General features: G+C 40.0%; 4 protein-coding genes across 4 annotated transcripts; 3 read left to right on the top strand and 1 right to left on the bottom strand.

The window, feature by feature from the left end:
- Positions 1-11549: 11549 nt before the first annotated feature.
- On the top strand, positions 11550-13316 carry LOC129774037 (uncharacterized protein K02A2.6-like). Its single transcript, XM_055777734.1, has 2 exons — positions 11550-12003; positions 12118-13316. Exons 1-2 carry the CDS (start codon positions 11550-11552, stop codon positions 13314-13316), a joined length of 1653 nt encoding a protein of 550 aa, XP_055633709.1.
- A 1225-nt stretch (positions 13317-14541) lies between these two features.
- LOC129774036 (uncharacterized protein K02A2.6-like) lies at positions 14542-15808 on the top strand. Its single transcript, XM_055777733.1, has 2 exons — positions 14542-15081; positions 15163-15808. Exons 1-2 carry the CDS (start codon positions 14600-14602, stop codon positions 15806-15808), a joined length of 1128 nt encoding a protein of 375 aa, XP_055633708.1. The 5' UTR covers positions 14542-14599.
- Positions 15809-17732: 1924 nt separating this feature from the next.
- LOC129777783 (RNA polymerase II-associated protein 1) lies at positions 17733-57121 on the top strand. Its single transcript, XM_055784266.1, has 9 exons — positions 17733-17980; positions 18048-18475; positions 18541-20180; positions 20240-20322; positions 49394-49652; positions 49723-49871; positions 55525-56188; positions 56268-56828; positions 56892-57121. Exons 2-9 carry the CDS (start codon positions 18316-18318, stop codon positions 57081-57083), a joined length of 3708 nt encoding a protein of 1235 aa, XP_055640241.1. The 5' UTR covers positions 17733-17980; positions 18048-18315; the 3' UTR covers positions 57084-57121.
- On the bottom strand, positions 37503-42970 carry LOC129777784 (pheromone-binding protein-related protein 6). Its single transcript, XM_055784268.1, has 3 exons — positions 42773-42970; positions 37824-38130; positions 37503-37753 (listed from the first exon to the last, which is right to left on the bottom strand). Exons 1-3 carry the CDS (start codon positions 42824-42826, stop codon positions 37644-37646), a joined length of 471 nt encoding a protein of 156 aa, XP_055640243.1. The 5' UTR covers positions 42827-42970; the 3' UTR covers positions 37503-37643.
- Positions 57122-60948: the final 3827 nt, after the last annotated feature.

The following is a 60948-nucleotide window of genomic DNA, read 5'->3' as shown; positions in this document are numbered from 1 at the left end:
TGCACTGGTACTAACGCGCTCGGCCTAGCTACCCTTGCGGGGAACTCCACACCAACACGGTTCGAGTGGGATTTTGCCTTTCCCTTCACTTTTCCTCCTTTGCCATGTCCAGACATGGCTGCTTGGGTTGGTTTGTTGATGTGTTGTGATGCGAACCGATGTGGTGTACGGTTTGAATGAGAATGATCGTTACGGCAGCGGAGCGGGGATTTTTAAGCAGACTGGCTGGCTCGAGAATTACGCATGTGTGAGACTGCGACCAATGTTTCGTTAATTTTTTTCTTTTTCCTTTCCAATCGTGCTTCATTCTATTCCGCTGCTGCTCTGGTTGCCCGTTTTGGTCGGTACGATTTGAGGAGCACAAAATGGACCAATCAAAAATGGGCACATAGTGCATTTTGACAATGCTTGATATTTCACAATTATTCAATTATTTATCTCAAGAAAAATGAAATGTTATTCGTTATGATAGATGCGTAGATATATTTCCTATCAATTGATGCAAAAACCTTTGCGATCTATTGAGAAATGCTCGAGTTATAAGCATTCCAAATCTTGCATTTTTTCCTACTTGTTCAGTGCCTAGATTTCCATTTCACCCCCTATATCTTCCGGTTAGACGTAGTCCTACGTCAAAAAAAAAGATGACCTTCGTCGGATATGCGTCGGACAGCAAGGCCTTTCGTTTGCTGAATACGTCAACTGGTCAGATAGTCATCAGTTGTGACGTGCGTTTCTTGGAGCTCGACGAGGAGAACAAGAACGTGAAAGATGGAACCATCCGTGAAGCACCAGGTGAGTCAACTGTTGCGGATGTGGACGTGTCGGTGCCATTGTTCGACGCCAAGCGAAGCGAAGAGTCCGAAGAAGAATTTTTCGGGATCGATGAGGATAGCGACGACGATCCCAAAGATGATCCGGACGAGGCGGTACCGGTACAGGAGGAGCAAACCGCAGTAGTTCCGGCAGCACGTGATGGCGTGAGACGGTCGCAGAGAACAAACATTGGAGTTCCACCGGAGCGGTTCGCCACATGCACGATTGGCCTGGCCGTGAACACGAGCGCAGAGCCAAAAACGTACTGCAAAGCGATTGCGAGTACGGATAGTGAAAAGTGGAATGCGGCCATGAACGAGGAAATGGTCTCTCACCGGGACAACGGAACGTGGATTCTCACCAAGCTACCCCAACGGCGCAACGTGGTAGGCTGTAAGTGGGTGTTCAAGTGCAAGGCGAACGAGTCCGGGGAGATCGTGCGGTACAAGAGTTAATCTTAAACACTAAACTTTACTTAAAAAAAACAATTTCTTCTTTTCGAGCACACGATGTGCATCTATTCACTATTCAAATTTAACTCTAACCTTACATTCATTGTCCCTGCTTATATATATCAATGATTTGTGTTTACAACATCTTGAATGTGGGAATGTTTATTCATGGCATCAGCGCGATGCTGATATCGATTCTTGTGAACGGTTGATTGTTTATTCTTGGTCTCCGGGTGGTCCGATAAGTTGTGATTGTTGATGATGATGCAGCTGGATGGTGATTCGGATGTTTATATTCCGCTTATCGGCTATGCGGTCTCGATTTGTGCTAACTGTGCTAACTCCTCCCCTCTTGATTGCTTTGTCCTCAAAGTTTACTTTTGGATGGTGCGTAATGGTGTTGGTGCATCAAAGAATGCTTGAAGTTGTTTTTTTTCTTTCGTCTGATAATTCCTCTGTGTTGTTGGTGTCAGGTTTAATTTCCGTTGTTTTTGGTGGCTCATTTATTAGGATGGTCTCAGCGTTTTTGTCGAAGTGGACTGTTATGTTGGCCTTTTGTTTACGTCTGGAAAGGAATCGAAGAATTGCAAATGTGCTTGCGATTAGAATTATTGTTGATAGTCCAAATGATCCAAAGATATTGAGTTTCCAACTCAAGGAATGATTTTGCAGGTTTAATAGTTCCAATTTTTCGCGATGTTCAAGGGTTAAATTCTGAAGGTATTCCACAGGTGGTGCGTCTATGATATGAATTTCGTTAACACGAAGTCCAGTGGTAGGATCATATGTTTTTGCAGGAATAGTTGTTTCATAATTGGAATATTGTTCGCCGTTGATATGAAGATTGCATTGGCTGAATTGTATTAAAAACGATCCATATAGGGGTTGACTGGAATTGGTACAATTTGATGAGACTTCTGCACCAGCGTCATTGATCAAAATTGTTGCATCGTTGATTCGTTTTACGAGTCCCTTTGAATATACCTTTTCAAAGGTGCAATTTGAATGTTTCCCTGTAGTAAGTTTATATATGCATTCATTTGCATGTTCTATTTGAGAATTATCGCATAAGAAATAGTCATCTTGCTCTTCACAAGGTTGATTCAATTCGTAAACATTTGTTTGATTTCTGATAATGTAATTTTTGTTCAATAAAATGCGTTTCATTGACTTGATTATTGAGTCAATGTAGTCGTATTCAAATGTTTCAGTTGATACTTGTGGAATCTTTAGCATATAGATAATGTGCGTATTATTCAGCATTACTTGTGCTTTGGCTTGTGTTAATAATTCTTCGAAGGAAGTTATGTGAATATCGTGGTTTTGTAGAAAGGTTGCAATTTTTGTAAAATCTTTTATCGATAGTAGTTTGCTACTAGGGATTCCGTGTTTGGCCATTAGAATTGCTTCTTCTAATGTTTCTACCTGATTTTGTAATGAGTCTATGTTGGAGAGAATTATCAATTGATTAATTTCGAGGGAATGGTTTTTTGTTCTTTCATTCTCGATCTTTAGTACTTGATTGGTTATGTCTGTTATTTCTTGGATTCGTTTGTCGATAGCTTCGTTGATGAATAACTGCTTGTTGTTCATGGTTATCAGGGCGTTCATGGAGTGATTGATGATTCGGAGATCTTCTGCATCTGGGCTGCCGGCGATCCATTTCCAAACTGTTCCGATTGTATCCCACCTTTTTCTTCTGTTTACAAATGGTTTGATTTTCATAAATGTTTCATATAACTTATAATTTTTGATTTGGATTAATTCATACAATGGATTATTTGAAGGATTATTCTGTATGTCACTATTAACATTGAAAATTGTATTGCCAATTTGAATTAAATCAATAGGATGTACAATGCGTATGTGTCCTATTTTTATTTTTGCTTTTCCTAGTGGTACAATTGCGAGTGGGTTATTTGTAAGGTCGTGTATTTGAATTCCTGCCAGTACTTGAGACGCGCAGAGGGCGAGTCTGTAAAGAAACGAAAAATGTTTTTATTCGCTTGTATTCTTTCGTAAATTACATTTATGGATTTTTCGATTATTGGAATCTATAATGTATGTATTGTGATCTTCTTTTATTTTTATAATGTTGTATCGACTCTTACGTTTATTGTGAGTATTTGTTTTTTCATATGCATAGCTATTGGGTTCGTATGTTTGATAAGCTTTTGGAATAATTTTTTCTTCTTTATTTTTGTATAATTTTAATATTTTTTCATTATTTTTGTCTCGACTTCTTGCTATTTCTTCATAGGACGCATTATCTCTACTTTCTCCTATATAAATATTTTTTGGTGTTTTGTTAATAAATGAATGTATTGTGTTATTGTATTTATGAGTTGCTTCTTGAATGAGAGTAGTAATTGGCATATCTGGATTTAATGCTTTAACACATCTAGCTATTTCTCGTATTGTAGAGTGACATCTTTCTACTTGGCCATTGGTTTCAGAATGATTAACAGGAGTTTTGAAGATTTTGACACCTAAATTTATAATGTTTTGTTCTACGACATTTGATATAAAAGAACTTTCATTATCTATTACAATTAATGCGGGCAAGTCCCAATCATATAATAATTCCAAAAGAACATTCTTTACATCAGAAATGGCCTTTGACTTAATTGGTTTCATTTTGAGATATTTTGAAAATTTGTCAAGTGAGGATATAAAAAGGAAATTGGCATTGTAACAAAATATATCGAGATGTATGATCTCGCCAGGATAATTAGGGATTGGAGTTCTTACGGGGATAAATTTCTGAGGTTGTCGTTCATATTTTTCCATTTTGCAAATTTCACAAGTTCTTATATATTTCTGGAAAAGTTTATGTATTCCTGGGAAAAAGTATTTCTTTATGAGTTGAAGTGAGTTTTCCTTTGCATTCCGATGAGCGAAATTATGCACATCCTTGATTGTTTCTAACTGTTGTTCTTCATCTTGAATATCTTCTACTTTTGTTTGCGAAAATCTCACTTTCAAAATTTTTGAATTATAGTTTGTTTTATAAATTTCTTGTATAATTCCCATGGTTCGTTCATCTGTCATAATTCCGTTCAATATTCCTGAGTTGAGAAATTGTTGTAGTTTGTCCTTTAGAAAGTTTATATCAAAATTTGGTTCAACAAAAGTGTGTCTGTTGTATTTTTCAAAAAGAACATTAAATTCATAGGATGAATTAGGCCCAATCTGAAAAATTAATTGGTTCCGAAAAACGTTAATGGGAGCCTCAGTTGAGGGTATATAGGAACTGTCATCTTCTTCTGCCGAATGTTGAGTAGGGGTTAATGAATTTATTTGGATGCGTGAAAGTGCGTCAGCTACTACGTTGGATTTCCCTGGTTTATAGAACATTTCATAATCATGTTCCTCAAGGAAAGCTTTCCATCGTTTTAGCTTTGCATTATTGTTTTTGGGTGATAATGTGAATGTGAGTGGGAGATGATCTGTGTAAATTTTTAGTTTTGCTCCGTAGATAAAATTCCTTAAGTTGTGAAGAGCCCATACGACTCCAAGCATCTCTTTTTCGTTTGTTGCGTAGTTTTCTTCAGTCCTGGAAAGAGTTCGAGAAATAAATGTTATTGGTCGTTCGCCGTCCTGGAATTGCTGTGATAACACTGCTCCTATTGCTTTATCTGATGCGTCTGTGGTGAGAATGAAGGTTTTTTCAAAATCTGGAAATGTTAAAACGTCTTTAGAAGATAAAATTTCTTTAAGAGTATTAAATGAATTTCGTGCATCATCATCTAGATTGATGATTGTGTTTTTTGACTGATTTTTCAGAATTTGGCGATGGCCATCCTCCCCTCTTAAAAGTTTTGTAAGGGGTTTTGCGATTTTAGCATAATCTCTTACAAAACGTCTATAATATCCAGACAGTCCTAGAAATGCGCGTAAATCTTTCAGAGTTTTTGGTTCAGGGTATTTACGAATACATTCAACCTTCTTATTGTTTGGTTTTAGACCTTCTTTTGAAACAATAAAGCCAAGAAATTCGACTTCGGTCCTTAAAAATTCTGATTTGTCAGGTTGAATTTTGAAATTAGCTTCTCTTAATGTTTCCAAAATTGTTCTTAAATTTTTCAAATGTTCATCAAGTGTTTTACCGAATATTATGATGTCATCTATATAGACATGACATATTTTTCCTAAGGCGGCTCGCACACCGGAAACCCCTGACATTATGCAAACAATCGCCTTAATGTACGAAACTTGTCAAAATATGAGCGATAAGTTGCTATTCAACCGACACGCCGTGTTGCTAGCGACATGTGTTGCTCTGTTAAGGCGACAGCGATATCGTATTGCGTCGGTGTGCGAGATCAACAAAGATTAAATGGAAAAATCCATTGGTGATAATATTGCTTATTGCATGTTGACAGTTGCTAGTTGCTCATTGCTCCGGTGTGCGAGCCGCCTAAGTGTTCTCTTAAAACGTCATCCATTACTCTTTGGAAGATTGCTGGTGCATTCTTTAAGCCAAAGGGTAAACGAATGAATTCATATTTTCCATTATTAACTGAAAAAGCTGTTTTTTCTATATCTTTTTCAGACATTGGGATTTGATGAAATCCTGATGCCAAATCCAATGTGGTAAAAAATTTGTTTTCTCCTAAGTTAGATAGGACTGTGGATGTATCCGGAATTGGATATCTGTCACTAATTGTTTTTGAATTTAATTTTCGGTAATCTATAACCATTCTGTATTTCTTTTCTTTAGAAGCATCCTGTTTCTTTGGTACTATCCAAACTGGTGAGTTGTAAGGGGATCGTGATGGTCTAATAATTCCATCATGTAAAAGTTTTTCTAATTGTTTATTAACTTCAGATTTTAAAGCTTGAGGATAAGGATAAGTTTTGCTATAGACTGCATTTTCGTCAGTAGTTCTGATATCGGCTTTGACCTTTGTAGTAAATGGTAATTTTTCATCCGGAGGTTGAAATAAATCTTGAAAATCTTTTAAAACTTTTCCGAGTCTGTCTTTTTGTTGCTTGTCTAGGTGATCATCTCGAATATTTATTTTGTTGATTTCCTGTAGTTTGTATTGGAGTAGAGGAATAATGAATTTGTTTTCTAAAATTAATTTTTCATTTGAAGTATCTATTACTGCTTTCAATTCTTTTAATGTGTCGTGTCCTATGATTGCATCAAAAGATTTTAATTCATTTAAATGAAAGAATTTAATCAAAACATTAGAATATGGTTTGAATAATTTTCCGCTGGAATATTTATTAATTTTTATATCTCCGCCTACTGAAGATACATAAAAAGGTTTTTTTATTTTGTGGCTGATACTTGCGTATCGAGGGTGAATGAAATTTTTGTTTGATCCTGTGTCAATTAGAATTTTTAGTGGTTCTTTTGCCTTACCAAAATAAAGAAAGTATGGTAGGGCAGATTTTAATCTAAAAAATTTAGTTCTGCTTTTTCTATGTCTTCTTCTTCAGGTGTTTCCCGTTCTTGTGTGTCAATTGTTTTCATATATCGTTCATATTGAGATGATTCTTCGGTTTGTTCCTCTTCATTATATTCGTTATCTATGCATGGATAATCGTGATCATTGGGATTAATTTCAACGAAATTTTGGGGATCTTCATATTGGCCGGTTTTAATGTTGAAGAGTCTTGGTCTCTTCATTGGGTTTACCTGAGTTGTATTTTGAGGTCTATTGCCGTAATTTATTTGTCTAGTCCTAATGGATGGATCTATTTCCATAGGTTCTGGTGGAGGTTGTCGGAAAGGATTTCTGGGAGGTAATTGTGGTTTTGGTTGAAAGGAATGTTGCGGAAATTGTTGGAAATTTGGTTTTGGAGCATTCCATTGAAATGGGGGCCTAAAATTATTGTTGTTATTAATAAAGGGCTGGGGTTTGAAATTGTGATTTCTGAAATTTTGAATGGGATTTGGTTTTAACATACGTGGTGGTAATTTTAGAGGATTAATTGGAATTAAATTTCTGGGTGCTGCTGTATGTTCAAAATGTTTTGGTTTAGTTAGCATTTTTCTGCATTCTACGTTTTGGAATGCGATACAATAACTGTATGCACTTGCTAAAGAAGTTGGTTCATAATTTCGGATGAATTTATAAATGTCTCCATCAAGCCCTCTTATGAATGCATCTATTGCCTTTTTATTGTAAGATTCTATTAAAGCTTTTGAAGCTTCTGGGTGACTAAATCTGTGATCTGTTTTGATTTGATTTGCTATTAGTGATAGCAATCTGTTTACTTCGTCGTAATAAATTTCTAAAGAGTTTCCTCTTTGTTGTACGGTCATTAATTGATAATCGAGTGTTTCAAGATCACGCTTTTCACCATAATAAGTGACAAGTGTTTTCTTGATCATCGTCCAGTTGATACCAATGTTAGAAGCGACTAAAGCGTCATTTGCTTCTCCTCTAATTTTCCGTCTGATAGTTTTGCATACCATGTGGAATTTATTTTGCAATTCAACACTATGGTTTGCAGTAGTATTATATAATTGGATTAGACTGTCAACATCACTGATCCAGTTATTTAATTCACTTGGATCGCCTGTGAATATTGGCAAGTCTTTGACTAAATCGGGAATTTTCTCAAAAGTATCTGGGTTTACGGGAGAACCGTCTTGTTTTGTGAAAAATAGGGGTGGATCACTGTAATCAGGAATATTTTGTGGAGCGGAAGCGGCTTCCAGAGCGGCAATCCTGCTCAGTAGTTGGTTAACGTCGAATTGTTCCATATTATTTATTCTTAATTGATTAAATGCTTCTAGCAGGTTATCCAGTTTAAAAAAATTATTGAATGTTAAAAAATGTTGATAAAATAAATGTTTATTTTAACCTGAAAAAAATTGTTTAATATAAAAATAAATGTTTGTTTTAAAAATATTTGTTTCACAAAAAGTTTTATCCTAAAAATATTGTTGGAAAATTATCAAAAAATTTTAACCTTACCTGAAAAAGAATTAGTATATATATATATATTTTTTTTAAATAATATGATTATTTTCAATGAATATTTTGGAAATTACCTTTATTTTTTTCTGAAATTAATTGTTTTGTTATTTTATTTAATTAACTAGCGGCCCAATTCTATGTTTTAATAAGTTTACCGCAAAGTCATTGGAATTGATTTGCTGTTACACTTAAACAAACTCTCGCAACTTTTTCTCTTTTCTTTTATTCAATGTTTCTTTTTAGTCCAAATGTCTCTATGTCTCAAACTTCTACTCTCTCTCTGCGATCAATTGTTGCCCTTTCAATTTTGACTTTGACTTTCAACTCTCTACACTTGATTTCCTACTATCTACTTTATACTTTGTTCTCTCTTCTCTCTACTCTCGGCTCTTTATTTTAAACTCTACTCTTCATTCTCTGCTTTCTACTCTCTACTCTCTGCTCTCCACTTTCTCTACTCTCTCTACTCCCTCTACTCTCTCCACTCTCTTTCTACTCTCACTACTCTCTCTACTCTCTACTTCCTCTACTATCTACTCTCTCTACTATCTACTTTCTCTAGTCTCTCTACTCTCTACTCTCCCTACTCCCTACTCTCTACTCTCTACTCTTTATTCTCTACTCTGTACTCTCTACTCTGTACTCTCTCTACTCTCTCTACCTTTTCTACTCTCTACTCTCTCTGCTTTCTACTCTCTCTGCTTTCTACTCTCTCTACTTTCTACTCTCTCTACTCTCTACTCTCTCCTCTCTACTGTCTCCTCTCTACTCTCTCTACTCTCTACTCTCTACTCTCTCTACTCTTTACTCTCTCTACTCTCTACTATCTCTACTCTCCCTATTCTCCCTACTCTCTACTCTCTATTCTCTCTACTCTCTATTCTCTCTACTCTCTACTTTCTACTCTCTACTCTCTACTCTCTACTCTCTCTATTCTCCCTACTCTCTACTCTCTACTCTCTCTACTCTCCCTACTCTCCCTACTCTCCCTACTCTCTACTCTCTATTATCTCTACTCTCGGTACTCGCTACTCTCTCTACTCTCTCTACTCTCTCTACTCTCTACTCTTCACACTCTTTACTCTTTACTCTCTCTACTCTCTACTCTCTACTCTCCCTACTCTCCCTACTTTCTATTCTCTACTCTCTCTACTCTCAACTCTCTCTCTATTCTCTCTACTCTCTACTCTCAACTCTCTCTCTACTCTCCCTACTCTCCCTACTCTCCCTACTCTCTACTCTTTCACTCTCTACTCTCTCTACTCTCTACTCTCTACTCTCCCTAATCTTTACTCTCTCTACTATATCTACTCTCTACTCTCTCTGCTTTCTACTCTCTCTACTCTCTCTACTATCTCTACTCTCTCTACTCTCTACTCTCTACTCTCTCCTCTCTACTGTCTCCTCTCTACTCTCTCTACTCTCTACTCTCTCTACTCTCTACTCTCTAATCGCTACTGTAAAAAAAAAAAACGCACACACAAACACATACACGCACATGCACACGCAAACGAACACATGCAGACGCGCACACTCTCTCACACAAAAACACATCGCAGCTGCTCACTGCTCACTCTCTCACTCTGTTTGTGTTTACGTCAAGAATACGACCATTTACGACCGTTTACGACTGTTCACGACGACCGCGCTTTATTTTTTAGCGATTTTATTTATAGTAAGATTAATTGTCACACTATATTTTGGAATTATACAATTATTTGCACTACTTGTATTTGAATCTTTGTTAAATTATTCACTTTATTTCACTTTGTGATATTTCTGTTCTTGTTTTTAGTACTTACATGTAAATCCTGAACATCTTGTGGGAACACCACAAGACTGCGGAACAACGTACTTTCGGATGTCAATCCTCTTTCAGTGACGTCTCGAAAAGCTTCGGTGCGCGTGTCCAGTACTTTTGTCTCGATGTCCTATTATCACCTTTTGATTTATCCAACCGCTGGCGGGTTCAGCGAGACTGGTTGGTCGGGATCCTTGAAGTGTCTTCCTTCCTTCCCAGTGTGGCGGCAAATTCCTGTTCGGTCCACAAGCGAGCTCCTAACTGTTGTGGCTACTGAGGGGCTCTTCCACACGGCTGCAGCGGTCCTGCGGTCCAGAGAGGCTTCGTGCGTTCGGATATTTTTTCGGATAGTGTGGGTGGTAACTCTATCGTTCACCCTATCACTTCACTTGTCTCACTTCCTTGGCACTACTTTCACTTGGCAAGGTCCCTATTCGGGCGCCAGTTAATCTTAAACACTAAACTTTACTTAAAAAAAACAATTTCTTCTTTTCGAGCACACGATGTGCATCTATTCACTATTCAAATTTAACTCTAACCTTACATTCATTGTCCCTGCTTATATATATCAATGATTTGTGTTTACAACATCTTGAATGTGGGAATGTTTATTCATGGCATCAGCGCGATGCTGATATCGATTCTTGTGAACGGTTGATTGTTTATTCTTGGTCTCCGGGTGGTCCGATAAGTTGTGATTGTTGATGATGATGCAGCTGGATGGTGATTCGGATGTTTATATTCCGCTTATCGGCTATGCGGTCTCGATTTGTGCTAACTGTGCTAACTCAAGGCCAGGTTGGTCACACAGGGATTCTCCCAAAAGTACGGAACTGATTATGATCAGGTTTTCGCACTGGTGGTGAAGCAAATCACGTTCCGTACTGTGCTGACAGTAGCGTGCAAGCGGCGATTGTTGGTCAAACACATCGATATGAAGACAGCGTACCTGTATGGCGCCCTGCAGGAGGAGATTTTTATGAAGCAGCCCCCGGGGTACTCTAATGGTGATCCTGATACGGTGTGCTCTTTAAAGCGAAGTCTCTACGGTCTGAAGCAAGCGGCGCGAGTGTGGAACCAGCGAATCGATGCGGTACTGAAGGAAATGGGGTTCTACCCATCAACAGCTGATCCGTGTCTCTACCTGCGGAATTCGGACGGTGTGTTTACTTTTATCCTGATTTACGTGGACGATATCGTGGTTGTGTGCAAGACGGAGCAGGACTATCGGTTACTGGTCGGAGCGTTGAAGAAGACTTTCAAAATTACGGAGCTGGGCGATCTGACGTTCTTTCTTGGAATCCACGTGTTCCATAGAAACCACATTAGATGATCATCCTAGAAGCCCATCAATAATCAAGCTGGTTGACAGCATAATTTTCACTATTAAGTATAGTTCCAACCGCCAAACAGAGAAGTCGAAATAAATCAAGCTCATAACATTAAAAATTAATTTCATTCTTTGGAAGAACTTAACAATTTTTGGCGACGAGGTCATTTCAACCCACTTCAAGACGATCCAGATCAAGCCCTTGCAAGATGTCCGACCAGGATTTTAGGAACGCAATTCTCCGGCTCACTGAACTGGTAGCTAGCCAACAAGAGCAGATTCAACTTCTCAACCGAACCGGTCAAGCCAACCAACCGGGAAGTGAGAAAATCATCGAATCGTTGGCCACGGGAATTGAAGACTTCTACTACGATCCTGACGGTGGAGTGTTTTTCAATGCATGGTTCGCGCGCTACGAGGATATCTTCAAGGTTGACGGCAAGAATCTGGACGATCCGGCGAAGGTGAGGCTACTCTTGAGGAAGATCGGCACCAAGTTCCATGAGCGGTACGTAAACAGTATCCTGCCAAAGTATCCCCGCGATTTCGGCCTGGACGACACGGTGAAGAATCTTAAGAAGCTTTTTGGCCGCCAAACCTCGCTGTTTAACGATCGCTACCGTTGTCTACAATATGTCAAGAACGAAGCAGACGATTTTTCAAGTTACGCTGTCTCTGTGAACAAGCACTGAGAAGCATTCCAGCTGACCAAGCTCACCGACGACCAATTCAAGGCACTACGTTTTGTTTGCGGTCTACAATCTCCCCGCGATGCAGACATCCGAACTCGATTGATCGGTAAGTTAGAAGCTGAAGAGCATGTTCCGCCAGCAGACGGCACGAAGCTCACACTGGAAAATCTCGTCGAGGAGTGCCATCGGTTTAACAATCTGAAGCAGGACACCAAGATGGTAGAGAAGCCCGTTCCGGAAAAATCCGTCGTCAACGTAGTTTCTACCAAGCCTGCTAAGAAGAAGCAACCGAAATCTCCGTGCTGGTTCTGCGGGGATTTACACTTTGTGAAGGAATGCCCCTATCAAGACCACAGCTGTAGCAAGTGCAAACGGAAGGGGCATAAAGAAGGTTACTGCTCATCCGTGGAATCAAAACCGAAGTCTGCAAAGAAATTCGAAAAACCGAAATCCAAGGAATATGTGAAGTCCAAAGGAATTTCGGTGAAACGCATCGATCTCCAAGGGAAGAGGAAATACGTTACCGTCGGAATCAATGGCAATGATTCTGTTCTCCAGTTTGATTGCGCTTCCGATATCACGATCATTTCTACGCAAACCTGGAAGGCGATCGGAAAACCAGCCATCAGCGAAACCGAAATCACCGCCATCAGCGCTTCCGGAAATAAGATCGACATGACTGGAGAGTTCCTTGCTGAATTAACCATCCAAAGCGTGACGAAAGCAGGCATTGTCTACGTGTCATCAAGCTCCGATTTGGATGTCCTTGGAATTGAAACAATCGACTTATTCGATCTGTGGTCAAATCCATTCAGCTCGCTGGTTAATGTTATCCATCATAATCCGGAAGACACTGAGCAAAAGCTGCGTACGAAGTTTCCTGAAGTGTTCCAGAGTACACTAGACCGGTGCACCAAAGCGAAGGTTAAACTCTACCTGAAGCCCGACGTCCGTCCAGTGTACTGTCCAAAGAGACCAGTTGCATATGCTGCCCTTCCAAAGGTGGATGCCGAACTTCAACGTCTTCAAGACAAGGAAATAATCTCACCAGTGAAGTTTTCCGACTGGGCAACCTCGATAGTCGTGGTCCGGAAGTCAGACAACGTTTCCGTCCGTATCTGCGGCGACTATTCTACAGGGTTGAACAACGCACTAGAATCAGATGCCCATCCGCTTCCGCATCCAGATGATGTTTTTGCTGATCTGGCTGGCTGCCGGTATTTCTCCCAACTCGATCTACCTGATGCGTATCTGCAAGTCGAGATTGAGGAGGAATCTCAGTAGTATCTAACGATCAACACTCATCGTGGACTGTTCAAATACAACCGTCTGCCGCCTGGAATCAAGTCCGCTCCTGATGCGTTCCAAAGGATTATCGATAGCATGGTCGCTAGTATTCCTGGAGTGAAACCGTATCTGGATGACATCATGATTGCCGGTAGGACAAAGGAAGAACACGATCGCAGCCTCCATGAAGTTCTGGAACGGATCAAGACGTACGGTTTTCATCTGAGGATCGAAAAATGTCGATTTGGCCTATCGCAAATCAAGTTTCTAGGTCATATAATCGACAAAGGCGGCTTACGACCTGATCCAGCGAAGACTACCGCAATTCGCAGATGCCAGCTCCAATGAACGTATCACAGCTTCGATCGTATCTTGGAGCTATCAATTATTATGGGCGTTTCGTCAAGCAGATGAAGGAGCTGAGAGCACCCATGGACTACTTACTGAAACAAAACGTCAATTGGGAATGGACTGCAAGCTGCCAGAAGTCATTCGACAAGTTCAAAACGCTGCTCACTTCCGACTTGTTGCTGACGCACTTCGACCCGAACAAGGAAATCATCGTAGCAGGTGATGCATCCAAAGATGGCTTGTTATAATGTATCGCTTCCCGGATGGATCAGTGAAGGCAATTTCGCACATTTCAAGATCACTGACCCCTGCAGAGAAAAATTACGGCCAGATCGTGAAAGAAGCTTTGGCGCTGATTTTTGCTGTTACACGATTTCATAAGATGTTGTCGGCCGGAAATTTACCTTGCAGACTGATCCAACCACCAACCACTTCTCAAGGTGTTCGGAAGCAAAAAAAGAATTCCGGTATACACGGCCAACCGACTTCAACGCTGGGCGCTTACGCTGATGCTGTACGATTTCGACATCCAGTTCGTGCGCACTGAAGAATTTGGACACGCGGACCTCCTTTCAAGACTGATGAAATGCCATGCAACAGCCGATGAAGAATATGTCATTGCTTCTGTACAAATGGAAGCCGATGTCAACGCCGTTCTCAGTGATTCTACTTCTAGTCTTCCCGTGACGTCTGAAATTATCGCTGCTGAAACATCAAGAGATCCTGTTCTCCAATCGGTGGTGTTCCATATCAATGAAGGATGGCCCAAGTATTCCAAGGAAATTGATGATCTAGTTGTTCAACAATTCTTCACTCGCCGAGACAGTCTGTAGATCGTTCAAGGTTGCATCATGTTCGGCGATAGAGTCGTTGTGCCAGACCGTTTTCGCAAACGCATTCTCCACCAACTGCATCGAGGCCATCCAGGAATGGAGCGGATGAAATCCCTAGCGAGGAGTTTCGTGTACTGGCCCAACATCGATGATGTCGTCGAAGACTACGTCCGCTGCTGTAGATCCTGTGCTGAAGCTGCTAAGTCACCACGCAAGACGAACCTGGAGTCGTGGCCCATTCCATCGAAGCCGTGGGAACGAGTCCATATTGATTATACTGGCCCAATCAATGGATACTACTACTTTCTGGTAATCGACGCATATTCAAAATGGCCAGAAATCTATCGCACTCGAAGCACAAGTACAACAAAGACACTGGAGATGGTAGAAGAGATATTTGCAAGATACGGCAATCCCAAAACTCTCGTCTCGGATAATGGATCGCAATTTGTTAGCGCCAGATTCAAGCAATTCTGTGAAGAAGCTAGAATCACCCACTTAACGATTGCGCCCTACCATCCACAGTCTAATGGACAGGCTGAGCGCTTTGTGGACACACTCAAGAGAGGACTCAAGAAGTTACGAGAGGGAGGAAATCCAGCAACTTTCTGACATCTTCAAACTTTCCTTTCCGTTTATCGATCCACGCCCAATCGAAGTGCTCCTGATCATAAGGCTCCTGCAGAGCTTTTCCTTGGTAGACCCATCACTACTACTCTGGATCTGCTCAAACCCCGGAAGACACCGACACCAGCTGTAAACAGTAAGCAAAATAACCAGTTCAATCGACATCATGGCACCGTCAAGAGAGAGTTCTGCACTGATGATTTGGTGTATGCAGAGGTTCATCATCGCAATCAAGTCTCCTGGGTTCCTGGCAAGGTGATCGAGAAGAAAGGTTCCGTCATGTATGCTGTCCTCCTGGAATCCGGTCGTCTTATCCGTTCGCATACGAATCAGCTACGACAGCGTCATCTGGAATCCTCTAGTGATGATACTGAGACAAGTTTGCCATGGACTATGCTGCTTGAGGAATTTGGTATGCAAGATTTGTGTACCCCATGCCCCAATGAAACTGCCGATCCTGATTTGGAAAAAGCCCAACAACCACCTGAAGTACTGCCCGAGATGCCACCCTCAGGTCAACAACCACATGAAGTACCACCTCCTACCGAACCAACATTGGATCAAGAAGAGGTTCCAGTCTCTGAAGCCGTTGTTGAAGTCATTGAACCACAGTGCTCCAATCAACCCGTTCGTAACCGAAGGCTTCCAGCATGGCTTGCACCGTACGATCTCTTTTAAGGGGGAGATGTTCCATAGAAGCCACATTAGACGATCATCCTAGAAGCCCATGAATAATCAAGCTGGTTGACTGCATAATTTTCACTATTAAGTATTGTTCCAACCTCCGAAGAATATAGACATACTAACAAACAAGTCTTTCCATTTGCTGGAGTCTGTAACACCACGTTCGACAGCATGCGGGCCGATACGTCTTGAACCAGAAATCATACGTGGCGAAGATTCTGACGCGGTTCAACATGGGGTACTGCAAAACCTCCCGGGTTCCGATGGTGACAGGATTCGTGCAACAAAAGGAGGAGGACAGTGACTCGTTGGCAGATGCACAACAGTACCAGAGTCTAATTGGTGCTTTGTTGTACATTTCTGTCAATACGCGCCCGGACATAGGGATCTCCACATCCATTCTCGGGCGGCGGGTCACCAAACCAACCACGGCGGATTGGAACGAGGCCAAGCGGGTGGTTCGTTACCTCAAAGGTACGGCGGATCACGAGCTGCATCTAGGTGGCGGTAGCAACCTTCAACTGGAGTGCTTCGTAGACGCGGACTGGGCTGGTGAAGTCGACAACAGGAAGTCGAACACTGGCTACATATTCAAGTTCGGTGGCGGACTAGTTGGCTGGGGAAGCAGGAAGCAAACGTGTGTGTCCCTATCCAGCACTGAAGCGGAGTACATCGCGCTAGCCGAATGTTTGCAAGAGCTGCAGTGGCTGCGTCGGAGTTACCCATCGTAGTCAACGAAGACAAACAGAGCTGTATCGCACTGGCGGCGGCGGACAGTACCTCGCGAAAATCGAAACACATCGACACCAAGTACTGTTTTACTAAGGATCTGGCAGCAAGTGGCATCGTGTCCATTCGGTACTGTCCCACCGAGCAGATGCAAGAGGATCTTCTCACCAAGCCCTTGGGTGCAATGAAGTTGCGGCAATTACGGGAAGCCATTGGGATTCTGCCATACGAGGAGTGTTGAAGCATCAAGGCAACCTGCGCATATGCAACATCGTTCCATTGCTATATATTTAACATAGCAACTACTGTAGAATAATAAAGATTTTTCATTAGTAGTTCAACCGTCAACTCGACTAGGTGTTATTTCCTCTGGAATTCTTTCCCTGCACCTGAATCTCGGACACAATATTCAGGGCAAGGAAAGTAGAGTGGAAGGTAAAACGTAATGTCAGAATTGCCGTTCGGACGTATCCCGTGAGTTTGAACTTATTTACATAGATGGTATCCAAACAACACTAAACATTGACTACAGTTTCGCCGGCACGGTTGATTGTCGTTATGAACCAGCACAAAAAACAAAGCTGCAAATTATGCGCCAGTGGCGGTACCACGATCAAAGCACTCCCTGAATCACATTAGCCGAGCCAGCTGGCGGAAGCATATGTATAAAGGTAACTAGGTTACTATTTTCAACGACAACTGTTTATTTATTATACTGCTTCAAATACCTTCGACGAAATCAAATGTAACCATACCAACGTAAGTAATAACATAAACAAATCCAAACTTTTTGTCTTGGCATTCCTCAAACGTCTTTTCTAAATAGTGTAAATTACGAGCCACCTGTTAACTCCACCATCTTGATTCAGAGGTGTTCGTAGCATCGTGTGGCGCCGGCTTAATTTAGCGAACACAACTGCTGAGGCGTGATCTGTGTCGTTGTTGTGATAGAAACAAAATCATTCGACTTCCTTGATTCAAACTTGAATGACACAAAAAAGATCAGTCCGATATGACTGAAACTTGGTTTGTTATACTTAATTATTATTTCTCTGAGTGTATGTACTGCAGTGTATGTATGGAACAAGATAAGTGAAGTGGAAGGTAAAACGTAATGTCAGAATCGCCGTTCGGACGTATCCCGTAAGTTTGAACTTATTTACATAGATGGTATCCAAACAACACTAAACATTGACTACAGTTTCGCCGGCACGGTTGATTGTCGTTATGAACCAGCACAAAAAACAAAGCTGCAAATTATGCCCCAGTGGCGGTACCACGATCAAAGTATTCCTTGAAAAAATCATATCACATTAGCCGAGCCAGCTGGCGGAAGCATATGCATAAAGGTTACTAGGTTACTATTTTCAACGACAACTGTTTATTTATTATACTGCTTCAAATACCTTCGACGAAATCAAATGTAACCATACCAACGTAAGTAATAACATAAACAAATCCAAACTTTTCGTCTTGCCATTCCTCATACGTCTTTTCTAAATAGTGTAAATTACGAGCCACCTGTTAACTCTATCATCTTGGTATGGAATTAATTTAACAGCAGTATCATTATCCTATTCGAATTCAGTGGGCACAACTTTCCAATTTGAATCCTTTCGCTACTCATCCGTTTTCATCTGTCACCTTTCAAAGTGCCATATAAATAAAACACAGCTGAGTTCGATGCCTTTGGTTTGACAAACACATGTACATTTGCCGGTTGTTAATTGTTTTGTTCAAAAGTGGTTGCAAAAAGTTAGCAAAATTTCATCATGATAAAACGCCCTTCTAGTAAGGATAGCGAGGATGATATACTCCGTATGCAACAGGATTTTTTCGCTGAGTCGAACCGTGATGCAAATTTCCAACCTGCGGCCAAAGTTGTTCGCGTTCGGGAAGAAGGTGACGATGGACAATCGTCAACTGTGAAACGTAAGATGAACTTAACTCTCTTTTCACAGTATTTTTTCATTCTTCTGTATTCCCTGATCCTTTAGCAAACAAACAGTCGGAATTTTCCCGGCAACGCAAACTTAGAAGATCCTCACCGAATAAAGAGCAAAATCAGTGTATTACAAAGCACGCCGTTATAGGAGATGTTATCGAAAAAAGACCTGACAAATCGAATTTCAAAGCTTCATACAAAGAAATCAATTTCACCGAAGGAGCATTTCCGAAACTTATTCCAATTAGGGTGCTTCCGGGAGGAAGTGGCAAGCATACTAGCTTGTTTGCACAAATGTTAAACGCAGATGGTCAACATGAGCAGAAGCACCAAGAGGCTAAATTTTGGCTGCCTTCGAAGAGTGTGATCCTTGAAGGTGTTGATGCTCATCAGATTCACGAGGAAAATGTCCAGAAATTACAGCAAATGAGCGAGGAAGAAATTCTCAATGAACGAGAACAGCTGATTGGTTCGTTGGACCCGAAATTGGTGGATTTTCTAAAATTGAGAAAAAATGATTCTAAGGGCAAATGCTCAAAACCATCGCACCAACCAATTCAAGAGGTGGACGAGCTGAAACCGGAAACTCCTGATTTGGAAATTCTAGGGCAAGAAGGGTCGGACCAATGGGTCAACTTTGATGTTTTGGAACCGGAGAAACTTGAATGGACTAAAAATATTCAGAAGAACATAAAGGAATTGGCTCCAGGTGAAACATTCGAAGCAAGGTTCGATTGGAAAGGTGTTCTTCAGCCGTACATTATTAAGGAGAAGGACGACAAGGCGGATGATCGTGAGTTGTATTTGCACGGAGAAGATGAACATCGTCCAGGTTACACGCTGCAGGAACTCTTCCGACTAGGGAGGGCTAATGTTTTGCAACAAAGAATTTCGGCTTTAAATGCAATCGGTGGAATACTGAATATTTTCAATCAAGGGTTCTACGATGGTGTTCTAGAGCTGCCGATTTCGAAAATATTTTTCTTTTTGAGATTTGCGCTGGATGAAAACACTCCGGCGGTTGTTGAGGCAGCTTCTCGCGCATTGGCTTATATGTTCTATAATGACACAGATGAAACATTGCTGGATACAATATATGATACAAAACGTGGGATTTTCCAACCAGAGCTTAGTTTGAATGTTACACACAGTCGTGCCGAGGAGAAGGAAGAACGGCAGAAAGACCTGGAGAACAAGTTTAATTCGCTCAAATTGACTGACCGTAAGGCTCGGAATAAGAATTCGAAGAAGGTTAGTTTTGAAACAACTGTCGATGACGATCCGGATGACGTGTACAACAGGGAATCGATGAACGATTTTCACTTGGCCGAAACCGATCTGCTGGAGTGTTTGTTGCGTACGAATATTCTTGAAAGAATCAGATACATTTTGTTCACGATGAGACCAGAAGGATCGACAGCAATCAGTTGTATGAAATTGTTGATTAGATTGGCCCGAACAAACAAATCGCTGGCAGTGAAAATTGCCTCCAACGAAGAGCTGATGGAAGGACTGGTGAAATCTTATCTAAGCGGTAGTGATGGACCGAGCCAATACGAACCGCAGCATTTGGTGATAAAATTGTTGAGAGTGTTGTGTTCATATGCAAACGACTTCTATGGACGTTTCCTGCATCGGTACCACGTGGTTATTCTGTTGAAACGTTACTTGTTTTCCAGAAGGGATATCAATGTAGGTTGAGTCTATAATTGTGTTCGAATAAAATGTAATCATATTTTTTGATTTATCAGGTCGGCTTCATACAGATACAAGTTGAAACATTTCGATTTTTGCGACTAAATCTCATGTGCTCCCGAGATGACGATCTATATCGGTGAGTAGAATCATGTGATACTTATTCGTTGATGATATTAGATTTCATATTGGATTTCAAGTTAACACGCTATACACTTTAATTATATTTGAAACGTTTAATTCGTCAGTCGAAACAAAGTTAAAGTAAATGCATTTCGGCCACTGGGGGTATACCTTTTTTTTTCTTTCAAAACAGAATGTTTACTATCTATTGGGTGAGGATCCGCTGATTTTAAGAGTTCAATTGTATGGTCACTCACCAGAATCCGATTTAGAAAAATGTTTTGGCAATGTTTGGAAATTGTTTGAATTGAAAAACACAGTAGAGCACAGATTTTTTGCTAATGGGTGACCAGCAGTGTGTATTATCCACGACCGCATTTTCGGCGAAAGACTACAGAGTTTTATTATTCAATCCGCATGTTATCAATTCGGATATTATTTTAGAATGCACCGACATCTCACCTTCGAACGATCCAGCATTGGAGGGACATCACAAACCCCAACTGTCCCGGTTTTACCGTCAAATATAACGATTCAATCGGGGTTTATAAAGCTGTCTGACATTTTGGAACAAATCTTCACGTGCTTCAATGTTTCCGACACCATCAGAACCATTGTCACCGCAATGCTTCCAGTATTAAAGACAGTTTTGCAGCAATTGATGCAAACATGACCCCTCCTTACAACGATTGTCTCTCTTAATGTCTAATTTGAATATAGAGGTCGGAGATATCACTGTTTTACAGTGGAATTGTCGTAGTCTTATCCCTAAATTGGATACATTCAAATTTTTAATTCATTACTTCAATTGTGATGTTCTTGCTCTGTCCGAAACTTGACTTTCTTCTCAAAATAATCTCTTTCTAAGCATTTCTAAGCAGTGACGAACCAGCCAAATGAGTTGAAAGTCACTATAATACAGATAAAAAAAAATCTTTCTAAGATTTTAGTATAATACGCTTGGATCGTGATAACCGATACAAAGAAGCCCTATTGGTGATCAATAAGTGCCACTCATTTTTTAGAATTGACCTTCCACCTATTGGAGGCATCGAAGCTCTTGCTTGTCATGCAAACATTAGAGGCAAAGACCTCTGTATTGTCAGCTTGTATTGGACTCCGAAAGTTCAAGTTAGTCGAAAGCAACTTGTTGACATGTGCTCACTCCTTCTTGAGCCACGATTGATCTTGGGAGACTTCAATTCTCACGATAGCGCCTGGGGGGAACAGTACGACGAAAACGATATATGACGATATATGATCTTAGTAACAGCTTCAATATAACAGTTTTGAACACGGGGGAAACAACACGTATACCTAAACTTCCTGCTAAACCGAGTGCCCTCTCGCTTTGCTTTATTTCAATATCGTTAGATTGCATGTGGAATGTAATCCAGGACCCCAACAGTTGAGATCACTTGCCAATCAAAATTTCTATCACCAATGGGTTCAGCTCTTCTGAATCAATAAACATGGCATATGACCTCACAAGACACATTGACCGAAAAGAATATGCGGGCTCGATTGCTCTAGCCATCCATTCTAGAGATGGTTTACTTCCATTGGAGGGATATAAATTTCTTTCTCGTTTGATTTATGACAGCGCAGTTCGCGCTCAAACGAAACTCATCCCAGGTTTCATATTTCGCCGAAGACCTCCCAATGCTAGTGTTCCAAGCTTTATTTAGATAAATTGAATGTATTTAAAGCTTTTCGGAAATGTGAAACCATTGATAATTTTCAAACGTATTTAGCCCTTCAGAATCAGTTAAAAAATTTGATCAAGGGGAAAAAACGTGCTTATTGGCGAAATTTCGTGGGAAATGTCAAAGAACATTCACATCGATGGATTTCAAATTTTGCATAGAAGGTTTGTCCCAATTCTGCTCCCGTGCAAAAAATTGTTTGAGTTATACCACAAGATAGGTGCGATTTTGATTCCGAGTTTTCAATGGGAGAATTCTCTCTTTGATGTAACAATTCCGCTCCAGGAACGGATAAAATTAAGCTCAACTTGTTGAAAAACCTCCTCGACATGGCGAAACATCGCCTATTAAATTTATTTAATCAGTTTCCGAAACATCATATTGTTCCAGGTGATTGGAGACAAGTACGAGCTATAGATATTCCAAAACCCGGAAAGCCCGCGTCCGACTTCAACTCGTACCATCCAATGGCAATGCTGTCTTATATACGGAAATTTGTTGGAGGAAATGATCTTGTTTCGCCTTGAAAAATTTTTTAGACCGAATCAACGCCTGCGATGCACTGCTGAAACGGAACGAACTCGACCCATTTTTGAAGAAGATGGTGACTGGTGATGAAGAGTGGATCACGTACGACAACCTAAAGCGAAAAAAATCGTGGTCGAAGCGCAGTGAGCCGGCTCAAACCATCGTCAAGCCCGGATTGACGGCCAGGACGGTTTTGCTGTGTGTTTGGTGTGATTGGAAAGGAATCATCCACTATGAGCTGCTCAACTATGGCCAGACCCTCAACTCGGTTCTCTACTGTGAGCATCTTGACCGTTTGAAGTAGGCGATTGACCAGAAGCGGCCAGAAATGATCAATAGGAATGATGTTGTTTTCCACCAGGACAACGCTCGGCATCACACATCTTTGATGACCCACCAGAAGCTACGGGAGCTCGGATGGGATGTCCTATTACACCCATAGTCCGAACCTGGCTCCAAGTGATTATCATCTCTTCTGGTCCATGCAAAACGCTCTAGGTGATACTAAGTTGGCCTCAAAAGAGGCTTGCGAAAACTGGCTGTCTGAATTTTTTGCAAATAAGGAGGGGGAGTTTTATAAGGGGGGGGGATAATGAAGTTGCCTTCTAAATGGCGACAAGCTTGCAAATATTTGACTTAAATTGGATAATTTTAAGTATGTTAAATAAAGCATCAAATTTCGATCAGAAATACGACATTTCTTTTTCTCCCCTATATCTGCGAAGAATCTTACGTTGTTTCAATGTCCAATGCTATTAAACATGAAGATCATTAGAAAAGCGACAAGAATTTTAGGTTGGAATAGCAGCAGAAGAAATTATAGAACAATGGACAGCGAAAGGCAGATAATTTGAAAGGATATTTGTTGTAGTTTTTTTTCGTGGAGCTGATTAAGCAAATGAAAAAAAAAAATCTATTTTGATGATTCCACGTTCAAGGCTGCGGCAATGTTACGAGTAAATCCCAGAAACTTTTCCAATTTGACTAGCATTAACGTTGTACTAGAAGCGTTTCCAGGACTCTACAATGGGAATGTACAAGATGTGGAGAATTAATTCCGTACTCTGAAGGTAAAATTACTTCGTAAGGAAATCACAATTTCAGAAACGAGCATATACAGGGTTGGTGGACAGAAATTGGATGCGTAAAAAAGAATTGACGGTTCGCTCGCCTTTTCGGCGCTTCGATGCCTTGTTTGTAACTATGCCTCATTCCTCAGCAAGTCCAGCGATTTTTTTCTGAATATGATCAGAACAAAAATAAGCTTTGAAATCGACTCAGCAACGATACGATAAACGCTATTTTGAGATCAAAGGATTTAGTCAAACATCGTCGTGGCAGCTCGAAAATAAAAAAAAAATATAGTATGCAATCTAAGTTCAAAAAATATGTATAGAAATATGTATGAATGCCGATGAATAAAGATAGGGAAGGGTAGTCTTGCGCATCATTTGTGAAGACCGTAAGGTACCTAAACTTCTTTTTGCGATTTTAGCATTGAAATGTATTGTAGGTTTTGATTCAGTTAGAATCTGGAATCACGAATAAAATGAACACCAGCGGTCCTAGTAGGCGTATCTGAAATCATTTGACAGTAAATTGTTTGGAAACCTGTATCTGAACCTGTGTCTTTCGATGGTAAAAAAATTCTCGTTGATCCGTTGTGTTTTGAAGAAGTTGTGCAGGATGGAAGACAAGAAAAGGAATTTCATTTTGGACACCCACATCCAGCACGAAATCGCTAAAAGTGTATGATGGGCTGAAACTTTTCCGTGAACGTACAACTGTTGTTCAGATGGATCAGAGGACGCATCGTAGTAGAACTTACGATCGGAAGCTGGGGTTGAAGGTATTGAGAACAATTAATGACGTTGCTAAAAACACAACTTTAACCAAATTACCATCCGGAGAATCCGTATGGGAGTAGGTTATCGTAATTTCCGTGCCCCAAACAACCAAACAGGACGCTGAAGCAAAATCTGGTGACAGAAAGATGCGCTCGAAATTTGCACAACATAGTTTTGACGAAGTACGAATGATGCATGTTGATGGACAACGAAACATACGTGAAGATGTATTTTGGACAGCACCTAGGCCTGACATTCTTTAAAGCCACTGTCCCCAGGAAATTCAAGTTCGTTTTCGCTGATAAGCAAGTCTTGTTTGTGATGAGAATCTTGCTTTTGGACTCAAAATGTACAGGAAAGAGTGCCCGCAGAAAAGATTTGTCCAGCTGCCACTGCAGTCGAGAGGTGCTTCAGTGGAATTTAAAAAAAAAGTGCCAAAGGTTATCGGGATGCTGCAGACATGAAGAAATTGTGGAATACAATCGCCGCTGTGGTCGACCAACAGAGAGTCCAAAGTTTAACGGCATTCAGTACACATGCAACATCAGGTCCACCATTCAGTACACACGCAACATATCGATTCCTTTTTTCTTAGGGCATATTGACCATAAGCCATTGATACTTCTGGATTTGTTGTTCTTTTTCAAAGCTCTGAAAACATAAAATGCGCTGAAAATCTAGAATGAGGAAAACAGGAGAAAGGTCAACAAACAATCAAATGTTGTGACATCTTTTCTTGGGTACTCCAGCACCATTCCCGAAATTCAAAAGTGCTGTTTCGGATCATCCTTCTTTAATGCCACGTAGTGCAGATTTAGAATGGAAATATGTAACGTGGCGAAAAAGAGAAGATGATAGTGTAGCTCCCAAGTTCGAGACGTTAGTGTTACGATTATGGTGGGAGCTTTGAGTTTATTTTAAAGGTATATGAACTCGTGATAAAAAAACAGGAAGTGGGTTATATCTATGGTATAACCGCAATGGTGACGTAGGACTATCGTTGATTTAGTGATCATTTCTTGAAGTTGAATCTGAATCCATTCTGAATGAAAGAATAAATGAATATTTGGGGGACTTCGAAAACGAGAGCGTTACGTTGGAGGTACAAGGTTTTATACATCCAATATTGGATATGAAAATATCCTACTGATGGGGAAGAATAATCTTCAGAAGCTTTCCTGCTAATTGTACTTGATTGAAAAATAACAGAACCAAATGTATTTGGTCGCAGAAAAACATAAAAAAAACATTAAAATAAACTCTTTCGTTTGCATGTTATTTTCAATGCCAAGGGGGACTGGCAGATTATTTTGCAGAAGCGATATTTTTCCGGACTCTTCTCGAAGTCCACTACCAGTGGTTAATGCTAACTCGATAACCACCTGTTAATTGCACTTGATTGAAAAATCACAAAACCAATTGTATTTGGTCGCAGTATTATATGGATAGAAAACGTTAAAATAAACTCTTTCTCTTGAATGTTATTTTCAATTCCAAGGGGAACTGGCAGATTGTTTTGCAGTAACGTTGACATCTTTCCGGATTCTTCTCTATTCTTCTCGAAGTCCACCACCAGTGGTTAATGCTAACTTGATAACCACCTGTTAATTGCACTTGATTGAAAAATCACAAAACCAAATGTATTTAAGTCGCAGTGTTATATGGTTAGAAAACATTTAAATAAACTTTTTCGCATGAATGTATTTTTCAATTCCCAGGGGAACTGGCAGATTATTTTTCAGCAACGATAATATTCTTCCGGAATCTTATCGATGCGGGATGGCATTTAAACGACTGAATGCGTTTCAGGTCAGGCCAGGTAATGAATCTCTTGATCCCTCGCCGTCCAGCTCGTTCAACTCGATCAGTAGCGATGTTGTCTTGTCGGTGTCCTCACGAAAAATGAATGCGTTTCACTACCAGAATATCGCTTAAGTATGCTTTTTGTCCGTAATTGAATAGAAAGAAGGTGTGGTTTACGATGGTAATTTGAAAGGCAAACTAGAGGCGAATGAGCTCTCTGAGTTTGAAACTTTCAGTGACTGAGCAATAATCGATTGAAAATTATATAATTTTCGCGATGCGAAACATTTACCGTTGCGCGCGCATACAATATTGGAAACGAACATATCCTACTGATGGGGAAGAATACTCTTCAGAACCTTTCCTGCCAATCACACTTGATTGAAAAATCACATAACCGAATGTATTTGGTCACAGTGTTATATGTTATATGTAAGCACCTGCTAATTCCACTTGATTGAAAAATCTCAAAACCAAATGTATTTGGTCGCAGTGTTATATGGATAGAAAACATTAAAATAAACTTTCGCATGAATGTATTTTTCAATTCCCAGGGGAACTGGCAGATTATTTTTCAGCAACAATAACATCTTCCCAGATAATCTCCGATACTCGAAGCCCACCAGTGGTTAATGCTAACTCGATAAGCACCTGTTAATTGCACTTGATTGAAAAATCACAGAACCAAATGTATTTGATCGCAGTGTTATATATTAGAAAACATTAAAAAACTCTTTCTCATGGATGTATTTTTCAATTCCCAGGGGAACTGGCAGATTATTTTTCAGCAACGATAATAATTTTCCGGAATCTTCTCGATGCTGGATGGCATTTAAACGAAAGAAGTTCCATACGTATATATATGAGTGTTGTGGCGGCCGCTTCGATATCTCAAATGGAACCGTTTTTCGGTGCTGATAATTTCTAGGTCGTCTTCTCTTCTTCTGATGGATCGGTTTTTCTGCGCTCCCTCAAAGTTCCAAACAAACTGTATGTGTTTCAAATCAGGTTAGGCCAGGTAATGAATCTCTTGATCCCTCGCCGTCCAGCTCGTCCAGCTCGTTCCGCTCGTTCAGCTCGTTCAATAACGCTGTTGCCTTGTCGATGTCGTCACGACAAATGAATGCGTTTCACGTTCACGTTTCTTTGTTTTTAAGAGGCTTTAAACTTTGCAGTTCATTCGCCTCCAGCCCAGTGAAGAGCCACAATAAAACCAGTCCAGAGGGGACTGGCGAAAGGGAAACCAACAAAATCACTCATCAGACCTGTCCGCTCGACTCTCGGTTAAAGAAGAAGGTAGGAAGGGATCCTATGCTTCATAAGATATTTAATATATGCTGTAAAGAAAAGTAAAGATTTACTGATCCGAGGACCAAAGCAGTAACGAAGCACAAGTGACCTAGCGAAAGGCGTGTTCCAAAGCCAAAAAACAAAACGGCCCCTCTCAGGAGGATAGGAAGGAAAGGAGTGGAAAGGATTTGGGTGGGATTAGTGGATTGGGAGGGGGTGGGAGTGGTATGGGAAGGAAAGAGGGGAGGAGTAGGTGTGGGGTGGGGTGAAATGAAATGAAATACAGTTTGAATAGATAATAAAATATAGTGGTTTTGAATTTAATGGTATATAGTATAGCTGAAAAATGGAGAGGTTTATTTAATGAATTTATTCTCCTTGGTGAGTGTGGCTGTAGGAATAGGAAGTTGATTAAAGTATAATGTAATGGATAGAAGATAGATATGGGTATGAAAGTATATATTATATTATTTGTTATTTAATATTATTGAATGCGTGTATATACATGTATGAAAACCTTCCTTCCGACCCGTACATACATGTGTATACACACATAAACACGCATACATGACTGTGAAGTGGCGAACTTTAATAAGCACTTTCCAAGGTATTTAGTATTTCGGTTTAGATTTTACCAAAGAAGTCGGTTTCTTTCAGAAACGCAATTAAATTGGTTTCTTGGGTCTCGTCTCTACTGAGGATATCTCGGAGACTCTGACCTATGTTGTGTCGGACTCGAGCATCTTTGGTATGTTGACATTCAAGTAAAAGATGGCTAACGGAAACCGGAGCTTCGTTGCAAGCACATTGGGGTTTTTCGGCTCTGCAGAACAAGTGTGAGTGGGTGAAGTTAGTGTGCCCAATTCGAAGACGGGTAAGGACTTGCCTTTCCCTACTATTGAGGCGGTCATCCCAAGGGAGAGTGGAATTTTTAATTTTATGAAGATGAGTGGGACGGCTGTTTATCCAGCCTATGTCCCAGCTTTCACGGACTTGCTGTTTTACCCAGCGGACAATGTCAGATGGAGGACAGGGCATGTCTGGGGGATCTATTTTGCTGCCCTTGCCGGCCAGTATGTCGGCGGCTGTGTTTCCACGGATTCCTGAGTGACCAGGAACCCAGCAGAAGGAGATGTTTTTATTTGAAGCAGCCTCTTCTGTTTGCTTAATCCATGGGTGTTTGCTGTTTCCACTCAGAAGATCGTGGAGACAGCTAGCTGAGTCTGAGAATATTGTGGTAGGAAGAAACTCATGGGTGCATTCTTGGGTAGCTATTAAAAGGGCGAAAGCTTCCGCACTGAAGATGGAGCATTGCGGTGGAAGAGAAAAGCTACCAGTGTATCTACTCTCAAAGACTCCACATCCAACTCCATCGGCACTGACTGAACCATCTGTGTATACCTGGTGGTTGATTTGAAAATTGGATGCAACGAGGTTATTGAAGCAGGCTTTGACTTTTGGAGAAGGGTCTCCCGCTCGAACTGTCTTGAGAAGTTCAAGGTTAATGTTCGGCGGTTTGACGTTCCAATTTCTTCCCGTCGCAGATGAACGTTCACATATATCGGGAAGATCTTTGTTCGTGAGATTTTTGAACCATGTTTTAGCTCTATGTATTAATGGGACATTGTGGTCGCTTTCGGGGAGTGACAAGTGACGGATGGCTTTATTGGTGATGGCTTTTGTTACCAGGTGGGTGAAGGGAAGTTGCCCACTTTCTGCCATTACAGCAAGAGTGGGACTGGTGGGAAAAGCGCCAATTGCGAGCCTAATTGCTTTATTGTAAATTGGTTGAATGGTGTTTAACACCCTGTCCCCTCCACGGCTGAAGGTGCCTATTCCGTAAAGGATTTGTGGGACCAACCAAACATTTACAACATTTAGCAACGTCTTTCTATGACCAGAGGCTAGGTTGCCTGCGATAGACTTGATGATGTTCAATTTCTTTCTGGTGGCTATTTTGGTCTTTTGGGAATGTGATAGGAAGTTGAGTTTCTTGTCGAAAGTAACCCCTAGTATTTTCAATGTCCTCATTGTAGGGATCGGGATTTTGTTGAGCTGAAGATAGGTTCTCCTTCTGAGAGCTTTTCCGATATGTATGTGTTTGGATTTCTCCGGGGAAATTTTAAAACCTGTTTTTAGAGCCCAGTTTTGGATGGAGTCTAAGGTTTTTTGAAGCCTCTTTCTCTGAATTAAGCCGAAGCAGCTCGTAGAGATAAGAGTGATGTCATCTGCATAGACTATGACCTTTATATGGTCCGGGATAATCTCGAATAGAGATTGCATGGCAATGTTGAAGAGGGTTGGTGAAAGTGCTGAGCCTTGTGGGAAGCCGTTTTCTGGGATTTTTAGAGAAGATTGGTGGTTGTTAATAACGGTTTTGAAAGACCGGTTTTCTAGAAAACTTTTAACGAAGAGACCTAATCTCCCACGAATCCCCCAGTCGAAAAGGCTTTTCAGCACTGGGTACCTCCATGCCCGATCGAAGGCCTTGGATAAATCCAGGGAGACAATATCAATGTGGTGTAATTTTTCAGTTGCGTCGTCTAGGATTTTTTCGATTGCTACAAGGCAATCTTCTGTACCTTTTCCCGCACGGAAGGCGAATTGTCTGGGATCAATCAGCTTATTTGACTCTAGAAAAGTCGTTAAGCGTCGATTGACCATTTTTTCCAAGACTTTCCCAACACAACTTAGGAGAGTGATGGGGCGGAAATTGTCAAGAAGATGATTGTTCATGTCTGGTTTCGGGATACAGATCATTAAACCCTCTTTCCAGCAACTGGGGAGGGTTCCACTGTCCCAGACTTTGTTGAGGAGCTTCAGAAGTGCTTTTTTCCCGAGATGGGGTAGATTCTTAAGCATAGGGTAGCTGATGTCATCAGGTCCTGTGGATCCTTGTTTGACTTTGTTCAGTACCCAATCGAGCTCTTTGAGGGAGAGGTTTTTGTTGAAGTCAAATTCCACATCGGTATGAAAATCGATGGGAATTCTTTCGCATTCCGTTTTGTGGGTTAGAAAGGTTTGGTCGTAGTTTTGATTGGAGGAGGCGGAAGCAAAGAAATCTCCAAACGCCTCGGCGATGATTTTCCGGTCATTGGTGTATTGACCGTTAATTAGAAGATTATATTCTTTGCTTCTTTTCTTTCCATGAAGCCTGCCAATCTTGACGGCGCCAGTGGTTGTATGGTTAGCGTAACAGCCTCACAATCCGATCGGCCTGGGTTCAATCCCAGCTGGCGTCGTTGGGATTTTCTGAGGCGAAAAATCTCTGGTTACGTCTTCCTTCGGAGCGGAAGTAAAAGAAGTTGGCCCGGCTCATGAGTTGTTGAGTCTGATAGGTAGGAACAGGTGGAGTCGCCTCCCTGATGTCGGTGATTGGCACTAAAGTGGCGGAAATAGGCCGACGAAAAATAAGCGAAGATAAAAAAAAAAAAAAAAAAAAAAAGCCTGCCAATCTTACTCCATAACTCCTTTGTTGACGCGTTGGGATTAATTTCGCTGACGAATTTAACCCAACTGTTGTGCTTGGCTGTGTTGATAGCAGTCTTAGCTTCTTTGCGAGCCCTTTGGAACTCTGCAAGCAGAGTGGGTCTCAGTGGGCTGTCCGGATGGGCCTTTCTTAATTTGCGTAGGGCCTTACGTCGACCTTTGATCGCTGCCTTCAGCTCAGGCGACCACCATGGGACACATTTCCTGCCAGGGATGCCACTGGTTCTGGGGATGTGCACCATTGCAACTTCTAGGACAACTTTGGAGAATTCCTTGGCTGTCCAATCTCGTTTAGCGGAGAGGCGGTTTTCAATGTCAAACTGATAGCCAGCCCAGTCAGCGTATTCAAATTTCCATCTTGGCCTTGTTGAAAACTCTGGAGAAGTTTGGCCGAAGGAAGTGAAGATTGGAAAATGATCGCTTCCGCAAGTATCATCGTGGATGTTCCAAGAAAGTTTTGAAGATAGTTTGTCTGATACTATAGTGAGATCGATGGCTGAAGTAGTACCAGAATAATGGATTCTGGTGTGTTGGCCGTTGTTAAGAAGGAGAAGAGAATGGTCGGATATGAAATCCTCAATGATGGATCCTTTTCGATCGAGGTATGCACCTCCCCAGGCGTATGAGTGGGCGTTGAAATCACCCATAAGCATGATTGGGGCGGGAAGTTGGGCGAACAGATGGTCCAGTTGGCCGCGTAGAGTGTTCGGATCGGAATCATTAGTGATGTAGATGCTAACGACGGTGATTGGAAAGGGGTGTTTAATGCGCACTACCACTGCCTGAAGATCAGTGGTAATGGGAAGAAGATCATGTGGAGTGCCATCTTTGATTGCGATTGCAACTCCGTTTTTTGAGGGGTTGGGACCCTCTTTGAAGTATGTGATATATTTTGAGATGAAGTGTTTATCGAAGTTGTTTGGAGTCATAGTTTCTTGAAGGGCTATGACTGTGGGATTAGAGTTTGAGATAAGCATTTTCAGTTCTAGAATATTTCGTCGGATACTTCTGATGTTCCATTGTATCCCGAATTTCTGTGTTGGAGTGAATGTGTTGGTGTTTTTAACTCTAATTCCTAAGTCTTAATTGTGTGTATGTTTGAACTATTCAAAGAGAATTAGTTCGATGGTCCTTTACCCTTGGAAAGAGAAGCTTTCTTTGAGGTATTGGTGTTGTTTTTGTTTGGTGTAGAAGTCTTTGGAGTGTTTGTTGTGTTTGTGTTGTTTTTTGTTGAATGTGCGTTTCTGTTGTTGTTATTGTTGTTTTTTGTTTGATATGTGTTGTTGTTGTTGTTGTTGTTTTCTGTTGGGGTTGTATTGTTATTTGTTGTTGGTGTCTGTCTTTGTTCATTCTTAGTTCTTTTCTTGTCCTTGTTTGTTTGGGTCTCATCTTCAGATTTTTGATCTGACTCTGAGGATGATCCTTTAGTTATTTTTCTTTTGTTTTTGTTTTTGTTTGGAACATCAGACGTATCCATAGAAATGACTGATTCGCTTTCGGATTCAGTTGATGAACTACCAGTTGTTGAATCTGTCATGGTTGTATCGAATGTAGTGTCAATTGGGGGGGTGCTTTCGCGACTAGAAGTGGCCGAAGCGGCCGAGGCGCAGTTACATTTGCAGTTACATGTGGGTGCTGGCTTTTGCAAGTTGGTGAGTCTGTTTTGCAGAACACTTGCGAATGAAGAGCCATTGTTTTGTAGTTGAAACTGTTCCTTTGCCTCTTTGTGTGAAATTCCATTATCGATTCTGATTCTGGTAATTTTATTTTCATTTTGCCATACGGGACAATTCCTACTGGAAGAGGAGTGGTTTCCTTGGCAGTTGACACAAAAAGCTGAAGCATTGCAAACTATGTTTGCTTCTGTTTTTTGTTCCGGATGTTCTTGGCCGCAGTTTCTGCAAAGCGGATTTTCGCGCTTGCATCGCTTGGTCGTATGCCCAAATTTATAGCATTTGTAGCACTGCATGGGATTAGGGTAGAAGTTTCTAGTCCCGACTCGAATGAACCCGAAATAAATGAAATCGGGAACAACCGTTCCACGAATGGTCAAAATTAAGGTTGCCGTTGGGACAACAATGTTGTTATCCTTCCTGGTAATACGCTTGACATCGATCACACCTTGATCGGAAAGCTCAGTAACCAGTACGGATTCTTTGATGTCAATGACATCACGGCAAGTGACAACGCATTTGCGTTGATTTAATGTTGGGTGAAAGATAACTTCAACAGGGGTTTCATCTATCAATTTAGTTATTGAAAGGAGCTTACCAATAATATCCTTGTCCTTGGTTGTAAGAATATACTGCGTCCTCTTTTTTTCGTCTCGTTGTGGTCTCGCGCTGTTAAATTTATCCCCCGCAACGTTGGAGATAGTTTTACTAACTATGAACGGATTGGAAGGGATCACGTTCTCTCCTGTTGCACGAAGGAGCAGAATCTGCAAATTGCCGTTGAGTGGGTCGGCCCACTTTGGAGAGGTACGTTGGGTAGGTTTCCCTTCGTACAGGTTTGTAGCCCGGCCTTGAGGAGGCCCGGAGCTACTGGAAGCCATTTTGTTGTCGGCTACACCCTAGGTATAGCCGACAAGTGGGTTTCACTTTGCACTAAAGCACTGAGTTATTCTTGTGAGGGCTTGACACTTGGGGATATGTTCCCAGAAAATACTACTTTTTATACAAGAGCGCTTGAAAAACCACCAATATCGCGGGTAAACTTTTGGAATTATTCCCTCTTGTCACTTCACAGTCCGTACGCGTGCGTCTTCTTTTTAAATTTTATTTTATTTTGTAAACACTAAGCACTACTATTAAAATTGGCAACACTGCCAGAAAAGAAAAAGGGGGCGTGGCGTCAGTGACGCCGCAAAAGCGCGCGCTTTTCCGGTTCACCGGTAGGCGCCCGCTCCTCACGGTCGAAACGAACTGTTGTTTCCTGCTTCTTTTTCTGCTGCCACACTAAAACCGTTGAAATCGCTCCTTTCGAAAACGCCGGGGGGGGACGTCCTAGTCCGCTTGTCCAAAACGTCCAACTGCTAAGCTGAAAATAAAAGCGACCTTCTCGGTCGGAGGTTAAAATCAGTATGTGCGTTTCACCACCAGAATATCGCTTAAGTATGCTTTTTGTGCGTGATTGAATCGAGAGAAGGTGTGGTTTACGATGGCAATTTGGAAGGCAAACTAGAGGGGAATGAACTCTCTGAGTTTGAAACTTTCGGCGACTGAGCAATAATCAATTGAAAATTATATAATTTTCGCGATGCGAAACATTTTCCGTTGCGCGCGCATACAATATTGGATACGAAAATTTTCTACTGATGGGGAAGAATAATTTCAGAAGCTTTCCTGTTAATTGCGATTGATTGAAAAATCACAAAACCAAATGTATTTGCAGTGTCATATGGATAGAAAACATTAGAATAAACTCTTTCGCATCAATGTATTTTTCAATTCCCAGGGGAACTGGCAGATTATTTTTCAGCAACGATTAGATTTTTCCCGATTTTCCTCGATACTCGAAGCCCACCAGTGGTTAATGCTAACTCGATAACCTCCTGTTAATGGCACTTAATTGAAAAATATTTGGTCGTAGTGTTACATGGATAAAAAACATTAAAATGAACTCTTTCGCATGAATGTATTTTTCAGTTCCCAGGGGAACTGGCAGATTATTTTTCAGCAACGATTGAATCTTTCCGGAATTTTCTCGTTACTGTTACTGACCTCGAAGTAGTACTGGATTCGAAATTGACGTTTTATACTTATTACGCCTCAATCATTGCTAAGGCAAACTGACAGCTCGGATTTATTTCGAAGATTGCGGAGGATTTTACTGACCCATACGGCTTGAAGTCCGTATATTGCGCACCAGTACGACCAATTCTTCCTGTTGCTTGGACTTCAAATATTGTTTTCTGGACTTTGAGGATAGAGCGTGTACAACGGAGATTCATCCGGTTGGCCTTGCGTCATCTACACCCAAAATTGATTTTAACTCATGTTTTGTCATCCCGATTTATGACATTAAATGAGACATAACATAACAGAAAATGTCATGACTCACAAATACTGATAAGCATTTGTATAATATACATGGTACAGCAATATAAGATTAATACGAGCGAGCGAAACAAAAGACAAATAAGCTTTCCGCATACTTTGCCACATATACGGCCCAGACCGAGATAGATATTGTTCTCCTTCATGCGCTCCTTATTTACTCTTAGAAAATACTTTCCAACTTCATTATATAATCAGGTGTAATATTTTTACGTATTTGCTGAACAACTGCTGAAGCATCATTAGTGTGGATAGCGTGGTCGTGTAAAATAGCTTTGCATTCCAGCCGGCCTTGGTTCGATCCCCATTGACGTCGTATGGACTTTTTTTTGGCACAATCCCAAATGAAATGAGAAAAGAAAACAGAAAGAGATGTCTGCTCGCATACATGCAAACCATTTTTAAGCTTTTAAAACAGCTCATTATTTGCGCATTTGACTCTCCAGCACACGGAATGGCATCATTTCTGCCAAAGATGAAATGTTTTCTGCCAACGCTAGTTTGGGTGTACCTTTGCGCGATCCATTGAATCTTCCTGCTTACCCGGATCGATGCAGACTTTTAAACCTGCACACCGGTATTCGTATCAAAGCTGTTCAATAAGGAAGTCGATTCTCCTCGGCTACTCTCATTACTGGATTTTCGTGCTGTTCAAAGACCTCTTCGACAGCGCTTTTTGCTGCAGGACAGATTTCATCGAACCTTGTTTGGATACAACGAACCGCTGTCGCCGATGATTCGAACTTTCACATTTGAGGAGGATCTATTTGATTTCGATGAGACATCCAGCCGCTTCAAAAAACGATTAACTAGTTTGTCGATTTTATAAGCTTTATAGCTGTAAATAATATATATTAAGATCACAGATGTCAGATGAATCAAGGTTCAACAAATATATAAATATGTAAACAAATGTACTCAGTTTTGGGCGCATTGATACCAAGCTGCTTCGTGTTTATGTTGGATACACGAGTTCACTACCGCTAGATCTGTTCTTCCGGTTATGTCCATGTCATGCAGTTAAACTGAGTAGACTAGTTGAAAATAGTGTTCGCATCCTGAGCTTGCGCTCTCTACATAGAACCTTCTAGCGCCACCCTACAAAGCAGACAAGATAGTCCATCACCATGTCGAGGTCACATGCGAGTCTTAAACGATTTCAACGAATCGCCTGAGATCTGTACACTGCACAACATACCTTTAATCGTTGCTTGGACAAATCTGATCAGAATTCGGGACAAGTCACGATCCCTCGTCCAAGTCGACGTGGTGTGTAAGTACTTCATACAAGGCCATCCTTACCAGCTGCTTTGTGTTTCTTTAGCTGGCTAATAATCTCCTAATTTCATTCTTCGTAGAGAGTGAACAATGTCATTGGCACCAGCAACGTCGATCGTGTTCATCGAAGTGATGCGTCCACCTTTCGAACATATGACGTTCAACGTCAAGATGTTCCTTGCGGCATAAATCTTCCTTGCGAGGTGTTCAGTTTCTTGGAAAATTTTCGCGATTGTTGAGAACGATAAAGTAGCTTCATCTCTTCATACTTCTTGTCTCCAAGCGGTGCTTTTTCCCCTGAACAGGTGTCTTTGCTGCCTTCTTGTCTTATTGCGTCGCTCATCGAATCTTCATCTTCTCGCTTAGGAGCGCTCAGCATCCACCAACCCCGTTTGTTTCGTTTATCTCATTGTTAATACCAGATCACTGTATTTCTCACAGGGTACTTCAACATTCATCAATTGCCAATTGTCAACCATTAACCCTTTCGTTACGAGCGTCGTCTATAGACGACATCCGCGCGACGTCCTGTGTGTACGAGCGTCGTCTTTAGACGGCATGAAATTCATACTGCTCTTCGATCACACCAGCGCGATGTGCATACTTTTCGGCGCAGTGCTTCGTACATGGGTAGCACTTCGGCGGAGCACACTGCCGTAATGAAAGGGTTAACGTTATTCACGCATCTTCATCACCACAGTGGAAACAGTTACCAGCTCGTATGTGTTGCCGCAGCTCTAGTAGATGGTATAACCACCTTGAAATGATCACACCTTCGAACCTTTCTAGCATAACTCTTGTGCAACGATTTCATGTTTGGGAGAACCCCGGTACTTGTTCGGAAGACCACGCTAAGTAAAGAAACCTCGACACTCCTCCCCCCAAAACGCGTTACGTAATTTGTGCACAACGCTTAACCCCATTGGAAACCACATCATTTGTATACAGTTTCCCCAAACAAACTTTGGTAGACCCATGGTTTTCATTCTGTTATAGCTAGGATAGGATTCATTCTCGTTCTCGCAATGCACGAATTTAATGTCGTTCATCATGATTGTCAGATCAATCAGACAATCAGACAATCAAGCGATTGATGTTATAATGATTCCCGATCCCATAGACGGGAATCTTCTTTCAACAATTTAAAACCAATGGAGGTCTTTTATGAACTTCTTTCATAATACAATACTCAAATGGTGATTTCTGCGAGATTGTCCTGCACGTATGTTTTGTTTTGCTTCTCTTTTAATACTAGTGGGAATCAGTATTGCAGTTGCTTGAAGATAGTTCAATAATCGTTGGGGTCCATAATAACGATTCGGGTTGCTTATTTATCTTTTAATTAGTTACATCTGCCATAAGTAAATGGCAGAACCGCATAACTTCATCGTGGGCTGCAAAGTAGCATTTTGCAACCTCATAAGCCGTATCACAAGGGTCATCCGTTTCTGCAACAAAAATGAAAAAAAACTCATTAAACACAATTGATTCAATTCTCGGTCATATGCGTTATCATACCGATATGTCCACATTCCCTAGTAAGATGCTCGAATGCATCCCGCATATCGCTATTCGGGGCCAGTGGAGCTAAACGATCCAACAAAATTCGTCCGGTAGCTTCGTCGATTACATCGACTTTGTGGAAGAGACAGTAGATATAGCATTTGACTTCCCGTTGATCGTGCAACGTTCCGTCCATACACTGCTTAATTATCTCCTCGTCAGCACCAGATTCTGCGAGACATATTCTGTGCAAAATTTTTGCCGGTCGTTTGTAGTGTTCTGGAACGTCCCACTCGTCCTTGAGTTCCTTAATTTTGCCAGCCTAAGTGAAAAGAATGCGTCGGTATTAGTTCTTTGCGCTAAATTGTAAGGAAGATAAACTTCCTCGACGAATCGAGTTGAAGTAGGTAGTTAATGAACGGCAATCATTCTCAAACAAACATTCCATGACAAACACTTTCCAAACGAATGATGAGACGTACTTCCTTGCACTGCTGGTGGAAAGCGATGCAGAGTGCCAGAATGTGCCACAGATAGCGCAAAACGCGCATTCTCTTTGCCAGTGAAGGACTCAACTTCTCGCAGTTTAGGAATACATCATCAACAATGCAAATTGGCTGCGTGAAGGGGGAGAGAGCCTTTCATCATTGCTCAATTTAATTTGCAATTCAAACTTCTGCAATTTGTCTCGGCAGAGGTCTATCTTCTGATAAATGGCGCAAACGGAGATGCCATTTATCCGTACAATTACAATAATGACTCTGAAAATATGCCGGGGAAAAGTTTATCTTGCATGCTATTTTAAATGACAAGAACGGGCTGAATTGCCCTTCATTGGAAATGTTCTTGACCAATTCTAAATTTGAACCACCATTAGCTAATTATTAGCTACAGAATTTTCTACGAGAGCGCGTCTTTCGGATGTTTGGACAGCATCCAAAATCGGAGGTGGCTACCCGATGAACTGTTTGCCAAAACTGGTTGCTTTTGTAAAAAAAACACCCTAAGGTTGAATATATTGTGTTCTGGACGGAACCTAGCTTCGTGCCATTACGCAAATGCTATTCTGACCAATCGAGTCGTGTGGGGTCATACTGTCCCAGTCGGTGTACGAGAATTGTTGGGAAACAACCACAGCTTAAGAACTCAAATCCCTTATTATCAGATGTTTTTGACCCGAACGTTTCTTCATTGAGTCCCGCTACTTATGACTCACCCGTTACATCAAGGCGTATTATTTCGCAGAGAAATCTCGACTAAGTGCTAATGAACAATAAAATGACGCAACTAAATTTACGTTTAGGTGGCGATGTTTCTTCAAGCTATTATTACCATTTAAGAAAAGGGATGTCTGGAGCTCTGGAGGGGTCATCCCTGTTAATTGAAGAAAAAATCTTTTCTTCGCGTCAATGGAATGGATTCTTCATGTGCAGTTGCAGTTGATGGATGATGGATGGACATCGATTCTCGATGTAACTTTCTGCAGATCATCGTGGGTGGCAATTACGAAGGGGAAAGTGCCCTAAGGAAACACCCATACAGAACATCAGGAAATTCTGTATAGGGTCGACTAACGGAATCCTGCGGCGGTACGATGGACAATAAACTGTCAGTGGAAGTGGAAGACAAAGGTTTTTCGTTGAAGCATAGATAGTTGAAGCCTTGACTTGAACGCAGACGAGCTGACAGAAACAATAGTGAGGGGTTTCGATACAACGATGGAGAAAAACGGACCCAATGAACAAACGCTTTGCAGCTCACTGATGGAAGGAGAACATTTCGTGTTAGTTGTCCAGAAGATCCAGAAGCTCTCACATATGGTCGGTGGTCTGAGAGAGAACCAAGTCGCAAAATTGAAAAAATCGAATTATTGATTGATTTGGGTTAAGCATTTCGTAAGCTACATACTACATTTATCAGATTTTGAAAATCACGCTTAACGCCGACCATATGATTCTGAGATGCTGATGCAAATCACAGTTGACTAATTCCAGCGTGACGTGACAACTCACTAAAAACAGTTTTCATGTATAAATCACATAATTTACAAATAGTAAACGATATCAAAGTAAAATTGACAATATTTCCAACAAGAATCTTCAGTTGGAGAATATTTTACAGTTGAATTCGCTTGTTGCCAGCCGAATACTTTTGTGACGTGACCTGTCTTTTTGCGGTTTCCGGCTTTTGAACATAGTGCACCCGTGGCCGAGTGGTTAGCGTCCCACATTATCATGCTGGGTGTTCGGGCTCGATTCCCGTTCTGGCCGGGGAATTTTTCGTCCGAGAATTTTCTTTCGACTTGCATGCGTGTTCTACAGCTTGCCCCTCGGAATACATTCAAGGCGTGTTATTTGGCTTAAGAAATCTCAACTAAGTATTAATAAATGACGCTAGTTAATGCATACGTTGAGACGGCAAAAGTTCCACAGGGAACGTTAACGCCATTCGAGAAGGCTTTTGAACATCAATGTTGTATTTCCAGTTCCGTTCCAAAACATTTATTTGTATGTTTTGTTCTATGATTTGTCAACAAAAGTTTCAGTTTCAGTTTTTCAAAAAACTCACAAGAACTTTGCAAAAATCGGCATGCATTTTGTGACGTGACAACGTGCTCTGTGCGAAAAAAACAGTCTCGTAGTTACGAAGCGTTGTCACGTCACACAATCAATAAGTTGTATTAAATAAGAATTTCATCGTATCAAAATAACTGTTTTTCAAATCCTTGTTTCCCACAAATTACAAAATGAATCCTAGGTCTACCCGCGGATCTTCAAACAAGTATTTAATTATCCATTCAATGATATATAGACTTTGAAATTTGGTTAACTAAGTTCAGAGATATCTCAAGAAACATAAAAATACTGAAAACCTGAAATATTTTGAATATAATTATGTAGTTTTTTAAACTCGTCCCTCTCAAAAGTTGGTGCATAAAAATCAAGTTTGTTCCAAAAAAATTATGATATAACTAGTGCTTATACAAATAAAGTTTTAAATTTTCACTTCATTTGAAATTTGGTTCTTCGGTGCATAACCTCACGGAATGGGTCAGTTACGAAAGGATTGAAGGCAAAGAAAGTATCCGTTCGCGGTGGAGTCTTCAACGTAGCACGAACAGCGACGATCCTGACGTAATTCCATAGAGCTTTCACACATCGTTCGAAATGAACAATTATCAGTATTTTGTACTACAGTCAACTCCATATAGCAGAAAAATATATGGGCCGAGGTGGCTCCCTTGCGAGTTGACTGTATAACAGAAATGTCAGGCCATACCGATATAGTGATTCTCAGATTTTCATGGAAAGTTGTAGTTTTGTTATTCGTCGCAAAATATTAATCTACTATTTCTCTTTTTTTCAAAAATATATTTTTTTTCAAAAATTCATAACATATCTATTACTTGCAAAAAAAAATGATTTCGATTTTGCCATGTAAACAATAAAAACAAATACTATCAATAGTTACTAAAACAAAATCGATTTCTGCAAGAATAAAGACTAGCTAAATGGATTTGATTTGATATGTCGATCATCTGAATCGATCACGTAGTCAACAAGTTATGAATTTTTGAAAAAAGTCATTTTTGGAAAAAAAAAAAAAGAGAAAAAGTTGATTTTTCTGACACTCTAAAATGGAAATGGGCACCCTAATGAACAAATAAAAAAAATACGGGTCTAATATTTTGCGATAAGTTAATTTGAAAAAAAATTGTTGCTAATGTTTTACTCGCAACATTTTTATGCAAACGTTCTGTAAACTTTGTTCTGTTTCGAAATAGGTCAAGAACATGTCAATCGCAAGAATGTACACACAAAAATGTACGAGTAAAAACGAGTAAATAGTAGTAGTTTTTTAAAGAAAACATGAAAGAGTTGTTAATAAAACATTTCTGGCTGAATGGCTTCGTCAATAAGCAAAATATGCGCTATTGGTCAGGCAGCAATCCGCACGTACTCCATTAGTCACCATTGCATCCCGAAAAAATACAGTTTGGTTTATGGTCCGGTGTCATTGGACCGTACTGCTTCCGTGTTGATCAAGACCGGCACGTTACTGTGAATGGGAATCGCTACCGCTCAATGATAACCGGATATTTTTGGCCCGAATTTGATGATATGGACTTGGACAGTATTTGGTCGGTGCCACAAGCCACACAGCGAATTTAACAATCGATTTATTGAAAACCAAGTTTGGTGAGCGTGTTATCTCACGAAATGGCCCAGTCAATTGGCCGCCTCGGTCGTGCGATTTGACGCCGTTAGACCATTCCCTGTGGGACTACGTCAAGTCTATGGTCTATGCCAACAAGCCTTGCTCCCGTGTCCGAGTGGACATTATAATGCCGGGGGTTCGAGTTCGATTTCTGTTCTGGTTGTGAGATTTTTCGTCACGTTGTATCAGCTGTACATATCAACGTTGGAACATCGGATGCAATTTTTTTTTCTTTCATACGCCTCGATTAAGTTTGCGCGCCCAATTTTTGTTTCTTGTCCATTTCACACAACCGCTTATTTCGATAATCGGCTCTACAGTCTACAGTCTCAGTCTGCTTCGGCGGATGGAATTTTGTTGTGGAACAAAAACAAGCTGAGCATTTTCAGCAAAGTTCGGTGCCAAACATGAGGCGAATTTTCTCTTTTCCTTGCAAAAACTTCCGCTCTAGGAGTAGCGTGTTTTTTCCGACAACTTAAATATTTCTTTTTTGTGTTTCATTCTGACGACCGGAGCCGCTGGTAATCGCTTCGTCTGATGGATGGCTTGTTTTTCCTGCTCGGAGTTTTCGCGTGAAACAAATAGATTCCGTTGAAAATTCAAACCACTAAAGCCGCCGGGGAGGATAGTATTGTGACGGATTTTAGTGGGGCGAAGCAGAAGTGGGTGGGAAGACGGGTGAGGGAATTACACAGGTATGGTGGATAGTAGGATGTCGGTACTTTAACTTCAAAAATTGTACTTACCATACTGAAATTGATACAGAGGCACACCAATAATAGAGAAATGACAGATTTCATGTTGGCGACGAGACTCCGCCAACACCGCCTATCCACGTAAAGAACGCCGATTGATTATGATATCTCAATCTACTAAATTCACAGATGGCAAAGAGGAAAATTTAGTCACAGACCAAGCTTATAGTTAAATGACTATGCTGTGGACCGTGTGTCTACTTTTATACAATCTGAGCTCACACATGAAATAGTGCATCCATGTCACTATCTAGAATATAAGCCATGACTGTCACTTTCAGATTGTGTTTTTGCGGATGTGTTACCGAACATGTGAGAGCGCTTTGGAATATTTAGCAGTGACAAGTGCTTCATCCGAGTTTCGCGTGTTTACACGGGTATCTTCTGCTTGTTTTCAACTTGCTGAAAGACTGGCCACAAGTTTTCCACCTTTTTTTGTTGGCCCAGATGGCAAAGAAATAGGACATAAAGCTGGAAGTTGGAGAAAGAAGAGAATCTTCCGTCTCGAACGAAGTTTTTTGCCTGTGTTTCTGAGAGTTGAACCATCTGCTTATTGTTCAAAACTGGGTTTTTGCAGAAATTTGCAACTAAATTTTCCCCTGAAGTTCGTTTGCGATATAAAGGTGGTATTTTTCTTTTAATTTTGCAGAATCAAATAAAAAATAGCTACATTTATTTCATGTGGAAATATCTGCTAAGACGCCAATCTTTTTTTTGTGACATATTTGACCAGAATGGAAATAGATGATGGAAATAGTTCGAAGTGCAATCGCTCTAAGAAGTGCTGGAGATATAAGCTTCGAGTTTTCGCTTTTAATTTTGTTTTGCGATGTCATACCTGATCAGATGATACTTTGCGAATGACGATGAAATTTCAATAATTATCCTTAAAAGGAGAAAACGTTAATATTAGGATGGTGGTAAAGTTATCCATTATTCTCTCGGTAGCTGGCTTTAGTGATCAATATCTCGCGTAATATCGGTCATACAATTCAATAGATTAATAGTTTAGGCTCGTTGTAAATGTGATATTTCACACTAAAAAAATCTGTTGCTGTTTTTTATTTGTTCCATTTTTTGTGAGTTACAGCGTGTTTACAATGGAGGTCAACAAAGAGAAAAACCGGGACATTTTACACTTTTTCTTTTATAAATGCGTAAACGCAAGACATGCCGCTGAAAATGTGAATGGTGTTTATAGCGCCGATACTGCAATGATAGAATACGTGCAATTTAATTTATTTTATCTTTTTAAATTTTTTTCTCGAATTTTTTAATTTTTTCTTTTAGTGCAAAACACTAAATTGAGATCTCTACTGTCAAAAAATGGACCGTTTCACGCTAGCGATTGGCCAGAAACGTCCAGAATTGGCCAACAGAAGCGGTGTTGTGTTCCATCAGGACAACGCAAAGCCACTGAAATCCGAGAGATTGATTAGGATTTTTTAATGCACCCACCATATAGTCCAGACCTGGCACTAAGCGATCACCACTTTTTTCTCGCATTGCAGAATTTCAAGAGTGTTAAGCTTTTATTTTTTCAATAAGGACCAATACCCCTCTGATAGAGACAATATGAAGCTACCTTTAGAATGGCAACGAATTTTACAACAAAACGGTGCATATTTGACCGGAATCGGACAATCCGAAGCATATTAAAAATTGTTTTGAATTTCTCCCATAGATAATGGATTACTTTTTCCTCAACCTAATAGCTTTTCATAGATTATTTCCGAATTGACTTTTTTCCACTTTTCGGTAGAGCTTTGACCTCTCACTTGTCCAGAAATATACATACAGTATGTAATAAAAATTGTAAGTATGCCTACAGCACCATTCGCGGCATCGATAAGTGGGATGAAGTCTGGTATAATCCATGACAGATGGATGCCAAGCCGTGACCAACCCTCTCCAATTTTTTAAACTTTGTACGTAAGGTGGCAATTTTCCAAAATTACAGTTTTGATTATCATATGTCCAATTTGGCATATTCTCTAGATGTCGTATTTTTGTGTGCATAAAGTGATGAGCGCATTTGGGCATTTTTAATTTATTTTGAATTTAGAGACCCATTACTGCTCTAATATTTTTTAAATTTTGTATTTCATATGTCTAAATTTTGTCGGTATATTTAGAGCATTGCGCTGTGCAATTGTTTCTCTCGTATCTTAAAATATATGAGATTATCTTTACATTGGATTTAGATGGTTTATCAAATTCATAGGAGTCAGCAGTACAATAGAGCTATGTGAGAAAAAATCCTTGTGGAATGATCATTCGGATTAATGAGAAGAACACTTAAAAAATCCGAATTGTTTTTATTTTTTTTATTTTAATCTTACAATTGAAAACCACGAATACAATAAAATAATCGATTGCAAGAAAATCAAAATAATAAGACGAAGAAAATTATTTTTGTTTCTCGCAATGCTCTTAACAATCAGGAAACATTACGCCACATGTAGAAAAAAAAGACACATACGAACGCATTTAAATAAAAATTAAAGCAAAAGTGGGCCTCAAAGTAATTTTTTTTCAAAATTTCGAAATGCCAGAAACTATAAAAAATTATGTTGTACTGCGTATTTAATTTTTTTATTATTAGATTTTTTGATGAAAAAATAGTTTGAAGATATTTATCGATACACCTTAGTAAGATGTACTTTCAGTATTTTTTCATATTTTTGTCTCAAAGCTATTGATAATGGCGTGAAAAAAACGAAAAGGTGCATTTTTCACCATAGATCCTATGGTGTACCATACAAGGACTCAAATATATGGTACTACTGCCAAAATGTTTTATTCAGTACCCTATACAATATTTTCCATACAGCTGGAGATTTGGTTTGGGGGACTTTTTACTCCCTTACCCAGCCAGACCCTTTGGAAATAAATATAAAAAAAATATTTTTTTTTATACCGCGCAACACTGAAAAAAATCTGAAAAAAAACCACACGTATCTAGAAAAGCCGTAGGAACACATTTAAATATGAATTAGAGTAGAACTGAATCTCTAAATCTCAAAAAAAAAAAAAAGATTTCAGAATTTCAATATTTTTTTAGTACTAAAATTTTTGATGGAATTTTTTTGATAATTTTCCTTAATACACCGTAGTAAGATGCACATTCAGTATTTTTTTCAAATTTTTATCTCGAAGATTTTGAGGATGAAGTGAAAAAAAAACAAAAAAGTACGTTTTTTACTATAGATCCCATGTTAAACCACATAGGGGTTCAAATAAACCGAAAAAAATTTCTTATTTAATATCCTATACAATATTTGCCATACAGCTAGTGATTTGGTTTGGGGGCACTTTTTACTTCCTTACCCGGCCAGGCCCTTTATCGTTATTCCAGTAAATACTGTGCAAAACTAGGTATTAGTAGATCATCTCACTTTTTTGTACAACAGCACCAGCTATGTGGATAGCGCAGTCGTGTAAAAAAGCCTTGCATTCCAGCCGGACTTGGTTTGATCCCCTGCTTGGCATCTTTTGGACTTTTTTTGCGTACAATTCAAAGCTGACGTTCGGTCTGAGAGATAGAGAGGTCGGCTCCCACCAGATATGTAAACCAAATTTTTGAAAAAGCTGGGTGAATTAAAAAAACAAGTGGAAAATGCTGGAAAAAATAAAAAAAAACTGGAAAAAAGCTGGAAGAATTGATTTTAATTTTTTTCTCAATTTTATTTATATTACAAATAAAAATTATGACATACTGTGACAGTATCCTTGCTTCCGTTTACAACAGGGATTCTCAAACTATTTTGAGACTTCTTTCCCAGGATGAAGTGATACTACAGACACCTATAGCCAAATTTCTTTAAAAATTGAATTTCTAGTTTTTTTTTCTTATTCATGCAAAATATTTACCAATTTAAAAAGTTAGCAGTTGGTACAGTATGTAGATTTGACATCATTTTCTTTTCAAAATTAAGCAAAATAAATAACCTTATACGATTAGTAATGAAATCAGTATATATTGTGGTTTATAATTTTTAATACAAGTTTAATTAATTTTTGAAACAAAAATTGAGATTGTGAGCTAAAAATTAAAAAAAAAACATAAAATTTAGTCTGATGGATGAACCAGGTGACTTTCTACCAGTCTAATGTAATCTTTTGAAATAAATTAGTAGATAAATGTATTATCATTCAAGCTCCAGCAAATTTAAGAATACAAAGGAACCGGCAATCTAAGTGCAAGCAGTAAACTATCAGGAGCATGGACTGGACTTGAATTTGATCATGTCTTCTTTTGTGCTAAATCACGGATATGTGTCAAATACAGAGCAAGTCAAAACAAGTGATACAATCTGATCGGAGTTATAAATCAGGACACCTGTCACAGCTACGATTATGACCAACCCTTTGTCATTCTTTGAGATATATTCATGGATGGCACTTACGTTCCCAGTGGATCTTCTGCCTTCTCAGCGTTGATATTACTTGCGTCATTATTATTATTAGTGGTAGTAGTTAGGGGTCGATTTTTAGCTTTCGTGGACCCCCAAAATCAGTTTCCGTTTATGTCGACCCCTGGAAAACCGATGTTTACCCCAAGGGGATATCGGCCACTTCGAGAATCCCTGGTTTACAGTGAAGTCAATTAAATCCAGGTTTCGGATCTCCCTAAATTCATTATCGATATCCTGAAATATTTAGAAGACTTTGTAGAAGGGAACAATTTACATATGCCTTTTTATCAATCAATTACCGCCATATAGATGATTAACACGTGGAGTCCCGAATTGTTAAGAGTGTTTTCACAATATCAGTGTCTCAGCTCCCAAAAATACTTATTGATAAATAGAAAATAGTCAGAAATTTGACTAGAAAGTAGCCACATTTTGTAACACATCCGAAAACAAACCATATATTTCTTATTTTGTGACTGTCAGTCCCAGTCAGTCAGAGCCTTACTACCAAAAAGCTCAATGTCGGCCCCTAGGGACAGACGCGGATCTCAACGTGTTAACCCTTAAATGCATGATGATGTATATGTACATCAGCGTTTTCTTCCTTACATAATTTCTAAACGGTAATTCAATTATCTACCTGGGTTAAAGGATCATTGAAATTAAAACGGCTTTAGAACTTATTTGCAGAGTGTAATGTAAAACTTCATCGAATTGGCCTTAAAATCAGCTACGACGTTGTGTGAAATTTTACATACTGACAAATATTCATTGATCAACTTTTCGATAGCAGCACCAATATAAACATTATCCAAACCGACATAAATTTCCTAATCGAACTGAATATCAATACAGGAAAACCTGTTTTCGTGTGGTTTTTTGTGCGATTTTTTGTGCGGTTTTTTTGTGCGATATATGAAATGAAGCATATTTGACGAAGTAATTTCCATTTAGTTTTTTTTCGATGGTTTATATACCTATCAGTGCGAAAAAAAGAATATTTGCGTCTAAATTATTAAATTATCCAATTCCAAAATCATTCCCGTCCATTCGATTCCATTCTTTGTTTTTGAGAGGCTTTAAACTTTGCAGTTCACTCGCCTCTAATGCCCATCCTTCCATCAAATGCTCTAAGTTGCGCATGGCATGATGTCTAACAGCAACAAGTTTCGACATGCAACTAAAAGCACAACCAGCCACGTGTAACCGAAAAGGCAAACTGTCCCATCGCAAAGCAGGGAAACGAAAGGAAATCGAACGGTGAACGAAGTGGATTTGAGTTATTTTCTAGGGAGAAACATTTTTTATATGCGGTCCCTATCACTAATCATCTACTTTTACGTAGTGTTGACTGGAATACCAAAAAGTTCGAAAAAACTTGTAATACTGGGACATTCGGATTTCAAAAGGGGTTGTTTTTTTTTGTGCCCCTCATTGTAAGACCGGTCAGTGTACAAATAAAATATAATTCAGAAGGAAAACAACAGATGATCCACTCTATACAACGCACACACATACAAGCATGATTCTAAGATGCGTTCGATGACATAATTGTTTCTGTCTGCTCTGGCTGGGGGTGGATTGGTCACGTTTTCTCACAATGGCACATCAAAGAGTGTACCATTTTCATCCCTAATTAATATCGTTATCGCTATGAGGAGGCGTGCGTATCGATTTTCCTTCAGCCCGGTTGATAGATTTCCAGACACGAGAACATGATGCGGCAAATTTGCATAATTGCTCAAATGATTGCCACCGTGCGGCTATTTATTGCAACAGAATTGAAATCAGGTGCAACACGGGGGCTGTTGCTAGACATTGTTTCGGTTCGTTTGAGCTGTTGGTACGGGTAAAGAGAGTTTTATAGCGAATTTGTTGTGTGTTAGGATGGTTCTTTCTAGATGCATTATATCATCTTTTCATGTAATGAGAACTTTGAGAATTTAATCGGATGACGTAGAGGCCTACGCAGATTATTCGATAAGCACAATTTTAATAAGCGGATACAAATCACCCGGTAACACAAAAGAAATCAAATTGATATGACGACTTTCCCAACACAGAAAACAGTTCCGTGATATTCAATCCCTTCTTGTTTCTCATGTTTCTAAAATAGTGTCAGTTTTCATCAACTTACAAATTCAATTTTCTTTTCACATAGCTCCATTTGATTTCTTTATTATTTATTCCATAGCGAACTATTGCCAGCGCTTTTCTATTTGCTGGAATGGCACTACCAGCATCTGGTCCTGGAGGAGAGTGGACCGTTTATCATACGTCAGCACTGTGCGGCCTTGTTAACACTAATTGGCTACGAGCATCTTGAGGCTTCGGCTGAAGTTGCAGCTTCGGCATCACCCAACGTTACTGTGTTCACCCCGCAGAACTGTGACCGACTGTTTGCCTGCTTCTGCAAATGGTTTAACGCGGCTGCCAAGTACGGTGTTAATGAGGTAATTATAGAACTTACCACCTTCCGTCCAGGTCGGGAACAATTTGATTGAAAACATAAATCTGTTACAGTTTTCGCAGAAATTGCTGCTCAGTGCATGCCTCGGTGTGGCTGCCATAATGCGACCGGTGGCTATGAGTTACTACCTGAACTTCGTTGATAGCTATCTGGTGGCATTTCTTCGGAGCGCTAAATTCAATGAGCTTACGAGACAGCTTTGGTAAGTTGATAACCTCGAGATCGCATTTCAGACGGTAATATGGATTCTACAGAGAAAGTTAGTTTCTTCACAGTTGTTTCCAGGGGACAAGACAACATTCTGTGGCGCTGACGAAATTACTCGTAATATTTTTTTTAATTCTTATAACCAACTTTTATTTACGGCAATCTTTCTGTCACCAAATTAATTCCACGAGTCAGGCAAAACTTTCTCAATATTTCAATACTCATAACTCTTTGAATAATAGACATACACAGATGTAACTGATTGTATTTGAAGGGGAAATTTAGAGAATGTGATCCAACGAAGAGACGATGACAAAAGGCAGATTTAATATATTACTATATATAATATATAAACTAGAACATCTTGAGTGCTCGCCAGGAAAAAGTGTATAAAACAGTTGTATTTGAATAATTCATTTTTTCGAAGAGTTAAGACTATTTTAACAACAACAAAAATCTGCATAACCCGATAGTTTCGAGTTGCATCCTCTTTGAGATTAGATTAGCACTCCTGAAGACAATTCTCGATTTTGTAATATTTAATGAAAACCATAATACCATAATACAGGTCCGACTCTATTATCCGGGATTTGATTATCCGGAGTATTTTATTTTTAATTTTTATTATTTTTAGATCGAAAATTTTGAAGAATTTGTATCATAATTCCATATTGAATGAACAATATGGGTATCAAATGAAAGAGCTTGACTAGTAGAACACAGTTTTTTATGAAACATGCAAATCCAAAATGGCGGCCGCTACAAAATAGTGGATTACACACTTTCTCAGAACCCCATCAATATGGCTATCAAATGGAAGGGATTGACTAGTAGAACAAAGTTATTTATGAAAAATGCAAATCCAAAATGGCCGCCACCACAAAATGGTGCCGTATTTTTTTTCAAAGTCCCATCAATATGGGTATCAAATGGAAGTGCTCGAATGGTAGAACACAGTAGATCATGGAAAATCCAAATCCAAGATGGCCGCAGTTCCCAAATAAAGAATTACTTTTTAATGGTTGCATTCAGCTTGCCCAGTTTATATGTATGTTTGAGTGTTTGCAGGGTTGTTCCACATTAATTGAAATTTGACTCCGTTCCTTCTTCTTCTTCTTTTTGGCTTTAAGAGGGTTTAAATTTTTCAGTTCATTCGCCTCTAAGACCCTGTTCCTGTTCACTGATTGTTCTGAAATTTGGAACATACCTTTAATTCTATTGTCATTATAAAACTGCGTGTTCCATGATCTTGGAAAATTCAATTTGTCCGCTAAAAAAAATTTAGGAAAATACATTACATGAATTATTTATGAATAACATAAATTCGAAAAGGTCGCCGCCACAAAATGGTCGACTATGTTCTTTTTGCAATCCCCTCAATATTGGTATCAAATGAAATGATTTGACTAATAGAATACTGTACATCATCGAAATATTCCGAAATTCGGATTTTTAGCGTTACGTAATTTGTGCACGACGCCTTACGTCTTATTCTCATGCCTACCAAAAATTTTTGTGTATAATTTCTTAAAAATCGTTTGAGCCGTTTCGGAGGAGTTCAACCACGAACATCGTGACACGAGAATTTTATATACAGTCAACTCTCCCTAACTCGATGGTCCCTTGTATCGAGATACAGAACATTTTTTCATTTTTTTTTTTATGCCACAAATTGCACATATATGATGTTAGGGTAAGTGTCCCAATATTAGGGCTTAAAAATATGACCCAATTAGGAATAAACCAATTATGGTACATGGGGTTTACTATAATTGGTACCATTGCGTATACAGGATATTACTATAATTGATTTGTTTTTGTGCATTAGTACATTTACCCTATATGTACTAATGCGCATGTACTATTATACATTCTTTTCTCAAATTTTAATATAAATTTAGAATACATAGGATGTTTGTTTAGTAGGCCAATTTTATTGTAAAATGGAATTGGAAATGGAAAAGGAACTAGGTTAACAAAGAAAATATTAATTATGTATGTAATTCAAACTAAATTGTAACGATCACGCAGGAACTGTTCAATCGCAAAGAAATGTTCAAATAGTTTCACGGGAACATTTTCAGTTGATTGCAATATTTCGGACATATTCTTTAGGTTCGATTTAACGTCGAAGGTGTAATTTCAATACAATCAGCTGAAACTTCCTGAACCTCCTCTAACTCCATAGGACTACTATTTTCAACGTTTTTTTCAGCTTCTTCAACACTTTCCAGTAAATATATCGGTATCAGTCATTAGATCACAGCAAATCACGTTTTGATCCATTTCGCAATATTCATCAAATGACGATGAACAATCGAATGGTACTGCACTGTCGACAGCAGCAAGCTCACGACGCATTAATTCTGCCAGCGGAATATCATCATCATCATTTATGGAAAATCCGGCTTTCCTGAAGCAATTTTGAACAGTCTCAGATTTAACCTTGTTTATCCAAGAGCGTGAAAGTAATTCAATTGCATCCAATACCGATATATCTGAAGGGTCCTAGAGTATTTTTGAATACTGTATGAGTGCTGAATAACATGAAAAAAATATCGTTGTATCCTCCATTTCTAGCAGTCTTCGTTTTACTAATTCATGGCGATAGTACTTTTTCAGGTTCTTGATTATGCCCAAGTCCAGCGGCTGAACTACTGAAGTAGAGTTTGGTGGAAAAAACTGCAAATTTATCGATTTAAGCTTTGGTTGGAGAGATTTTGGGTGCGCTGTACAATTATCAACGAACATGACCTTTGAGGAGAAAGAGATATAAGTATGATACATTCCCATTACACATAATTCCCGAATCAATACCTTTCTATTTTCTTTGGAAAATCTTTCGTCAAGTTGCATAATCCATTTCTCAAAAAGAATAGAGGTCATCCAGGCCTTGGTGTTACTCTCGTATATCACTGGTAATGATTTCTTCTTTTTGAAACACCGTGGGTTTTTACTCTTTCCAATGACCAGCAATGGTAGTTCATCGCTTCCGTCCATGTTGGTTGCACACATGACTGTCAGACGTTGTTTCGAATATTTTCCTCCGTGGCAAGTTTCTGATCGAAATGCAAATGTTTTGTCTGGCAAACATTTGTAGAAAAGTCCTGTTTCGTCTGCATTGTAGATATCACGTGCATCATACTCGGCGATTATACTGGGTAGGGTTTGCGAAATCCAGTTGTCCGTTACACTGAGATCTACACTGGCACTCTCGCCACATAGCTTCCGAAATGTCATCTTTTGCCGTTCTAAAAATTTACTTAGCCATCCAGAACTTCCTTTAAAATTGGGAATTCCCAGTTTCTGGGCAAATTCGCAAGCCTTCTCCCGAAGAATAGAACCTGAGAGAGGTAAATTATTCTCTCTGGCTTGATTGACAAAAATTTCCATTGACCGTTCCAGCTTCTCGTTCCCAACCAACCTTCTACGCTTTTTGTCCACATTCAATTTTCCCATCCGATGCCATTTTTCCTTTTGCTTGAATAGTGTTGACACCGTACTTTGTGCAATACTGAAATCTTTTGCAACTTCAGACACCTTTCGCCCATACTTTTCGACCTGCTCGATGATGGTCAAACGTTGCGCTATGGTTAGCGTTTTAATCGTTCGCTTGAAAGGTTTTCCCTGGTTTTCCATACTTGAAAAAAAAATCCTTGATTATACGAACACTTCGTCTTCACTTTCAAGAGCAATTGAAATGACAGCTAGAAACGCACAAAAACAAGTACGCGAAAATCAATCGAGTTAGCGAGGTAAAAATCCATGGAAAAATGAAACAAAGCCCATCGAGTAAGAGAGGCATCGAGTAAGGGAGGTATCGAGTTAGGGAGAGAAGAATGCATGTAAAATCAAAGGTGCCATGAAATTCATCGAGTTAGGGAAAATATCGAGTTACAGAACATCGAGTAAGGGAGAGTTGACTGTATTAGGCTGTCAAAAAAGTCCTGCGGTATTTTTTTTTTTTGAATTTTCATTTGTTCATAAAATTAGTTACAATCATCTGTTTTAAGTCAAATATGCGCCGTTTTGTTCGATGACTGTTCCCAACGAGATGCCAACTTCATAATACCCCGGTTATAGAAGCTTGCTTCCTTATTGGCAAAAAACTCGGATAGCCAATTTTCACAGGCCTCTTCTTCAGACCTTCAACTTCTGACTACCTAGCTCGTTCGCCATGGACAAAAACAGGTGGTAGTCACTTGGTGCAAGGTCCGGACTATACGGCGGATGCAAAAGAACCTCCCATCCGAGCTCCCGAAGCTTCTGGCGCGTCACCAAAGAAGTGTGTGGCCTGGCGTTGTCCTGATGGAAGACAATGTAGCCTCTGTTTATCAAAGATGGCCTCTTCTTCATGAGTGCTACCTTCAAGCGGTCCAGTTGTTGGCAGTACAGGTCCGAATTGAACGTTTGGCCATAGGGAAGCAGCTCATAATAGATTATTCCTTGACAATCCCACCAAACACACAGCAGAACCTTCCTGGCCGTTAATGAGGGCTTGGCCACCGTCTGAGCCGCTTCAGCGGGCTTCGACCACGACCGTTTGCGCTTCATGTTGTCGTAAGTTACGATTCAGCAGCGATTCACATGCGTCGATACGGTCAAAGATGTTTTTTTGCGTCAACGTGTGTGGCACCCATACATCGAGCTTCCTTGTGAATCCAAGCTTCTTCAAATGGTTAATAAGGGTTTGATGACTTATCCCCAGCTCTTGGTCGATGCTACGGCTGCTACTATGCCGGTCTTTCTCGGCTAATTCAGCGATTTTGTCGCAATTTTCGACGACAGGCCTTCCGAAGCGTGGCGCATCTTCGACGACCTCTACACTAGAACGAAAACGTTGAAACCATCGTTGTGCGGTGGAAATGGAAACTGTATCGGCTCCATAAACTGCACAAATTTTATTGGCAGCTTGAGATGCATTTTTGCCTTTGTCATAGTAGTACTGTAAAATATGTCGGATTTTCTCTTTATTTTGCTCCATATTTGCGACACTATAACTCACGAACGACTTAACCAAACAAAACACCGTCAAGGACTATATTATAGCGCGCAAAAATACCTTTCCAACAAGCTATAGTATGACTCGATACAATGAATACAACTAGAACTACGCGCTTACAGCGACACCTCGCGGAAATACCGCAGGACTTTTTTGACAGCCTAATATAAGATGATATTTATATCATCATACAGTTATGATTTTTAAAAAAAAGTCATATTCGAGGAAAAGTGGAAAAAAATATTTTACGGACCAGCCTAAAACGGAAATGGTTACCCTAATAAAAAAATAAAAAATACGGGTCTAATTTGAACCCACTCAACTTCATCAGCTCTTAGTTATTCTGGTTTTGAATATTTTTTCTTTGTTCAATTTTTGTTTTATTGTTAAAGATAGATGAACGAATAATGATATAATGAATAGTGAACATATTCTTCATTTTATTTTTACGGAGCTCGAAAAAACGTCCGAAATTCGTGTCTTTACACTAGAATACCCCCTTAAGCAAATTGTAAATATTGAAATCACAATTTTGTCATTCTCCAAAAATTCTCTCTAAATCCATATCACGCATAGTAACATCAAAAGAACATATCCCTTTCGTTATGATTCACCAGCGATTTCATCGTTTTGTTTTGTTTTATAGCAACTCACCTCTGTTCAAACCCATGATAGAGGACAGAAGTGGGAAAATCGACTCTCTGCCAAATCTAGGTTCAATTCTGGTCGACGAACAGCATACGGGAGCACCAACGCTTATCTTCGTAAAATCCTATCCCATCTTCCTGCTGCATGCTATACTCGACTTTGCGCTGATGCATGCCAATCTCAACCCTAGACCGCTGGAGTTACTCATTGGTAACACGTTTCATTTCAATTATCTAACCAAACTGGCAGACACGGTTACGGTGCAGCAGTGTGAAAACTCAGAATCAATCATAGCACCCGCCAAATCGATGAATTGGTTCCTGAAGGCCGAAGTTCATTACATTGTTGACTTACTAACCGTGCTCGTGGGACGTCAGCGCAGTCACACCGACGTATGCGAAGATCGTAATGCGGATGGTGAGTTTGTTGAACACGATTCGATTGGTAAAAGGTGCATTGATGTGCACTTGCTGTTGGCTGTGGCGTTCAAAGCAACGCAATATCTCAGCGAGGAATTGTATCCTGCGCTTGTCAAACTCTTCGACGATGTGTTTTTTGTGCGAGAATTTTATGCTGAGCAGATTGAAACTGTTACCGCCGAGGAGATGCAGCGGTGGAAGTTCAACTACAAAGTGAAACTCAAATCACTCGTAAAAAATGAGGTAAGCTTGCGTTAGCTTTCCACTGTGCGAAATAGGATGAAAATTTGATAAAATCTCGATAAAAAAAATTAACTTTCAGGAAAATTCAAACAGCTGTCACAATAGTTTCACTGTTCTCGCGTGGCGTACTCCTCTGTTAGAAACATCGTGGCCGTATTCACTGCTCTATCTCCTTCTGGGGGGTATTGAACAAGGTTCAGCACGGCTGGAATATTTTTCCGAAGAGCAGATAATTAAAACATCGCTATCGTTCGCCGAACTCGTGGAAGCAAATGCTATCTGTCTGGTGACACGAACGCAAAAACTGATGTACTTAATGACAGCTTTCCTAGGTCCGGGTTCAATGTTTCTTGAGCCTTCCATTTCCACCCTCATTACGCGTCGCATCGATGAGTTGAAAAACGAGATGACTCAGTGTGGAGCAATGTTTGATTTCGAGGCCAAACTAGAGGGGAAGAAAAGCTATCAAGGATTATATCAGCTAGTGCTGGACACTTTCCAGAGCTCAAGCTACGGCCACGTACCCTTCAGTGCACTGGTGATGGTTCCTCTCGCTCAGAAATATAGCATTCAGTGGCGAAACATCGTGTGGTCGGAATACGTTGCTGTCCTGAGATTTATCACTTGCACCGAGCAACAGGTTTGATTCGATTTATATTACTTTCTCAACCAACACAATGGTATTATTGTATCCTTTTTGCAGCTTTTTGGTCCATTCGAGGAATATATACAACCAGCGGAAACCGACGCAACGCTGATAAAGTATTACAGTCAAGCATTAAATTCAAACCTACTTCGCCAGGGGTCGATTCCCGCGCGAATAGCTGCCCATCATTTGCAAGCATTCCGTGAGACAAAGGATGGGGTAAAACGTGATAATACTAACGATAAATAAACCGAAAGCTGCACAACAATCAGTTTATATCCTTTTGCATGCGAAGACCTTCATAACGTCTGCTTTTAGCGGAATGAAGTTTACTGAGTTTGAATTTCATGTCCGTTGTTGATTCTGAATTAGTGGATTTAGGGCTTTTAAAGCAAACTTGATATGGATATCTTCCGGATTCCATGGAGCTGTATGAGTTTTATCATTCTTATATCAACGTGATAACTTTTAGAAGACATTCTCTTTACATATTCCGAACATCCAACACCGTGGAAGGGCGAAGAGCATGCTGTATTAATTGAGTTAATTGATGCACGGACCATTTCAAAATTAGGTTCTCGTTACTATTGGGTGTATATTTGAGTTTATTAAATGTGTACATTATACCGCCACTGAGTCATACGTTTGACAAATGTGGTCAGCTGTCCTGAGTACGTAGGCGTTCTTCATTAATATGGCGTTGGTGCAGACTTGGTACATTTCGACAGCAGTTTTTCAATCATCAGCTTATTTGTGTCATGCCTAAATGACCTTTTTCTTGAGCTATTTGTCGAAATATGCAAGAACGTAATGAAAATTAATCTGAAAACGAATTAAGTGGCAAAAAAGCAGTCATTTGATACATGCATCAGATAAAAAATGTTTTTTTTTTCAATCATACATATGTGCGAGTAGACTGAGCCAAAATTCTACACAATGATTTTACGGTCAAATAACATGTGAAATTCGGTTTTTATATCAAAAAATAGATAATTTATTGTTCTTTCAGAAAAAATTATGGTGAAAAATATTCTCTTACAGTTTTGATGAATTTTCGTACTTTTCTTCGGATACCCTCCATAAAAGTTTGGACTCTCTGTTGGTCAACATCAGCGATCATTTTATTCCACGATGTCTTCGTGTCTACGGCATTCCGAGTAACTTTGGTATCAATTCCGCTATTCCGCTTCACAATTGTCCAATCTTTTGCGACTGGGCGGAATTGGGGGCAATTGGGAGGATAGTTGTCTTTTTCAAAGTAATCGATCCCACTTGCATGAAACGACGACATTGACAGCGATTTTTCACACGAAAAAACGACCGAGTGCCCAAAAAAATTGTTTTTTTAGATAACAGTAGATCTCGATGTTTCATGCTATTTTCTGACATTTGGCATCGATCGACATTTGGCATCGATCCACATAAATTTAGATGCAAGCAGGGGGAACTTTTGTACTAGTTTACGTTTTTGCAAATTGGAATGTTTCCCTAACACAGGCTTCAAAATCATGAAGCCTGGGGAAAGATGCAGATTCCGAAACCATGAAGTTGGGAGAATCGGCATTGCAGATACATTCAAGTCGGAAATTCTTTTATACCCCCAAACATTTTTACACTCCAGAGTTCGTTTTGCTATCACGGTCTACAAAAGCGGGTACAAATGCAACGCTTTGGCTCGATTAAATATTATCAGTCGCGGAGACAATTTGCTCATGATCAAGACAAAAACACTCTGGAATTGGCATCGGAATAGCTCACAGATGCTTTCTCTGCTGGAAGGTACTACATTGCCACGTGTCATCACGGTCGGTAGACCGGACTCTCTCTTTTGATTGTTGACAAATTTCCAGATTTTTTTTGGGTTGCACTTTAAAAAGGATTGCACGCGGTCTTGATATCTGGCAAATAAAATTTTGTTGAGACGTCTGTAATTGTTGTTGGCTAATGTGTAACGTGTTTTCCAAAAGTAGGAGCGAGATCTAGTCAATTTCTTCAAGGCGGATCTCCTCGCCGCTTTTTAAACGTTTCAAATTACGATTAGACCACGGTGGATGCTGGATGTTATGGATTCTTTTCTTCGGAACAAACTGGTCGATTGCATAGAGCAACACATTAGACAAAGCAAGCGAGCCAGAGTCAACATCATCTACATCTAAAATGACGTTCCAATCAATGTTCAGAAGAAATCTATTCATTGATAAAAAGTCAGCTTTGTTCAAGTTGTAACAGACTGATTCGGCTGTTCTTGCGAAAATAAGCGGTGGCGAGACACGCAACGAAATAAGAAGCGGCGGGTGATGATGACACACTTTCACCAAAAGTGACGGTGACTCGATGGTGACATAGTTGTGTTTGGAATGACCTCTGTACTGGCGAGGAAACGGTTGTTATCATTGACAATTCCATTCAACTGACATAGACCGGCGAAGCTAAAACTGTCGAGTAGAGACTCGGTTTGGCGGTGCATTGCAGAGTGCAGAATATCTGGATGAAAAAAGTTCGAGGTGTTGAAGATCCATCTGCTAGGTAGGTTGTAGTCACCCAGTAAGATAATATTATCCTTAAGTTTATTACTGTTCCTTAAGTTCCTTAAGTTTATTACTGTTCATCCTTAAGTTTATTACTGTTCATTGCAGATCGATCCAACCGGTAGACATTGTATAGTGGACCGAAAATTTGCTTAGACAGTGTGTTGCTGTTAAGCCATGTTTCAGTGAGCGCAATAAAGTCATAAGAAACGCCAGAACAAAAAATCCGATACGCTTGAAAATAATCCGATATAGTGGAATTCATACCACCGACGTTTTGGTAATAGATTATCTGCTCATTTTTATCAGCGGTGAACGCACTAGTCGGTTGCGATCTGTCAGAGTGTTCAAGTGTTGGTGCTGGTTTGAAGAAGATTCCATGTTCATTTCCTGAGCATCTTTGTGTGTGGGAGGGTAACATAAAAAAACGGCTTGATCAGACTGAGAATTGACGTTACGTTGTTCAAGTGATTGTAGTTGCAGGTCGGAGCTGGCAGTATTTTTGCGAATGGGTAGTAGTTGCACTGCATCAGGTGATGATTTACGATTTCAAATAGACGAAATTGACACACCTTTGAGCCAGAAGTTTTTAGAACAAATTAAGCTTACTATCGAATCTGGAACACTCAATTTGAACGAAATGAATGATAACGGGATATCATCATCATCATCCCTATTTTGACGGACTAACTTATAACACCGGATTTTAGATGCGTCAACGTTGCATCTATTCGAAATATAAAGTGCAACATATCCAGTTGTCTCTGTTGGTAAGAATCCCGTCAAGTAAAACCAATCAGATCGATTAGCGGCAGGTGCAACGGAGAGCGTGGGGAGTTCAGTAGTAGGTGAGCAAATACTGTTGCTGCTACAGCCAGCGCCGGTGATATAAGGATGCTGGATGCTTCCATTTTTTCGTGTTACTGATACGGTTTCCATACGAGAGATGACACCAGAGCCTGGCATGTTGATAGTTGTAGCCTGCCGCCGGTTGTTTCGATCGGTATCTGGTATCAGTGGAAATTCAATCAGTTGTGTAGTATCTCGACCGACTTCGGCCGGTCATATACTAGTATAGACATATAATGATGAGGCTGGCACAGGTGGGCAGGTTATGGTTGCAGAGGTAGTAGTGGAAAAGCTTGATATGGTGTTGTTAGTAGCGTTTGTTGTTGTTGAGATGTAAGGCGCGGTGACGGCAGTAAAGGGAGCGATGGCAGTCGTAGTGCTCAGACTCCTACAACCGTTCGTGGTACTTGCACGTATGCATGCGTCTGACGTGGTGATGGTAGGAGCGGAAGCGGTGGTAACGACGTGTGGCGGTGCATGACAAGGTGCAGTGGGGCTCGTTGAAGCAGCATTCGATGGGGTTAATTGCATTGTGTTGGTTTCTGGAACAAAAGGCACTATCAAATTTGCAATATCTGAAGTGTCAACTGAAATTTCGACTCGCATTTTTTTGCTGGATCTATATGATTGGACGTTTAATGACGATGAGCAACTTGTACGGTCTCTTTTTGTCTCGGAGATATTAGCTGCGACGAATGATCCGAAGACATTCGAAAACTCGAACTGGATGTTGTTGA

The sequence above is a fragment of the Toxorhynchites rutilus genome, chromosome 3 (genome assembly GCF_029784135.1).
Source record: "Toxorhynchites rutilus septentrionalis strain SRP chromosome 3, ASM2978413v1, whole genome shotgun sequence".
NCBI classification, from domain to species: domain Eukaryota; kingdom Metazoa; phylum Arthropoda; class Insecta; order Diptera; family Culicidae; genus Toxorhynchites; species Toxorhynchites rutilus.
Note: the sequence above shows the minus strand (reverse complement) of the source record. Positions and strands in the feature narration are given on the sequence as shown.

Coding starts and splice junctions, on each gene's coding strand:
- LOC129774037 (XM_055777734.1), top strand. CDS start 11,550: ATGTCCGACCAGGATTTTAGGAACGCAATTCTCCGGCTCACTGAACTG. Junction 12,004..12,117: donor CGAAGCAGACGATTTTTCAA/GTTACGCTGTCT, acceptor CCCGCGATGCAG/ACATCCGAACTCGATTGATC.
- LOC129777784 (XM_055784268.1), bottom strand. CDS start 42,826: ATGAAATCTGTCATTTCTCTATTATTGGTGTGCCTCTGTATCAATTTC. Junction 38,131..42,772: donor TCTGTATCAATTTCAGTATG/GTAAGTACAATT, acceptor CTTTTCACTTAG/GCTGGCAAAATTAAGGAACT. Junction 37,754..37,823: donor TAGGGAATGTGGACATATCG/GTATGATAACGC, acceptor TTTTTGTTGCAG/AAACGGATGACCCTTGTGAT.
- LOC129777783 (XM_055784266.1), top strand. CDS start 18,316: ATGATAAAACGCCCTTCTAGTAAGGATAGCGAGGATGATATACTCCGT. Junction 49,872..55,524: donor GAGCTTACGAGACAGCTTTG/GTAAGTTGATAA, acceptor TTTGTTTTATAG/CAACTCACCTCTGTTCAAAC. Junction 56,189..56,267: donor AATCACTCGTAAAAAATGAG/GTAAGCTTGCGT, acceptor ATTAACTTTCAG/GAAAATTCAAACAGCTGTCA.
- LOC129774036 (XM_055777733.1), top strand. CDS start 14,600: ATGGAGCGGATGAAATCCCTAGCGAGGAGTTTCGTGTACTGGCCCAAC. Junction 15,082..15,162: donor CTCAAGAGAGGACTCAAGAA/GTTACGAGAGGG, acceptor GCCCAATCGAAG/TGCTCCTGATCATAAGGCTC.